The following is a 62,556-nucleotide window of genomic DNA, read 5'->3' on the forward strand; positions in this document are numbered from 1 at the left end:
AGGCCTGCAACGTCCCGACCCCAGGAGGCATGCGCATTCGGAGGTGGTTGGCATGCGCGACAGAGCATCCGCATTGGTGTGGCGAACGCCCTTACGGTACGTAGTTTCAAAATCAAAGTCCTGGAGAATCTCCAACCATCGAGACAATTGTCCCGATGGTTGTTGAACTCGCAGGGCGTACTGTAGTGCCGCATGATCTGTACGGACGGTGAAATGCCGACCGTACAGATATGGGCGGTACTGTTGGATGAAATTGACAATTGCCAACAGTTCCCGACGGGTGACACAATATCTTTGCTCCGCTGGAGACAACACCCGACTAACGTACGCGACTACCCGTTCTACGCCGTCAACCACCTGGGAAAGCACGCCCCCAATACCCGTGTTGCTCGCATCGGTGTCGAGCAAAAGGGTTTAGAAAAATCGGGGTAAACCAAGGGAGGAGCTTTTACCAGAGCGTCCCGAAGGGAGCGGAAAGCAGCCTCTTCCTCCTGTCCCCAATGAAACCGGACCCCCTTTGACGTCAAAGCGTGTAGGGGCTTCGCAATTGTCGCAAAATCCGCGACAAACCGTCGGTAATACGACGCGAATCCAACGAAACTCCTGACCTCTCCCACAGAGGTGGGAGTCGGCCAGGAGCTGACGCACTGCGTTTTGGCGGGATCGGTAGCAATACCTGAGCGTCCGACGATATGTCCCAAATAACGCACAGATTCGCGTAACAGATGACATTTTTGGGGTTTACATTTCAAATTAGCAGCCCGCATTTTGAGGAAAACTGCCCGCAACCTCTGGAGATGTTCGTCAAATGTTTTGCTAAAGACGATAACGTCATCCAAATAAATCAAGCACGAGTCCCATTGCAATCCAGCTAAAACCAATTCCATCAATCGTTGGAAAGTTTCCGGCGCTGAGTGGAGTCCCATCGGCAACCGGTTGAATTGGAACAGGCCGTGCGGTGTACGGAATGCAGTTTTAGGCTATGAATCATCATCCAGAGGAAGCTGCCAGAATCCCGAAAGCAAATCCAATGTGGAGAAGAATCGCGCTCCCGCCAAGGCGTCAAGCGATTCGTCCATCCGTGGGAGTGGGTATGCGTCGGCAACAGAAATTTTGTTGAGGCGACGAAAATTGACGCAAAAACGCAACGAGCCGTCCTGTTTTTTTAACCAGGACGATCGGCGCTCCCCAAGGGCTGGTAGAGGGAGAAATGATGTCGGCGGCTAACATGTCATCAACGGCCGATTTGACATGGTCCTTTTCGGCGGGACTTAACCGAAAAGGATTCTGGCGTATTGGCGCGCTGTCACCTGTATCAATATGGTGACGCAGCAGATGAGTACAGCCCAAATCGAATCTGTTCCGACTGAAAACGTCGGAAAATTCACGCAGCAGTGTTTTAAGCTTTTGACGCTCTAAATCCGACAGGTCCGTCGATCCCGCACAAAGCGCCTCGAGCCACCCTTCATCGCTGTCCAAATGTGGTCGCGACAGAGGGACAGCGCTTACGTGATTCGCGACGGGTTCCTCACAGAGCACCGGCGTTGCGTGAGCAAGCACGGTCCCCTGTGGAACCACCACCGTCTGCGACCCCACATTGAGGACTGCGATGAAAGGATCCCCGTCCCCTTTAACGATGGTCTGGGCCGGAATTAAATGAGGTACGCTAACCCCGGCCCTAGACGGCCCCAGCAGAACCCCCTGGTCCCCAATGCCTTTAGCGAAGGGCCGACGAAGTTTAAGAGGCACCAACATTTGTGCCCCGGCGGTACGCGTACCGTTCTATCGACGAACGCCGGTACCGTCGCGAACGCCGTCCGACCCGCAGCGGGGGACGGCAGAAACGCGTCGGCCCGACGGGAGCTCAATGCAGCCCTGGTCGATTAAAATACGAATCGGCATTTTGCCCAGGAAGTCCGTCCCCAGCAGGCACAGAACCGCCAGCGAGGAGGAAACAAAAATCGGGCCAGATAATTTGATATCACCGATACAAATTTGCGCTCGAATTTGTCCAATGATGCCAAGTGAGCCCCCGTTAGCAGCATAAAATGGAACGTCAACGGGCAGCAAAGGACGGCTCTGGACAGGAAGAATATTGTAAATGAGTTCCGAAATGATGGTCGCCGATGCTCCCGTATCGACCAGGATGCGCACCTCAACCCCGTCAATGTGCCCCACAACGGCTGACGACCCCGACGATGCGGCCACAACGCGATGGGCCAACACCGACCACTGGCTGGGTTCGATATGAGTCCCCACAGTGGTGTGTGTTGGCGCGACGGTGTGCAATGTCGGCCCCCCGTTCGTTACGGTGTGCGAGTGTGTGACGGGTGTGTGCGTGGGCCAAACATGAGGGGTGCCGCGACTCGCCGGGTTATGTTGATGGAGCTTGGGAGGAGGGCCAGCGTCCTGTCGAGGCGTCGTCCCGCGCTGCCGAGGAGAGCGGCACCCCGAGGCGACATGGCCCCGGATGCCGCAATTGTAACAGCGCGGGAGCGCTGGCGACGACGATGGATGGTCGAGGCGGCTCGATCCGTCCCGGCCCGCCCGTACTCCCGCTCTCTGCTGCAGTTGACGGTCGACGGCGCAAATTTCCTCCGCCGGGAGGGTGGCTGCAGCCACAGCACGCCCGGTCGCTGCCTTGCTGGCCTTCCGTCGCTGCGAGAGTAGGTTGGCGTGGAGGAGTCGTGCAGCCTGGAGGGAACACATTTCTGCGTCGTCCTGTGCCACGACGACGATGTCCAAGTCGTCCGCCAGCAGGAGGATCTTCTCCGTTACCATAGCGTCCACGCCTTCGTTGTCCATTCGTGGGAAGGCCGTTTTTGCCAGTGCCAGGAGACTCGTACGATACGCCAGGGGCGACTCCTTTGCACCTCGCTGGCGATCATAAAAGAGCTGCCTGCAGTCCGACGGTGGTCCGTAGACTGCAGCCAGCAGCTGCAGTGCCATCTGTAGCGTGGAGCGTTTGTCCTTCGGCGCCGATGTAAGAGTGGCGAGGGCGTCGCTGTCGAGGAGCGCCGGCAGCGCGCGGAGAGCCTCGGCATCTGTCCACTGCGCCATTTCCTGGTGTGCGAGGAAGCGCCGCTGGAAGCCGCCCCAGTCGCCATCCTCGCCCACAAACTCCTTGAGTGGAGGTAGCCGTTGGTGCAACGCAGCGGCCGCCGTGGAAGGTCGCTCTCCGTTGTCCCCGTCACTCGGCTCGGCTTCGGCGCGAACGACGGATGGCATCGCCGGTCGCACCAGTGGTGACGCTCTGTCCGCTGGTGATGACGCGGCAGCCACTGTACGCCCGACGTCGGACGTGAGGTTCAGGCCGGCCACGCCCTCAGCAGCTGCTGCGATGGCGGGAGATTCGAAGTCGGGCTCCGTCGAAATGGCGGGAAGGCGTGCTGGTCGTCGGCTGTCGTCGCCCCGTGGTGGTCCACCAGCCCCCAGCCGTGTGATCTGTTCCAGCGTGGCGGCAGCAGCGTACAGCAGCTCCGCCAGTTTCGCGTGAGCCTGCCTCAGTCCATCTGTCGACGGCTCCCCTCCCATCCCGATGCTGCAGTGTGGATGCATCCGGCCCCGGCTGCTCGATGCCTTCTTCAGCCGTCTCGGGCTCCACAACTGCAGCGGTGTCCTCCGCCTCCGGTACCCTGGCTCGAGCTGTCCGGCGCGTGTCCATGTTCGTGGTCGTTCACATTTGTCACCAGATGTAATATAGTTGAGGACTCTTGGACGCCGGGGTTGGAGGCACACGTATTTATTCCGCGTCAGTTGGCACAATCACGGACATACAACACTGGAGGGGGTATCGGCACCCTCACCCGGCTAGCTGGGGATACACTTGCTAGCTATGCCTAACCTACCTCCTAGTCCTCCACTAACGGGCTAGGGGAGGCTATCTGGCCCGACACTGGTAAGTCAAGCTTACGGTACCCGGAGTCCCAGACCAGCTCTGATAAGAGCACCGGCTCTGGCTCTCGGGACCACGCCGCTGGCTCGGTCCTGTTCGGCCCTGATAAGGGCGGCGATCCAGGGGAGTCCAGGGCTCTATCTGGACGATCTTCGGTCTTCACTGGTTTAGCTTTAACATTATTCCCCCGAGCCCTCCGGCTCATCTCCTTATATACCAAAACCCCCCACTGAGGGGTGGGGCCAGGCTGCCCGGTGCAGACGTCGTTGAGAGCACCTCCCTGTGCACTCACGTAGCCCCGCGCACTGTTTGCTTCCCGTGTGATCCCATGTATAACAGGCCCTCTGTAACACCCCTACACATCCATGATGTTGTGGGGATGTACTGATGCAGGAACAGTGTTGGATATGATCTGGCCATGCCTTCCAATCACTCCAGCTCAGGTGCCAGAATCATGACCCACTCGGGTATTAAAGTCACCCAACAAGATGACCCTATCCAGAGGGGTCCCTTTAGCGAGTGCCTGTGACAGGTCATAGAAGGCATTTAACTCATCGGCCTTGGCTGCATCCCTCCACTGATGTTAATCTTCGGTGGGTGCGTAAGCCACCACCACCACCATTCCTCGCCTCCAATGAGGTGAACCCACAGAAGCTGCATACACTTCACCACCACACTCCCATGCCCCCCTTTTATTATTTTGTTCAGAAGAGGAGCCACTACCTGTTTGGCAGTTGACTTGAGCCAGAACCAGTCCACTGGACCTTCTGAACACCAGAGGTCCAGGCGGTACTGGTTGAGCTCCCGACAGAGAAGTGGGAGCCTCTCCTCCACAGGGAGTATTCGGACATTGAACATGGCCACTCGCAGAGGCTTTTTGCTGTTTCTGGAGGAATCCCGAGGGTGCGGGTTCAGTCTCCTGGCGCTAACAAATGGGGTTTGGCCAAGAGACGTCATAGACGCCTGTCTTCCCAGGCCTCTGGCAGAAACTTAGTTTGCTATTTAAAACGTGGTTGTGTTAATTTAATGTTGAGGGGTCACCAGCCTCTCACGCCCATCTGGAGACCCCATTGCCCGCTGTGGTGGCTACGAGTGCCATGAGGGGAACAGCCGATTGGAATCGGCTTTCCTCCAATGGCATTGTTCACAGCCACAACAGCGTTACTGACCATTAATCACTGGGGAGGTGGAGGTGCACACCACCTCAGAGGCACACCCCACAGGACCACACAAGAGGCGCACAGCACACACCACCATTCCCAAACCCCACAGATACGCACACCCCGTCCACCCATACACTCCAACTCCAGGTATGTCATGTGACATTTATTAGAATTGTAATAAAAACAGGGGGGTTACACAGGGGTCTCAGAGGGGTCATGGATGGGTCACAGCGCAGGTTGTCCCCCCACTCTGCCCCCAGCATTTGTAATTTAATACGTAGAGCGTCGGTCCTAACGGAGGAGGTACTGCTAGGAGCAAGGGGGACTCGCAAGTCCCGTGGCTCCGTGCCAGGATAGGTGGCGCCAGGGCGTGGGGTGTGTGCTGGGTGTGCGCCGAATGCTCAGAGTGTGCTCACCAATTCCCGTGATCCCTAACGGTGCGCGGGTCTATGTTAACTTTCTGTTCCCTGCGTGTATGTGCGCGCGTTAACATTAACTGTGTGCGTGTAGGTTGAGTTAACTGTTTGTGTAAACCGTGTTCACTGCACGAGTATGCGAGCATCTTCATTCCTAGTCGTGTGCACGTCTGTGTGGGCGCGTCTGTTTGTGTGTGTGTACGTGTCAGCTCTGTGTCTCTGCATGCGAGAGCCGTCACTCCGAGTCGCTGGCACCGCGATCGCTCTCCACCGCTTCCTGCACCTCCACGCTGAACCGGTACTCCTGGTCGCAGCCCATGTAGGCATCGCTCATGAAGTAGAGCGTGTAGTGGTGCGTGCCGGGGGCTGGCGCCACAAAGTCCAGCTTCACCTGCACCGGGGTCACACAACGTCACACGGGGATCATGTGGGGTCACGTTTTTATTAAATTCGCTGACTCGGTCGAGCTAATTGTGAAATCCGGCCAGCTAGCCGACAGGGGTGTGGCAAGTGTGAGTGAGCGAGCAGTATCAGCTTGAGAAGAAACGGGTGGCACAGGCAGATATGGCGGTCGACTTGCTAATGACTGGCACCAGCTGTGTGTCAAGATCGGCATCGGTGGAGGAGGCTGATGAAGGATGTTACTGGACAGTGTCAGGCTAGGTGCACTCTTAGGCTACTGGGCAGTTGGATGCAGTCACCCTCTCGCAACAATGGAGGGTGGAGGAGCAACGTTCACAACAATGAGCAGATTGTCGGGCAGCTAAAAGGGAGTGGGAGTTGGCACAGTGGCGGTAATAGGTGGTGCATTCTGCCAGTCATCTCAGTAAACGCATGGCATCTGGGTCTGGTTTCGTCACCTTTCAGTGAGCCTTCGACACTTCATGTCACCTTAACGTGGACCTATCCTGGCACAGGCACCATGGTGAGATCGTCATCTCTTAATGTTGATTGGCTGCGACTGCTGCTGTTGTTGTTGTGGTGGTGGTGGTGTTGTTGTGGTGGTGTTGGTACCTTGGCTTTTTGCTGCAGCGTGAGCCTCTTAATGGAGATGAGGCTGTTGCTCTTCGGGTCACCGATGACAACCCACCAGCCCTCCTCCCTCTTCTACACGTAGACGCAGAGACACACAAAGATAAAGATCCCCCATATAGCCCTAACAGACTGTAGGGGCAAGTGCTGTTAGCGAACACGTATGAAGGCCGGAACGGTACACGAGGGGGTGGGTGGCCAGCGCCACGCCCGACCTCCTTTGTATCCCTAGTGGTGACGTTTACACACCGTACCAGGTACACATTTGAGGCTGAGTCGACCTAGGGGAGGCCCAGGACCGGTTCAGATAATCGTCACTGGTGTTGGCCGTGAGCGGGAATTGAACCCGTGTTGCCGGGTTCATAGCGCAGCGCGCTAACCGCTGCACGACCGCTCCCCACAGACACCATCACACACACAGACACAACGATAAAAAGACACAATGACACATACATAGATATACAGACACACACACGATGACCCAGACACTCTGATACTCAGATAAACACACATATAGGAACAGACAAGACATTATATTCAGACACAAACAGTGATACACACATAAAATGGCACATACACAGATACAAACACATGTATAAATACACATACACAACGACACACACAGATACACACACGTAGGCTGCGATGAGGGAGTGTGGGGAGGGAGTGTGGGGAGGGAGTGTGGGCTCCGTGCCTGTGGGAAGAATGGCGCGATGACGGGCCCCGTCACCTCGTCCTCCCGCTCCAGCTGCACCATGACCACCACGGCCGAGCCACTGTCGCACGACACATCACATGACACCGTCACACTCCACATCACGTGACACATCCCACGACATCACGTGACACACTGACATGGTCAATGTGACTCCACGACACATGCTCCCCCGAGAACTCACGTCCCCGTAACTCCCCTGTGTACCCCATGTCTCCATGTGCTGCCCCGTGTATCCATGCCTCTTCGTGTCCCTGTGTCTCCTGGGTGTCCCCATGTCCCCCGTGCCTCATACGCGTCTCCCGGGTGTCCCCATGCCTCTTCGTCTCCCTGTGTCCTACAATGATGCCGAGCTGTGAATTCTTTATTAAGTCACTTGCAATTACATTTAACTTTATATATCGTCTATTTACACGTTAATGTTTCTGTAACTTAATATTGTAATTGTGCTATGATCAGTCTAAAAATAACCTACCCTAGGCAACTTAGACTTGAGGGAATGTATTAAAATTTATTTATGTTTGTGAAATAGTGTAGACTTCTCAAATGACTTAGTTTATTACCAATTGTGGTTCGCTCCATTGCTGTATTTTATATATTTTACTTGTCATTTTTGCACCCAGATCACTCTTGCAATGAGGCTCCTGGTCGAGTCCTCACCCCGGTTACACAAAATAACCTTCCACTGATCCTCTTGTTTCCCTGTCCCGTGCCTGTCTCACGTCCCCGCATATCTCCGTGTCCTGCATCTCGGCATCTCCCCGTCCCCGTGTCTCCCGGTCCGTGAATTTCCACGTCTCTTCCCGTCCCAGAGTCTCCATTTGTCCCCATGTACCAGTGTCTCTCGTTGTCCTTGTGTCTCTGTATATCCCCGCGTTGCTAACGTCTCTCCGCCTGCGCGCCCCCTCATGCCCAACCACGTGCCCCAACGTGCCTGTGCACGTTCTCCTTGTCGCTGAGCTCGTAGGAGAGCTCGATGTTCGGGTAGCGGTTACAGAAGCGTGCCACGTCGGCCATCTTCGAATCATCCAGCTGCAGCAGCGCGGAACGCGCGGCGTCCTCCATCTCCAGCACGTCGAAGACGCTCTCCACTCCCTGCACACCACGTCCATCATCACCCCGTCACACCACACACACCGCCGCGTTATACACAGACTCCACACCCTGCAGCCCACACACTACACACCCATCCTGGGACTTGGCGAGTTCGTGAGATTCACCTGGTGGGTAAGTCTGGACAAGCCAGCTGTGAGTCTCTTGCGAGTGTGGGTGAGTGTGGGCGAGTGTGGGTGAGTGTGGGCGAGTGTGGGCGAGTGTGAGCGAGTGAGTGTGGGCAAGTGTGGGCGAGTGTGCGCGAGTGTGGGTGAGTGTGGGCGAGTGTGGGTGAGGCCCGCTCACCTGCTCGGTGCAGCGCTTGACGTGGTCGGCTGTGAAGTGTGGCAGCTGCTTGAGGTACGAGTCCTTGGACCACATGGCCTGCGTGCACATCTGCGCCAGCTCCATCGCGGCCAGCGCCGGGCTGAGCCAGCCATTGCTCGACAGTACATCCACGCATGCCTGGATCAGGCGGATAGCCTGCAGACGCACGCGCCGACAAAGACACGCGGAGATACAGGGAGAGAGATGCACGCAAGAATATCAATAATGTTACATGCAAGTTCACGCATGCCTGGGTCAGGCAGATATCCAGAAGACGCACGTGCCGAAACATGCGGAAACATATGGATGAACACGTAGATAACAACAGCCACCATTCACCACTCAGTGGTGGTGATATCACCACAACGCTTGTGCCAGACCAGGTGCACTCCGAGGCTATCTGATGTGTCACAGAAGAGACCAAGGTACTATGGGTGGACTGAGATGACTGCCAGATGCACCACCTGTGCCCCCTACTGTGCGAACTTGCTGCATTTTAGGCACCCAGCGCTCCATTGTTGTTAGAGGGCGACTGCCTCCAATTGACCAGGAGCATCCTTCATGATCCTCCCCCATAGAGGCCGATCTTGACACTGCTGGTACCAGTCTTCAGCAAGTCTACTCAGCTCCACATTCTCCTGTACCACATCAGACCATCTCTTCTCCAGCCCATGTCCCAAGCATTTAGACCCCTCTATCTGGTCAAACAGAAGCTGCTTCGGCATGTGGTGGCTGGCCATTTGGGCTACATGACCCAGCCTTGCCCGCTGCAAGAGCTCACGGATGGGAATATGTCCAGATAATTTGAAGGTTTGTGAGCTCCACACAATCCAGCCTGCAGGTAAAACCCAGGATGGATGGTAGGCAGGCCAGCCTAAATCTTTCTAGCTGGCAAAGATGTTCCATTAGGGGGGGTCCATGTTTTGCAAGCATAGAGAAGGGAGGGCATGACAGTGGCCGAGAAGACCCGAAACTTCACGGAGCAAAAAAACAGGCAGTTTCCACACAGCGTTACGCATCCGATGAACAAATAATACTGCCCGACTTATTCGAAGTGAGCCCTCTGCTCTCAAACCAGAACTGGTAATAAGTATACTGCTCAGATATGGGAAACTCTCCACTCTCTAAACAACTGCCACATCACCAATGGGGAGTTGAAGGGGTGAAGAGTTTGAAGGCACAAAATAGTTGTGGTGGGGCTGATGGTAAGCCCAAACTCTTAGTGGCACACTCCAGCTCCTTCTCCGAGTGAGCAGCAACCAACAGATCATCAGCGTACATAACATGATTGACCAACAGGGAGCCATCCCTCGACAGCACCCGGGCATCGATCAACCTGTCACTGTATCTGTACCAGATGGAAATACCTCCGGTACAGCTTTGGAAAGCCTCTCGAACTACGTGGTCAAAGATGATGGTAAATAATGTGGGAGCCAGAGGACATACATCCCTGTGGCACTCCAAGGTGAACAAGGAATTGCTCTGACTCCCAACCACCTAGCTTTAACCGGGCTTGCCCACCATCATGAAGGTCCTTAATGATTGTGAGCAGAGTCAGGGACTCCGAAAGCACGAAGAACAACCCAGAGCCCTGACCATTTGATGGCCTTCACCAGGTCAATAATGCAGATAAATAGGTATTTTTTGAATTTCCTAAACCTCTGCTGTAGAAGACGGACAGAGAATATGGCATCTGTGCAGGAACACCCTGGTCTGAAACTACATTAGGGCTCCGCAAGCCTCTGCTCAGCGTGCCTGGCAAGGCGATGTTGAATAATCCGTGCCATGACCTTTCCCGGCACACGGAGGAGGGCGATGCCTCTGGAATATTACAATCTGTGTGGTGCCTCTTCTTAAAGAGGGGGACCACCAGGGCATCCGTCCAATCCTGCGTAACCTGTCTAGTGGTCAAGACAATTGTGATGATGTCACGTAGGGCAGTCTATATACAGACGCCACCCTCCTTCAGCAGTTCGCTTGGGAGATCATATCTGACCGGCGCATCCTGGTCCCAGACTACAAATCGCCTCTCATACTTCCTCAACAGATGGAACTTCAGCCAGTCACTCACAAGGGGTGGCTACTTCTGCCAATATTTGAGGCACGACAGCTCATGCAGGGCTGAGGAAACCTCATAGAAATGCTCTGCAAACCTGCAGACCTGTTCCTGGGTGTTGGAGATCGGATCACTGTGCTTGCCCTAAAGGATGGTGATAGGTAAGGCAATGCAAGTAACCTTTTTGATGAATTCTAGATTTGAAGCTTTCGTGACTGCAAGGATTCATACTCTTAGGCTTTTTCTACGTAACAATAGGCTCAGTCAACCATTCTACACAACAAAGACTAATGTCCTGGCAGCGATTTAAGCCGCATCATCTCTACATAACAAAAAGGCTCAGTCCCTTTTACATGCACCTTTACATCATCCGCACCTAGTTTACACAACAAAGGCTCTTTCCTAACAGCGTGCTTTCAGCCGCACCGAACCTCACAAAAATAATATTCAGGGCCTACCTTGGCTCCTCCTACCCTCAACCAGTATATATATAAAAATACGGTTTTTCTTGGAATTTCTCTCACTTGATACAGCTATCGTGCTGTGACTGTTCCACCTGAAGACGGAAGCTTGTGTTGCCTCCGAAACGTCGTGATTTTTATTTTATTTTTTATTAATTTTAATTTATTACCTACGTGACTTTACCGAAAAAACCTAAGAATATGAATCCTTGCAGTCACGAAAGCTTCAAATCTAGAAATAAAATAAAATGAACTAAATAAATAAAATGATTTTATTTCTATTATTACTTCTATTAATTTTATTTGTATTTTTTACCTACGTGACTTTACCGAAAAAGCCTAAGAGTACTTTTTGATGGAATTAAAGAGTGATCTGTGATAATGGGATATTGAGGCAGATTCCATTAGCTCAGTAACCCGTGCGCATTACTCATCCTACACAGCTCTCCGAACCTCCCAGCGAAGGCTGCGGTAAGCCTCCTCATTCTCCGACGAGGGATGTTGTAGATGACGAGAGTGGGCCTGTTGTTTTCTCTCAGCCAGCTGGAACACGTCCTCTGTCAGCTGAATGGGGTCTTAGGTAGACACCTACCACTGGAATGGAAGCATGGCATGTGCAGCTTACAGATGACAAGCCGATGGTCAGTGGGCAGAGATCCGCTCCACGGTAGGTCATGGTGTCAAGAACATAGGCTCGCATCTGCTGTTCCGTCACAATATAGTCCAGCAGATGTTCTCGCTTAGAACCGGCATTCACTGATGATTTTGTGTGGATATGCCAATGGCAGAACAGTATGTTGGTAAGTACAATCCCATGGGCTGCACAGAGGTCTAACAGCCTCCTACCGCTGTTATTGAGCTGATCTGGCCCATGCCTTCCAATCACTCCAGCCCAGGTGATCCACTCGGTTATTAAAGCCTCCCAACAGTGTGACTCTATCCTGAGAGGCCACTTTACCTAGCACCTGGGACAGGAGGTTATAGAAGGCATCTGACTCATTGGCCTTGTCTGCATCCCTCCACTGATGTTGATTTTCGGTTGGGGCATAAGCAACCAACACCATGTTTCCTCATCTCTTGTTGATGGGGAGGCGAGCCCACAGCAGCCTGGGACTCACAGTTTCCCACACCTCCTCTGCACACTCCGACACCAATGCCACTCCCTGTTTTTTGTTGGCAGTTTCCTGCCTCGAGTGGAGGACTGTCCACCCTGGAGCCAGAACCAGTCCACTGGACCTCCTGTATTTCACAGAGGTCCAGGCAGTACCAGTCCATCTCCCGACAGAGGAATGGAAGCCCCTCCTCCGCAGCGAGAGTTTGAACATTCCACGTTGCCAACCGCAGTAGTCTCCTGTTCCTGGAAGGAACCCTGACAGGCGGGGTTTAGTCTGGCTCTATTAAATGGGGTGTGGCCAGAAGGTATCATGAATGCCTGTCCCCTGGGGCCTTGAACAAGAGTTTATTAGTTGGGTGTTTCCACCGTGGTATTTGGTAGAAAAAGTGCCAGATGGAGGGGTTGCCAGCCCCTCACACACACTCACCCTGGGGTCGGCAACCTAAATAACGAGAAGTCATTTTTTTCAAATAACTTTAAAAAAAAAACCTCAATATTTCAAAACACGCAATGTATGGGAATACAAGACGGTGGTCCTTAATAAATGACGTTACAAAAAGTCCTTAAAGAGTCACATGTGGCTCCGGAGCCGTACGTTGCCAACCCCTGCACTCACCTAACCATACATACAAGTAGGCACACACACGCTCACCTGCGCAAACACATACGGGCACCTGCGGCCATACAAACAAAGACAAAGATCCCTCCCATATAGCCTTGACAGACTGGTGGCCATGAGCGGGACTTGAACTCGGCCCACCGGGTTTCATAGCGCAACACGCCAACTGCTACACTATTGCACGTACACACGCGCACGTACACACACGCGCGTGCGCACACCTGTGTGAGGATGTCCTCGGTGTCTGACTGTAGCTCCGCGTTAAGCTGCATGCGTGAGAGGTGCGCTTGCAGCAGGAGATTCGCCTTGGCGTGGGGGTCGTTAAACTTGGGATTCGTCAGCTTGTTCGGCACCTTCTGTGCCAGCTGCTCTCCCGCACACGCACACACGTGCACGGGCAGGTGAGCACGCGCACACACATAGGCAGATACACACACACAGACACACAGCTGCGGCTATTGTGGTTATCATGGGTGTAGCAATCTTGGTTAGAAAAGTGTGGTTATCGCAGTTGTGGTTATTCTGACTGGTTATCGCGGGTGTGGTTACCGCCTGTGTGGTCTATCGCGGGTGTGGTTACCGCGGGTGTGGTTACCACGTGTGGCACACCTGGCGCAGCAGGACGTCCTCGTGGTGGCGGATGGGAATGGCCGCGTACTCAGACGCGTTGGAGACGATGTCGATGAGGCCGCGGATCTTCGTCTTCGCATTTAGAGACATGCTGAACAGCTCTGAGGGCACGTACACAGAGACATGCTGAACAGGTAGAGACAAGACTCCCATATAGCCTTAGCAGACGGTTGGGGCAAGTGCTGTTCGCGAGCACCTATGAAGGCCGGCACAGCACACGAGGTGGTGGGAGGCCAGCACCACGCACAGCGGCCTTTGTCTCCCAAGTGGTTCAGATAATCGTCACTGGGTGATGGCTGAGCAGCAATCGAACTCAGGTCGCCAGGTTCATAGCGCAGCGCGCTAACCGCTAAACTACCACTCCCCTATACACACACACACACAGACATGCTGAACAAGTACACACACACATGCTGAACAGTTCTGAGAGCGTACACAGAGAGACATGCTGAACAGGTACACACACACAGGGCATGGTGAACAGGTACACACAAACATAGAGACATGTTGGTGGTGTAGTTGATGTAGTAGTGAGTGGGTGAGCAGTACTGATGGTGGTGTAGCTGTAGTAGCGAGTGAGTGAACGGTACCGATGGTGGTATAGTTGTGAGTGAGTGGTACCGATGGCGGTGTAGTTGATGTAGTAGTGAGCGAGCGGTACTGTTGGTGGTGTAGTTGATGTAGTATTGAGTGAGTGGTACCGATGGTGGTGTAGTTGATATAGTAATAAGTGCGAGTAAGCGGTGGCAATGGTGGTGTAATTGATGTAGTAGTGAGTGAGCGAGCGGTAGCAATGGTAGTGTAGTTGATGTAGTAGTGAGTGTGAGCGAGCGGTGGCAATGGTGGTGTAGTTGATGGAATAGTGAGTGTGAGTGAGCGGTGGCAATGGTGGTGTAGTTGATGTAGTAGTGCGAGTGAGTGGTACCGATGATGGTGTAGTTGCAGTAGTGCGAGTGAGCAAGCGATACCGATGGTGGTGTAGTTGATGTAGTAGTAAGCTGCGATCATGCCCAGGTTGAGCGGCGCTACGTCCATCTCGTCCTCCAGGCTGATGCACTTGCTGTGCTCCAGGTCACCCAGGGTGCTCTCCACCAGCTCCGACAGGTGGTCCGACAGGTGCCGGTGGGATACACCTACAGAGACCCCCCACCATTTAGAGTTAACAGACTGTAGGGACAAGTGCTGTTAGTCAGCACCTATTAAGGCTGGCACGGGACACGATGGGGTGGGTGGCCAGCACCACACCAGGCCGCCCTCGTCTCCTTAGTGGCAAAGGTTTTACACATCACACTCGGTACTCATTTGAGGCTGAGTGGACCTAGGGGAAGCCCAAGACTGGTTAAGATAATCATCACTGGTGTTGGCCGGTGTGGGAATCTAACTCAGGGTCGCCGGGTTCGTAGCGCAGTATAGCGCTAACCACTTTCCATATCAGTCTCTCCACATAATACACGCATTATATTATACATCCTGTTATCCACACGGCCTTATGGGAGTAAGTACAGCAGCATTAACGGTGCCGGACGAGATGGCCGACGGTGTGGCCGGTAGGTGGGCCCTGTGTCCGGGTGCCCCTGTGTGTCCCTGTGTGTCTGTCTGACCCATGTGTCAACGTGTCTGTGTGTATGTACTGGATGTTGAACTTCTTTCACACCGTACGTAACCATTCATGTTAATCGGAGGTATCTATGTGTCCCTGTATGTCCCTGTGTCTCTTTGTCCTTATGTGTCCCTGTGTCTGTGTCCCTGTATGTCCCTGTATCTGTGTGTCCCTGTATCTTTGTGTGTGTGTCCCTATATCTTTGTGTGTGTGTCCCTGTATCTTTGTGTGTGTGTCCCTGTATCTTTGTGTGTGTGTCCCTATATCTTTGTGTGTGTGTCCCTATATCTTTGTGTGTGTGTCCCTATATCTTTGTGTGTGTGTCCCTATATCTTTGTGTGTGTGTCCCTGTATCTTTGTGTGTGTGTCCCTGTATCTTTATGTGTGTGTCCCTGTATCTTTGTGTGTGTGTCCCTATATCTTTGTGTGTGTGTCCCTGTATCTTTGTGTGTGTGTCCCTGTATCTTTGTGTGTGTGTCCCTGTGTCTTTATGTGTGTGTCCCTGTATCTTTGTGTGTGTGTCCCTGTATCTTTGTGTGTGTGTCCCTATATCTTTGTGTGCGTGTCCCTATATCTTTGTGTGTGTGTCCCTGTATCTTTGTGTGTGTCCCTGTATCTTTGTGTGTGTGTCCCTTATCTTTGTGTGTGTCCCTGTATCTTTGTGTGTGTGTCCCTGTGGCGGCATGTTTCTGTGTCCATGTGTCTGTGTGTCCGGCCGTGCGCGCACCCTGCAGGTTGTAGTAGTTGGGGTTCTGGGTCATGCGGCGGTACAGGAATGTCCAGGTGAGGTAGTCCACAGCATCCTGCTTGTTCTCGATTGTCTTGGTCACCACCTCGGCGTTGAAGTGGTCGTGGAGGCAGTGGTCCAGGTGCGACTCCACGGGCAGAGGCTCGTAGAGGAATTTCTTGAAGAAGTCCTACACAGCGCCACAGTCACACACACCGTTATCACCCGCCATAACCAACGGTTGCACGTCATCGCGGGTTGCTGTGGCGCGTTGCCGTGGAGGGGTTGCGATGGAGGGGTTGCCGTGATGACTCACCTTCTTGGAGCCCTGGCACAGGATGACGCATTTGCCGTCGTCGTCGACGAGGGGGCGGTTGGCACGGCCGACCATCTGCAGCACGTCGAATATTGGGTAGTCCACGTAGCTGCCATCATGTATCACATCACAAACCACATCACGAACTGCATCACATCATACACCACATCACACACATCGTACACCACATCACACACGCATCATGTCCCACATAACGTACCACACACAAATATCACCCATATAACCCAAGTCGACCTAAAGGAGAGCCCAGTACCAGTTCAGATAATCGTCACTGGTGTTGGCTGTGAGTGGAAATCGAACTTGGGTCGCTAGGTTCGTAGCGCAGCGCGCTAACTGCGACACTATCCCTCCCCCAACACATTCACACCATGTTATACCAGACACACACGCAACAGAGACGCGACACATATACCACATTACATATCACATACCGCACACCACAGGTAGTGAGGTGAGCATTTAAGTACTGGGGAGTTGGGGGGTGAGCGGGAGTGAGGGGTGCAGTGAGTGAGGGTGACTGATGGTGAGGACTCGCTCGAGAAACTTACAATTGTGAGTGAGGGTGAGTGATTGTGAGCGAGGGTGAGCAAGTGATGGTGAGGCCGAGTTCTTACACGTGGATATTGCCATTTTAGTGAGTGCGAGCGAGGGATGGTAAGGCTGAGTACTCATGCGTGGATCTTGACATTATCGTGAGGGTAAATGATTGTGAGTGAGGGTGAGTGATTGTGAGGGTGAGTGAGGGTGAGTGATTGTGAGTGAGGGTGAGTGATGGTGAGGGTGAGCGAGGGATGGTGAGGGTGAGTACTCACGCATGGATCTTGCCGTTGTAGTGCTGCGTATCCATGACGACCACGAGGTGCGCCGCCACCTTCATCCCCCAGCAGAGCGAGCGCGACGCCACCACCACCTGCACCGCCCCTGCACCACCACAATTACTGTAGCACAACTATAGCCACCACCTGCATCACCACAACCACCATCACCACCGCTATAGCCACCACTACTGCAGCCACTACCACCCTGCACCGCTCCTGGATCACCACGTCCACTATAGCCACCACCACCATCACCTGCACCACCACAAACACGCCCACCACTATAGCCACCACTACTATAGAGACCACCTGCACCGCCTCTGCACCACCACCACGATAGCCACCATCACCACCACAGCCAACACTACGATAGCCACCACCACCATCACCTAACACCACCCCTGCACCACCACCACAACCACTGTAGTCACTACTATAGTCACCTCCACCTGCACTGCCCCTGCACCTCCACCACAACCACTATCGAGCCACCACTACCACCACCTGCACTCTCTGCTCTACCACAACCACCACTGTAGCCACCACCACCACTAATAAAGCCACCACCTGCACCACCCCTGCAACACCACAACCACCACAGTTGTGAGCGCTGTCAGCACCACCGAGTGGATGGAACCCCGCTTCTGCAGCTTGTGGGTGCAAGGTGAAGTGTGGCGGGCAGTCAACGGACAGCCACGAGGCTGTCAGTTGGGGCAATTTAGGGAAAAGGACAGCAGATGTAAAAAAGGGGTCAAATAGCAATTGGGGGCAGTTAAGTCTGGAGATGAAAGGGAGTGACGAGGTTGTGAGAGCTCCATAGGAAGTTATAGGATAAATAAGTACAGGAGTGTAAACAACAAATTGCCAATTGTTACAATGCGAAGTAATATATTTTACTAATTGTGATACCCATTCTGGGTACAAAATATACACAATTGTCAGCGTCTTCTCTTATTTCGATTTAAAGCTTTCGTGACTGCAGGGATTCATCTTCTTTGTTCTTTCGGTAAAGTCACGTAGAAGGGAAGTAATAAAATAATACAAATAAAACATAATAAAATAATTCTCACGACGTTTCGGCCACAACGCAAGCAGCCATCCTCAGGTGAAGAATGAAACCACCACCAAGCTTGGAGCGTATATTTAAGCTGGGTTGGAGGGGGGAAGAAGAGCGCCTTGACAAAAGAATTTGCATATCAAGGGGAATTTAGCATATTTATGGGAAATGCGTAGGAGGTGGGCGGTGGGTTTCAAAGTCATATTATGCCCGTGCATTATGCAGGATTAGCAGCATCAAAGGGAGGGGATGGGGGTAGCATTAACAAAGGGAAGGAATGTTAATAGTATGTAGCAGCAGTAACTAAACAACCACGTAAAAAACTAAAGTATAAACTACATAGTATCATCAGTATACTAAATATACTCTCCAATAAGCTGAGCTATTAACAGTAAATAATACATTAAAATTCTATGTCGCAAAAAATGTAATATGCTTCCAGCTAAACTTTTTTCTCTTACATCACACGGGTCTACCCCGTACTATATACTGCCATAGACAAACCCAACATTAAATTATATACTGTATTACTATACACCACTCTATACCTTCGTCTATAATATTACCCTAAGTATTATTCTACCCACCCTACTGTATACCAGACTGCTGTATATTCACTATACAATTTTATACTATTTATACAATCTGCTATACGCTATACCATTGACCGTCGCGTGAAAGATACTAAGAGGAAGCAACAAAATATGTGGGAGAGTGGTGGAAGGAGACTTGCAGTGGAGCAAAGAATCCATTCCCTGTGGAGAATACAAGATATATAGTCAATGCCAGTGAGTGGACTGCGGTCTGAAAGTCACCGTAAACGTGAACACAATCAGTTAAATGGAGACCTGATGGTTCAATGAGCCATTCTGTCTAGAGGAAAGCCACCCATACGGATGCTTACCTAAAACCGGATTCCCACCACCATCCATCCCAGAAGAACTCCCTCATGAAGACTCTATACCATAGAGCCCAATTCATCTCCGACCAGGAACACATTGCCAGTGAACTCAAACACGTACGCCAAGCTCTTAAGGCTAATGGTTACTCCGCCTATACAATCCGCAAAGCCATCACTCCAACCATCAAGAAGGATCCTGTTGAGGAGCCTTTCAAAACCATCACCTTACCCTACATTGTTGGGGTCACAAAAAATATCTCCAAAATCCTGATTAAACACAAGATCCAGGTCCGATTCAACACAGTACATAAACTCTGTGATCTGGTCCCATCTGTAAAAGATGTGGTTCCAGACATACAGTACCCTGGCGTCTACAAACTAAGTTGCCTCCGTGGTAGCAGTTACATTGGAGAAACCAAACGACATGTCTCGGACCGCATCCGTGAACATAAAGCAGACCTGAAACACGGTAGGACAAACACCTCAGCCGTGGAAGATCACTGTTACAATTCAGTGGGCTCACATGACATTGACTTCTCCAAGACAGAGGTTCTCTGCAAGCCATCTGGCTACCATGAGAGATTCGTTCATGAGGCGATCCACATATACAAACACAGAGAATTTCCACCGAGAAGATGGATTCTGGCTCAGCAATCATTAACTGATTGTGTTCACGTTTACAGTGACTTTCAGACCGCAGTCCACTCACTGGCATCTAAACTATATAATTAATTTTTTGTCTGTCTGTCTGTCCGTCCGTCTGTCCGTCTGCGTACGCTCGCTCGCGGGGGATTTGGCTCTCGGACCGTGGGGTTCGCCGAGATAAAATTTTGCCGATGGGCACGCCCCCGGCCCCGCGGTGAACATAGGCATTTCCGATTTTTCGTCTCTAAACTTTAAATCGGACCGATTATCGATTTAGTGCGATTTCTCTTTATTTATTTATTTACTCTTGCCGACCGGCACGTGACAAAGCACGCCATTGCGCATGCGCGAAGGCGGTTGCCCCTGGCAACGGGCGGTTGGCCCCTGGTAACGGGCAGCAACGCCGTCGCTGCGGGGTGGACGCCATTTTGAATTCACATTAAAAATATGCGCACGCATTAACACGCGACGCTGAGGTAAATTCATCAATTTCACGTCCTCTTCACTCCCCCCCACCCCAATGTGTGCAATTACTATTATAGGGTCGGTAGATAATAAAATTATAGCGATTAGACAGCATTATTGTAGCGCGGGGGGGGGGGGGGTAGCGACCCTACTACCCAGCCTCGGCCGGGTGGGCAATCTAGGCGAGGCCGGAGGCTCTGCACGGTACTAGGCCTCGACACCCCACACTTGTCAGGCGAAGACTTTGTGCTATAAACTCGATATACCCAGCGTTGCCCGGGGGAAAAATACATTTAAAATCTTCTGAAAACTTTAAAAGATACCAATGAAATTAAAATACAACTGTGTAATTTAAAATTTAAAACCGACCGCGCCAAGAATCGATTCTTTGAATCGCGCAAAGGAATCGAAGGTTGCCGACTCCTTTAGAATCGGCTTATTCCCGTTTAATATAAGTTGGTTATAGAGTTGATATAAACTGCTACGAATGGGAAATATCTGGCGTTGACCGGGGCAAAAATATAATTAAAAACTCCTGAAAACTGTAAAACATAACATACCAATGAAAATAAAACTCTGTAATTAAAAATGTAGCCCAAGCACAAAAAGAAGCGATTCTTTGCAATCGTTGCGAAGGAATCGAGGGTTGTAGATTACTTTAGAATCGCCCTATTCCCTTTTTCAACAAACTGCGTGTCGCCAAGTTTGCTTAACATTTCCAACAGACACACACATTCACATATTTAGCTTTTACATTTAACATACAAAACGTCAGCATGTACTGCTGTCATCATAGGCAAAAATATATACACCCTCACCACTCTCCCTCACTCACACTCACCCTCACCACCACTACTCACCCTCACCACTCACCCTCACCACTCTCCCTCACCACTCTCCCTCACCACTCTCCCTCACCACTCTCCCTCACCACTCTCCCTCCCCACTCTCCCTCACCACTCTCCCTCACCACTCTCCCTCACCACTCTCCCTCACCACTCTCCCTCACCACTCTCCCTCACCACTCTCCCTCACCACTCTCCCTCACCACTCTCCCTCACCACTCTCCCTCACCACTCTCCCTCACCACTCTCCCTCACCACTCACCCTGACCACTCACCCTGACCACTCACCCTGACCACTCACCCGTCTCCCTCAACACTCACGCTCACCCTCACCAATCATCCTCGCCCTCACCACCACCACTCATCCTCACCACTCACCCTCGCCACCACCACTCACCCTCACCACCACCACTCACCCTGACCACTCACCCTCACCACTCACCTCTCACCACTCTCACCTCTCACCACTCACCACTCACCTCTCACCTCTCACCACTCACCACTCACCTCTCACCACTCACCTCTCACCTCTCACCACTCACCACTCACCACTCACTTTCACCACTCACTCTCATCGCTCACCACTCACTCTCACCACTCACACTCACCACTCACCACCTCACCACTCACACTCACCACAGACCCTTCACCACTCACCCTCACCACTCACCCTCACCAGTCACCCTCACCACTCACGCTCACCCCTCTCCCTCACCACTCACGCTCACCACTCATCCTCACCACTCATCCTCACCACTCTTCCTCACCACTCTTCCTCACCACTCTTCCTCACCACTCTTCCTCACTCCTCACCACTCACGCTCACCACTCACCCTCACTACTCACTAATCACCCTCACCACTCACCCTCACCACTCACTACTCACCCTCACCACCACTACTCACCCTCACCACTCTCCCTCACCACTCACCTTCACCATTCACCCCTTTCCCTCACCACTCACGCTCACCACTCACCCTCACCACTCACCCTCACCACCACCACTCTCCCTCACCACTCTCCCTCACCACTCTCCCTCACCACTCACCCTCACCTTAACCACTCACCTTCACCACTCACCCTCACCTCTCACCACTCACCCTCTCCACTCACCCTCAGCACTCACCACTCACCCTCACCTTGACCACTCACCCTCACCACTCACCCTCACCACTCACCACTCTCACCACTCACCCTCACCACTCACCCTCACCATTCACCCTCACCACTCACCTTCTCCACTCACCCTCACCACTCACCCTCACCACTCACCCTGACCACTCACACTGACCACTCACCCTCACCACTCACCACACACCTTCACCACTCACCACTCTTCTTCACTACTCACCCTCACCACTCACCCTCACCCCTCACCACTCACCCCTCACCACTCACCGCTCTCCCTCACCACTCACCCTCACCGCTCACCACTCACCCTCACCACTCACTTCACTGTGGTGGTGGTACCTGCTATCATGACAGTAGTACAAGCTGACGTTTTGTATGTGTAATGTCAAAAGCTAAGTTAGTGAATGTGTGTGTCTGTAAGAAATGTTAAGCATACTTGGCGACACGTAAGCAAGTTTTTTTTAAAACGGGAATAGGGTGATTGGTGGTGGTGAGTGGTTAGGGTGAGTAGTGAGGGTGAGTAGTGAGGGTGAGTGGTGAGCGTGAGTGGTGAGCGTGAGTGGTGAGCGTGACTGGTGAGTGGTGAGGGTGAGTGGCGGTTGTGAGTGGTGATTAGTGAGGGGTGAGGGTGAGTGGTGAGGGTGAGTGGTGAGGGTGTGATTGGTGCGGATGAGTGGTGAGTAGTGAGGGTGAGTGGTGAGGGTGAGTGATGAGGGTGAGTGATGAGGGTGAGTGGCGGTTGTGAGTGGCTGATTAGTGAGTGGTGAGTGGTGAGGGTGAGCGTGAGTGGTGAGGGTGAGTGGTGAGAGTGAGTGGTGAGGGTGAGTGGTGAGGGTGAGTGGCGGTTGTGAGTGGTGATTAGTGAATGGTGAGGGTGAGTGGTGAGCGTGAGTGGTGAGAGTGAGTGGTGAGGGTGAGTGGTGATTGGTGAGGGTGTGATTGGTGAGGATGAGTGGTGAGTAGTAAGGTTGAGTGGTGAGGGAGAGTGGCGGTTGTGAGTGGCGGTTGTGAGTGGTGATTAGTGAGTGGTCAGGGTGAGTGGTCAGGGTGAATGGTGAGGGTGAGTGGTGAGCGTGAATGGTGAGTGGTGAGGGTGAGCGGTGAGGGTGAGCGGTGTGCGTGAGTGGTGTATACTTGGCGACACGTAAGCAAGTTTTTTTTTTAAACGGGAATAGGGTGAGTGGTGGTGGTGAGGGTGAGTGTTGAGTGGTTGGGTGAGTAGTGAGGGTGAGCTTGAGTGGTGAGCGTGAATGGTGAGTGTGAGGGAGAGTGGTGAGGGTAAGTGGTGAGTGTGGTGAGTGGTGAGGGTGAGTGGCGGTTGTGAGTGATGATTAGTGAGGGGTGAGGGTGAGCGTGAGTGGTGAGTGGTGAGGGTGAGTGGTTGTTGTGATGGTGAGTGGTGAGGGTGAGTGGTGAGGGTGAGTGGCGGTTGTGAGTGGTGATTAGTGAGTGGTGAGGGATAATGGTGAGTGGTGAGCGTGAGTGGTGAGTGGTGAGCGTGAGTGGTGAGGGTGAGTGCTGAGCGGTGAGGGTGATAAGCGAGGGTGAGCGGTGAGGGTGAGTGGTGATTAGTGAGGATGAATGGTGAGGGTGAGTGGTGAGGGGTGATTGGTGAGGATGAATGGTGAGGGTGAGTGGTGAGGGTGAGTGTTGAGTGGTTAGGGTGAGTAGTGAGGGTGAGCTTGAGTGGTGAGCGTGAATGGTGAGTGGTGAGGGTGAGGGAGAGTGGTGAGGGTAAGTGGTGAGTGTGGTGAGTGGTGAGGGTGAGTGGCGGTTGTGAGTGATGATTAGTGAGGGGTGAGGGTGAGCGTGAGTGGTGAGTGGTGAGGGTGAGTGGTTGTTGTGATGGTGAGTGGTGAGGGTGAGTGGTGAGGGTGAGTGGCGGTTGTGAGTGGTGATTAGTGAGTGGTGAGGGATAATGGTGAGTGGTGAGCGTGAGTGGTGAGTGGTGAGCGTGAGTGGTGAGGGTGAGTGCTGAGCGGTGAGGGTGATAAGCGAGGGTGAGCGGTGAGGGTGAGTGGTGATTAGTGAGGATGAATGGTGAGGGTGAGTGGTGAGGGTGAGTGGTGATTGGTGAGGATGAATGGTGAGGGTGAGTGGTGAGGGTGAGTAGTGAGCGGTGAGGGTGAGTGGTTAAAGTGAGTGGTGAGGGTGAGTGGTTAGGGTGCGTGTTGAGGGTGAGTGGCGGTTGTGAGTGGTGATTAGTGAGTGGCGAGCGTGAGCGGTGAGGGTGAGTGGTGAGCTTTGAGTGGTGAGGGGTGAGAGAGTGGTTAGTGGTGAGGGTGAGTGGTGAGGGTGAGTGGTGAGGTTGAGTGGTGAGGGTTAGTGGAGAGTGGTGAGGGTGAGTGGTGATTGGTCAGTGGTGATTGGTGAGGATGAGTGGTGAGTAGTGAGGGTGAGTGGTGAGGGTGAGTGGTGGTTGTGATGGTGAGTGGTGAGGGTGAGTGGTGAGGGTGAGTGGTGGTTGTGATGGTGAGTGGTGAGGGTGGGTGGTGAGGGTGAGTGGTGAGTTGAATGGTGAGAGTGAGTGGTGAGGGAGGGTGGTGAGGGTGAGTGGTGAGGGTTAGTGGTGAGGGTTAGTGGTGAGGGTTAGTGGTGAGGGTGAGTGGTGAGGATGAGTGGTGAGGGTGAGCTGTGAGTGGTGAAGGTAAGTGGTGAGTACAGTCAATATGCACTGCTGTAATCATAGGTACCACCACCACCGTACGTACTGCTCTCATCAGAGCAGGTACCACCACCACCACAGTATGTACTGATGTCATCATCGCAGGTACCACCACACTCGGTATGTACTGCTGTGATCATAGCAGGTTCCACCACCACAATATGTACTCCTCTCATCATAGCAGATACCACCACAATATGCACTGCTGTAATCATAGCAGGTACCACCACAGCAGTATGCACTGCTGTAATCATAGGTACCACCACAGCAGTACACTGCTGTAATCATAGTATATACCACCACAGCAGTATGCACTGCTGCAACCATAGTATGTACCACCAGTCAGTATGCACTGCTGTAATCATAGCAGGTATCACCACAGCAGTATGCACTGCTGTAATCATAGCAGGTACCACCACAGTCAGTATGCACTGCTGTAATCATAGCAGGTACCACCACAATATGCACTGCTGTAATCATAGCAGGTTCCACCACAATATGCACTGCTGTAATCATAGCAGGTTCCACCACAATATGCACTGCTGTAATCATAGCAGGTACCACCAGTCAGTATGCACTGCTGTAATCATAACAGGTACCAACACAGCAGTATGCACTGCTGTAATCATAGCAGGTACCACCACAGTATGCACAGCTGTAATCATAGCAGGTACCACCACAATATGCACTGCTGTAATCATTGCAGGTACCACCACAATATGCACTACTGTAATCATAGCAGGTACCACCACAATATGCACTACTGTAATCATAGCAAGTACCAACACAGTATGTACTGCTGTAATCATAGCAGGTACCTCCACAATATGCACTACTGTAATCATAGCAGGTACCACCACAATATTCACTGCTGTAATCATAGCAGGTACCAACACAGTATGTACTGCTGTAATCATAGCAGGTACCTCCACAATATGCACTACTGTAATCATAGCAGGTACCACCACAATATGCACTACTGTAATCATAGCAGGTACCATCACAATATGCACTGCTGTAATCATAGCAGGTACCAACACAGTATGTACTGCTGTAATCATATCAGGTACCACCAGTCACTATGCACTGCTATAATCATAGCAGGTACCACCAGTCAGTATGCACTGCTGTAGTGATATCAGGTACCACCCTCAGTCGGTATACACTGCTGTAGTGATAGTAGATACTGCTATCGAGTTGGTAGATACTGCTATATAGAGTTAGTAGATACTAAAACAGTCAGTATATACCACTACAGTCAGTCAATACTGCTACAGTCAGTATATACTACTATACAGTCAGTACATACTACCACGGTAAATAGCTACTAGAATCAGTAGATACTATTATAGAGTGAGTAGATACTGCTATAGATTTAGTAGTTACTACTATAGTCAATGGATACAACTATAGAGTCAGCAGATACTATACAGTTAGTCGTTACGACTATATAGTCGGTAGATACTACTGTAGGCCCAGTAAATACTACTATGGTCAGTAGTTACTACAGTCACTAAATACTACTACACAGTCAGTAGCTACTACTGGCTCAGTAGATACTACGGTACAGTCAGTAGATACTACTACAGAGTCAATAGATACCACTTCCTCTGTTGTATGTAAGGTGTTGTTAGTATATATACCTATGAGGGGTAAAGATATTTTTTGAGGGGGGGGGGGGACCACAATTTTTGACATCAACTATTTACCCCACACTTTCTACAACTTTTTGGACTTGTGCAAGCCTCTTATATATTTGTTGGTGGAGAAATGTACAAACAGCCCACCGGGCTTTGACAATACCTTAGTATCTGTGTATATATATGTAAGGTTTTTAAGAAATATATTTTTGACCCGGGCAATGCCAGGTACTTCCGCTAGTTGACTATATATCTTGTATTCTCCACAGGGAATGGATTCTTTGCTCCGCTGCAAGTCTCCTTCACCACTCTCCCATTGACATATTTCGCTGCTTCCTCTTAGTATCTTTCACGCGACGGTCAATGGTATAGTGTATAGCAGTTTGTATAAATAGTATAAAATTGTAATGTTTAATACAATGTATAAGGTAATATACAGTATCGTAATTGTATAGTGAATATACAGCAGTGTGGTATACAGTAGGGTGGGTAGAATAATACTTAGGGTAATATTATAGACGAAGGTATAGAGTGGTGTATAGTAATACAGTATGTAATTTAATGTTGGGTTTGTCTATGGTAGTATATAGTACGGGGTAGACCCGTGTGATGTAAGAGAAAAAAGTTTAGCTGAAAGCATATTATATTTTTTGCGACATAGAATTGTAATGTATTACTTACTGTTAATAGCTCAGCTTATTGGAGAGTATATTTAGTATACTGATGATACCATGTAGTTTATACTTTAGTTTTTTACGTGGTTGTTCAGTAACTGGAGCTACATACTATTAACATTCCTTCCCTTTGTTAATGATACCCCCCATCCCCTCCCTTTGATACTGCTAATCCTGCATAATGCACGGACATAATATGACTTTGAAACCCCCCGCCCACCTCCTACGCATTTCCCATAAATATGCTAAATTCCTCTTGAGATGCAAATTCTTTTGTCAAGGCGCTCTTCTTCCCCCCTCCAACCCAGCTTAAATATACGCTCCAAGCTTGGTGGTGTTTCATTCTTCACCTGAGGACGGCTGCTTGCGTTGTGGCCGAAACGTCGTGAGAATTATTTTATTACGTTTTATTTGTATTATTTTATTACTTCCCTTCTACGTGACTTTACCGAAAGAACCAAGAAGATCTTCTCTTATTGTTTATATATAGCAACATTTAGGAGACGTTACATGTGTGCTGTATGTGTGGGTCCTGCGTGTGCGCTGCGCATGTGTGCTGTGCTGCGTGTGTGCTGCGTGTGTGCTGTGCTGCATACGTGCTTGCGTGTGCCGAGTGCGCTGCGTACGTTGTGTATGTATGTGCTGCGTGTATGCGCTAAATGTGTGTACCGTGTGCACGTGCATGTGTGCAGCACGTGCCGCATGCGTGACGTATGCGCTGTGTGTGTGCTGCGTGTGTGCTGCGTGTGTGTTGCGTGTGTGTTGCGTGTGCGCTCCGTGTGCGCTCCGTGTGCGCTGCGTGTGTGCTGCGTGTACCCGAGTGGAAGAGCTGCTCCACGGTGCGCCGCTCCGTCTCCGTGAGCCCCTCGTGCAGGTAGCCGACGCCGTTGGCAAGCGTCTCGCGCAGCGTGCTATCCGACAATTGCTCCAGGAATGGGGCCAGGTCCTCCTCGGCACAGTGCAGGAAGCTGGGGATGGGTGCGCAGGGTCACACGGGGTCACGCGAGCGGGGTCACGTGCGCGGGGTGGGACGCGCGGGGACGCCCGTGGGGAAACGCGGCGGGCCGCGGGTCGCGTTTTGGCGTACACCGTACCGGTGCGGCTGGATCTCGGCGGCGCAGTAGGTGAGGATGTCGATGGCGGTGAGGCGCGTCTGCTTGCGTGAGGGCACGAATACGAGCGCGGGTTTGTGCGGGGAGTGCTTGAGGATGGCATGGTACGCGGGCCGCCCCATCGCCATCAGTCGCGTCTGCGTGTGGCTGATATTGAAGCCCTGCACACGAGGAGACAACGGGAGGAGCAGAGAGACACGGGGTGGAGCGGGGAGACACGGGGAGGCGAGTGTAAATGATTATTGATGAGCCAATGAAACCGATTCCCGTGCTGCCGACACGAGCGCCGTGTCGTCCGCAGGAGAAGCACTTGATGACGACTCTCCGTGGCCCCCCTCCCCACCTGGATGTGGAGCTCGAGGGGCACGGGGCGGACATTTGGGTGGAAGTTGAAGGTGCCGGTGGCCGAGCAGCCGAGCCACTGGGCCACGTCCTTGGCGTTGGAGAGCGACGCACTGAGCGCCACCACGCGGATCGGACGCTCGATCTGGGACGAGATGTAGCGCATCCGCGAGCAGATCACCTCCAGCACGGGCTGCACGCGGACACACGGGGAGACAAGGGGACACACAGAAAGATACACGGGGAGATACAAGGACTGCATGCGCGGAGACACCGCCACACACCACACACACATCCCACACACCGTCACACACACATTCCACACACTGCCACACACCACACATACATCCCACACACCGTCACACACACGTGCACGCGCACACTGTGGGCCCCACGCACCCCGTTGTGAGCGCCGATGAGGTGCGTCTCGTCGACGATGAAGAGGTTGATCCCCTGCACGCCCTTGCGCTGCTTCCAGCGCCGGGAGAGCACGTCCCAGTGCTCAGGCGTGCTTACGATCACCTGGCCCCGCGCCAGCAGCTTTAGGTCCGCAGCCGTCTCGCCTAACGCACACACAGCCACACACAGTCATGCTCTCACGCACAGTCACGCATACACACACACACACAAAGACCCCCTCTGTATACCCTGAACAGACTGTTGGGGCAAGTGCTGTTAGCGAGCACCTATAAAGGCCGGGACGGCACACACGAGGGGGTGGGTGTGGCCAGCACCACGCCTGGTCACCTTTGTTTCCCTAGTGGCGTTGTTTACACACTGCACCAGGTGCTCATTTCAGGCTGAGTCGACCTAGATGAGGCCCAGGACCGGTTCAGATAATTGTCACTCGTGTTGGCAGTGGGAATCGAACTCGGGTCGCCGGGTTCGCAGAGCAGCATTGCCAACCGCTCCACAATCAAATACACAATCATATGTACACTCATACATAAACCATACATAAACACACATACACACGTGGGCAGTGTTAGAGATGTGGAGGAGGTGGTGCATGTTGTGCTGGATGTTGTGGGGGAGGTTGTGGTGGAGGGTGTGGTGGAGGGTGTGGTGGAGGGTGTGGTGGAGGTTGTGATGGTGGAGATGCAGCTGTGGTGGTAGAGGGTGTGGTTGAGGTGGTGATTATTGTGGTGGTGGTGCCGGTGATTGTGGAGGTGGTAGTGGAGGCGGTGGTGCAGCTGTGGTGGTGGTTGACACCTGTGAGCAGAACGACGCGGCGCCCCAATGCTCCTTGGAAACGGTCGACCCACTCGCTGTACACCTACACACAGAGACAAAGACCCCCCGCTTAGCCTTAACAGACTGTTGAAGTGCTGTTGGCGAGTAGCACCTATGAAGGCCGGCACGGTGCATGAAAGGGTAGGTGGCCAGCATCACTCCCGGCCGCCTTTGTGAGCGGGAATCAAACCCAAGTCGCCGGGTTCGTCGCGCAGTGCGTTAACCACTGCACCACCGCTCCCCACACCGAGCACAAACACAAAGAATCCCTGTATAGCCTTTAACAAACTGTTTGGGCAAGTGCTGTTAGCGAGCACCTATGAAGGCTAGAACGGCACAAGAGGGTAGCCATTACGCGTGGTTGTCTCTCGAGTGGCAATGTTCACACATCACACGTGTGCGCATACACACATACGCACTGTGACCCAGAATGTGTGTGCGCGTGCGTGTGAGCCCGTGTTACCTGCTGCGCCAGCGCCTCCAGTGGGGTGACGTACACGCAGCGCCCCTCCGGGTTGTGCATGAACAGCCGCAGGATGGCGAATTCCGCACAGATTGTTTTGCCGCTGCCAGCCGGCGCACCGATGAAGACATTGTCGTCGCTGTTGTACACGGCGTTGAACACTGCACACACATACAGGCAAAGGTCCCCCGTGTAGCCTCAACAGACTTGCAGGCTAAGTGCCGTTGGCGACTAACACCTACGGATGCTCCGTGTGCGCGTGATGCGGCCGGAACCGCAAGCACGCACACATGCACGTACGTTACATCGCTGTGCAGCTTTATAGGTGCATGCGTCAATCTGCAGGGGTTTGTGTGTTCGAGTCTATAGGGGCTTGTAGGAGTCTATAGGAGTCTAATACAGGAGTCTACAGGAGTGTATAGCCGGTCTATGGGAGCGTATAGCGGTCTACGGGAGCGTACAGCGGACTATGAGAGTGTATAGCATTCTAGAGGAGTGTATAGCGGACTACAGGAGTCCTGTGGGGGTGCACACCCTGTGTCTGGATGGGGTTGAAGAAGGGGAACGCGCTCTGGTAGAGGCGCTCATACTGGGGGCTGCGCAGCGCAGACACGGGCAATGGCTGCAGATCCAGCAGCTCGGTGGGGGGAGGGTATTTCTCTGGGAGCAGCAGGTGCCGGAACGAGACGGCCAGCTGCGTCTCCGACACTATGCAGGGAGACGCAGGGGGAGACACGCAGGGAGACGCAGGGGGAGACACGCAGGGGGAGACACGCGGAGAGACGCAGGGAGAAACAACAATGAGGAAACAAAACCATAGACAGGTGTCTTATTGTAAACACGTGGGTGTGCGCGCGTGCGTTTATGGGTGCTAACAGCACTTGCCCCAATGTTCTGTTAAGGCTATACAGGTGATATTTGTCTTTGTATATAAGTGACAGAGTTAGTGTTCGTGAGTGTGAGCGAGTGAGTGTAAATGACTATGAGCGAGTGTGAGTGAGTGTGAGCGAGTGTGAGTGAGTGAATGTCAGCGAGTGTGAGTATGAGTAAGCAAGTAAGCGGACGTGCCACCACTGATCCAGTGGTCAGATAGTAGTGTGTGTCAGTGTGCGTGTACACATGTAAGTGATTGTGAGTGAGCGTGAGTAATTGAGTGTGAGTGAGCGAGCGGAGGCACCGCTCACTGATCCAGCAGTTAGACAGCAGAGTATGAGCGAGCGTGAATATGAGTGGGTGTGAGTGAGTGACTGAGCGAGCGAGTGGAGGAGCCGCTTACTGATCCATCGGTCTGACAGCACGCGGATGAAGTACTGTGGTGGCAGCGGCTCAAAAACGGGCACAAAGAAGGAGACGAGGTGCTCGTCCTCGCAGAACTTGGCCTTCAGCAGGAAGTACTCGTGGTGCAGCACCACCTCCGAGTCCACGTCCTCCACGAGGATCCAAAACGCCTCGCTCTGCCCGTGCACCTGGCTCACCGTCAGTCACCATCAACGTCGTCAACATCAACCGTCACCATTGTCAGCATCAACTTCGTCACCATCAACGTCGTTATCATGAACATCAACATCAACGTCGTCACCATCAACATCGTCACCATCAACATCGTCCCAAGGATCCAGAATGCATCGTTCTGCCCGTGCACCTGGCTGGCTCACTGTCACCATCAACATTATCATAGAAGCTGGTGAGTGGGTGAACTCGTGGGTGAGAGAATGAGCGGATGAGCGAGTAAGGCAATGATGTGAGGTGGTGAGCTCATGGGCGCGTGGGTGGGTGAGCGAGTGACCCAGAGGCCATGAGGGAGCTCATAGGTGCGGTAGCAAGTGAATAGGTGAACTCATTAGTAAGCGAGCCGGCAAATAGGTAAGCCTGTGGGTAAGCATGTGAACAGGTGACCTTGTAGGTGAGCGAGCTGGAAAATAGGTGAGCGAGTAAGCAAGCGAATAGGTGAACTTGCAGATGAGCAAGCTAGCTAACAGGTGACCTCATGGGTGAGCTCATAGGCGAGTCAACACGAGAATAGGTGAGCTCGTGAATAAGCCGGTGAGCTCGTGGGTGAGCTCGCGGGTGTCGTGGCGGGCGAGGTGGCAGGCACCGCACCTTGTCGTCCCACTGGAAGTCCGGCGTGATGGTGAGCTCCACTCGCAGCGTGGAGCGGGTGATGGGCTGGATGTGGGTGGACAACTCCAGCCGCGGGAACTGGTGGACGTACTTGTGGATCGTCTTCCCCATCTTGGGCATGCGGATCAACTCACCTGCTCGCAGAGGTCACGGGGAGGTAGGGTGGGGTCCGTGAATGGTCAGGGCAGGGTTGGGAAGAGGTTGCAGTGAGGTTGTGTGGGTTTAAGTGGTGCGTGTAAGTGGTGCTGTGGTGTACCTGGTGGTTGTGTGCAGTGGTCACAGATGGTCTTGTGGTTGTGAATGTGGTTTTGGTGGTTGTGGTGTTACCTGATTCCATTGTGGTGGTTCTGTTTGTGGTGGTGGTTGTGGTGGTGTTCACTAATCTCGTTGTGCTGGTTGTTTGTGGTGGTAGTTGTGGTGGTGGTAACTTGCAGCGCCACACCTATCACCATATCATGAGGGGAAAGAAAGGTGATCCGATCTCTGACCCCCAGGAACAGGTTTGCAGAGAGGAAATCTCTCAGCCTGGAAAACATTATGGGTCAAAGTGTCTTCTCGGCTGCCGTGCCTTAAATATTGGAAGTGGCTGGCTAAAGTGCCATCTGTTGAGGAAGTACAGAAGGCGATCCAAAGTCTGAGACCAGGAAAAGCACCGGGCAGAGATGATCTTCCAAGCAAAATGCTGAGAAAGTGGGGTGGCGTTTGTGCGCACACTGCCCTATATGATATCATAATAACAGTCTGGACCACAGGACGGGTTCCCCAGGATTGGAATGAAGCCCTGGTGGTCCCCCTCTTTAAGAAGGGGGACCACACAGACTGTAACAACCACAGGGGCATCTGCTTCCTCGGTGTGTCGGGAAAGGTCCTGGCAACAATTATTCAACATCGCCTTGCCAGTCACGCTGAGGAGAACCTTGCGGAGCCCCAATGTGGTTTCACGAAAGGGCGGTCCTGCACAGATGCCATATTTTCTGTCCGTCTGCTACAGCAGAGGTGTAGGGAATTCCAACAGGACCTACATCTCCGCTCCATCACTCGTCCTGGGCTCTGGGTAGTTCTTTGTGCTTTCTGAGTCCCAAAAGCAAGATGGTGGGCAGGCCCGGGTAAAACTACGTGGCCGGGAGTTGGAGCCATTCCCTGTTCCTTGGGGTGCGACAGGGTTGTCCACTGGCTCTCACATTATTTAACATCTATTTCGACCACGAAGTTCGTGAAGCCTTCGATGGCTCTACCGGAGGAATTTACATCAGGTACAGATTCAATGGCAGGCTGATCGATGCCCGGGTGCGGTCAAGGCATGGCTCCCGATTGGTCAACCACGTTATATATGCTGATGATCTGGTGATTGCTGCTCACTCAGAGGAGGAGTTCGAGGCGCTGCTGCTGAACTTCAAGCATGCCACTAAGAGGTGGGTGGTCTTACAATCAGCCCCACAAAAACTAAGCACCTGCCTGGGTATTTTGTGCTATCAAGCACTCCACTCCCACTAATCGCAATTGGTGATGGGGCAGTTGTGGAGAGTGGAAAGTTTTCCATACCTGAGCAGTGTGCTCATGACCGTCTCCGTCATGACAGCAGAAGCCTCACTCCGAATCAGTCGAGCAGCATTATCTTCGGCTGCTTGCGAAACGTGGACCCCCCTTAACATCTTCGTCGGTTAGAAACATTTAGGCTGGCCTGCCTAGGATTCATCCTGGGTTTAACCAGGCTGGATTGTGTGAGGAGCTCATAAATCCTTGAAAGATCTCAACAAAGTCTCATCGGTGAGCTCCTTTGGCAGGCAAGGCTAGCTCGGTCATGTGACCCACATGCCCAGCCACAGCATGCTTAAACAGCTTTTGTTCGGCCAGATAGAGGGGGCTAAACGGGAGCAGCACAGTCTAGAGAAGAGACGAGAGTGATGTAGTACAGGAGGGCGTGGACTGGTACCAGCGGTGTCAAGATCGGCCTCTGTGGAGGAGGGTCATGAAGGACGCTACTGGGCAGTTGGAGGCAGTCGTTCCCCTGCAGCATCAACGGAGGGCAGATGCTCACGACAACGCGCGGAGCAACGGGCGTCTAAAACATAGTTGGCACAGTAGGGGCAACAGGTGGTGCATCGGCCAGTCATCTCAGTCATTCGACCCATGGCACCTGGGTCTGTCCTGTGACCTCCTGCCAGTGGGCGTTCGACACTTCACATGGTCTTAACGTACACATAAGCCTGGAAAAAGCACTGTGATAACGTCACCGCCACTTAGTGGGGAATAGCGGTTGTTTTTGTTGTTGGTGGCAATGGTGGTGGTTGCAGTGGTGTTGGTAGTGGTAATAGTGGTGGTGTTCACCGATCTCGTTGTGATTGAGGTCGTAGAAGCGCTCCCAGGGGAAGTTCTTCTTCTCGATCTTCTTGACGACTTCCTCCGGGATTTTCCTGAACTGGCGCAGGGGGCTCATCGACTGCCACCTAAACCACAGACACCAACACAACCCCCAAGTCCACAACCACAATCACGGACACCACCACAATCACCGCCACAACCACAACCACGGTCACAACCACAGCTGCTACTACTACTGTCTCAACCATAACCACCACCACGTTCACAACCACCACCGTCACAATCACAACCACCAGCACGGCTACGACAATGGCCACAACCATAACCAAGTCTACAACAACCACGACCACAAGCACAACCACCAGCATGGCAACAACCACGGTTACAACCACCAACATGGCATCCACCATGGTCAAAACCACCACCACAGCTACCATCACTGTCACAACTACAAACACGGCCACCACAGCAACAACCACGGCCAGCACCACAAGCACATTGACAACTACGACCACGGTTACAACCAAAGACAAAGATCCCCTGTATAGCCTTAACATACTGTTGGGGCAAGTGCTGTTAGTGAGCACCTATGAAGGCTGGCACGGCACACGAAGAAGGAGGTGGCCAACACCACGCCCGGCCGCTTTTGTTTCCCTAGTGGCGATGTTTATAGACTGCACCAGGTACTCATTTGAGACTGAGTCGACCTAGGGGAGGCCCAAGACCGATTCAGATAATCGTCACTGGCGTTGGCCATGAGCGAGAATCAAACGCAGGTCGCTAGGTTCATAGCACAGCACGCTAACTGTTGCGCTCCCCGATAACAAACACAACCATGATCACAACAACCCCACCCATGGCCACATCCACGGTCACAACCACGGCTACTACCATAACTACAGCAACTTCATGGTGAATCCACGGTGTAACTGATAAGTACAGTGAAACTGCAGTGAATGCATGGTAAAAGTGCTGTAAGAACTATGGGTAATCCACAGTACCATCAATAAAAACTGCGGTAAACCAATGGTGACACGGCATTGATGACCAGTGAATCCACGGTGAAACCGCATGTGTATGTGTACACAGCGTGTGTGCATGTACACGTGTAAATATGCGTATGCAGGGGTGTGTATGTTACTATTGATAAGTTTTATTTCACCAGGTAAGGTCCACTGAGCTGTAGAGTTATTTTTCATAAGCGACCTGGCCATGAATGATAACTCAAAGTGGTTTATCATGGGGAAATTTACAGCAGGCAAATACTCTAAACGCATGTTGATTCTAAATGTGGAAGGAAAAACCGGAGGACTTAGAGAAAAATCCACGCAAAATGCAAACTCCAAATATACAGGTGTCAGGGTCGGAATCGGACACATGAGCTGCTGTATACCAGGTGAGGTAGTTAACAACTCCCTACCGTGGCACCTTATAGGTGTATACACAAATGAATATGCGTGCGTGTGCATGTCTGTGCGTGTACACGACAAGTGCACGCATCTCAGTGCATCTGTTCATGGTGTGCACAGGCACGTGTGTACGCGTGTGCGTACATGCGTTTGTCAATCATCTTGCAGAGGCTGAGCACTTTGTCCGTGAGCTGGGCCCAGCCGCGGTGCAGAACCATCTCAAACAGGCAGCGCATCAGTCTTCCTGCAGACTGTACGCACACACACATGCACACATTCATACAAAGATCCGGCGTATATCCTTAACAGACTGTTGGGGCAAATGCGGGAAGCGAGCACCTATGAAGGTCGACATGGTGCACAAGGGGGTGGGTGGCCATGTTTACACACCACATCAGGCACTTATTTGAGGCAAAGTCGACCTAGGCGAGGCCCAGGACTGGTTCAAATAATCGCCACTGGTGTTTACCATGAGCGGGAGTCGAACTCAGGTTGCCGGGTTCATAGCGCAGCACGCTAACCACTATACGACCGTTCACACACACACAAACACTGGAACAAATATCCCCTGTGTCGCCTCACATGGGCTGTAGGGGAAAGTGCTATTAACGAGCAGCACTGATGAAGGCGGGCATGGCACACGCGCAGCTGCCTTTGTCTCCACAATGCTGATGTTGACACACCACACCAGGTACTCGTTGAAAGGCCGAGTCGATCGAGGGGATAGCTCAGATACCGGTTCGGATATTCATCACTGGTGTTGGCCGTGAGCGGGAACCGAACTCCGATTGACAAGCCTTTCGTGTGATGCGCTAACCACTACACCACCACTCCCCCCACACACACTGACCCCTTCCTCTTCGCCCATGCGTGTGGCCCCGTCCGTGCGTATGTGCGCTCGTACCTGTGTGACGTACACCATGTCTGCCATCAGGGCAAATCCCTCCAGCTTCAGCTGCGAGATGTATGCCTGCAGCAGCACATTTATCTGCAGCACACACACAGCACAAATACACGTGAAGCACACGCACACAGCACACACTTAGCACACACACGCACTAGGGCAGCACACACATGTGCAACTGTGTGTGTGTTCGTCAGTCTATGTGCGTGTGTGTGTATGCTCACGCACCGTGGCACTGGTCTCCTCGATACGCGAGTGCGTGAGTGAATTTGTGCGAGTGTGTGTGTGAATCGATGAGTGTGCGTGTGTGTGGGTGTGTGTGTGAATCGATGAGTGCGAGTGAATGTGTGCGAGTGAATGAGAAGATGTCAGTGAATGTGTGAGTGAATAAATGTGAGTGAATGTGTGAGTGAATGTGTATGAGTGATTGAATGTGTGAATGCGGGTGCATGAGTGAACGAGTTATTGTGGTCATTCACCTTGGCGCTGGGCTCCTCGATGCTCTCTTTCACTGGGATGGGAACTCTCTCCAGGAGCTTCTGCAACTCCAGCTTCTCCTCCTGTGCACACACACAAATATACACACACAGACACACATATATATCGGTACACACACAGATACATATGAACAAAGACAAAGACAGCCCCGAACAAACTGTTGAGGCAAGTGCTGTTAGCGAGCGCCTATGAAGGCCGGCATGGCACAGGAGGGGTGGGTAGCCAGTACCACGCCCGGCCGCCTTTGTCTCCCTCGTGGCGATGTTTACACACTGTTTAGGTACTCAGCCTCAAATAAGTCGACCTAGGGGAGGCCCAGGACCAGTTCAAATAACCATGACCGGTGTTGGCTGCTAGCAGGAATTGAACTCGGAATGCTGGGTTCGTAGCACAGCGCACTAACCGCTACACTACCACTCCCCACACACACAGACACGCAGAGACAAACACGCACACATATATATAGACACACGCGCAGACACACAACAACCGCCATTCATCACTAAGTAGCGGTAATGTCACAACGGCGCTTGTGCCAGGCTATGTGCCGGTTAAGGCCACATATATAGACAGACACATACGCACACATCTATATAGACACAGGCGCAGACAAATACACACACATAAACAACTAGCGGGAAGTAGCCGGCGTTGCTCGGGCGAAAAAGACACACACATATCGACTCACACACACACACATCGACCTACACGCACACATAAGGACTAACATACACACACATGGACTTACACACACATGGCCCCACGCACACACCGACTTACACACACAGATCGACTTACACACACAGATCGACTCACACGCACAAAGAGCCACACACACACATCCACTTACATGCAGACACATCGACTTATATACACACACACATCGACTTGTATACACACACACACGGAAATACACACACACCGACTCACACACACCGACTCACACACGCATCGACGCAGACACGCACATCGACTCGCACGCACACGTCTACACACACACCACGCACACACATTGACTAACCCACACATATCGACTAACACACGCACATATCGACATACAGACAAACAACGACTCGCACACACACATGGACCTACACACACACATCGACTGACACACATCGACTGACACACATCAACCAACACACAAACACATCGACTTATAAACGCACATGGACTCACGCAGACACACATTTCGACGTACACAGACACACACACATCGCCTGACACAGATGAACCCACACACACACATCGACTGACATACTTAAACTACGTACATACATATGGACTTACACACAAAGACAAAGATCCCTCGTATAGCCTTAACAGACTGTAGGGGCAAGTGCTGTTAATGAGCACCTATGAAGGCCGGCACGGCACAAGAGGGGGTTGGGTGGCCAACACCACGCCCAGCCGCCTTTGTCTCCCCAGTGGCGATGTAAACACATCGCATCAGGTACTCATTTGAGGCTGAGTCGACCTAGGGGAGGCCCAGGACCAGTTCAGATAATTGTCACTGGTGTTGGCCGTGAGCGGAAATCGAACCCGGGTCACCAGGTTTGTAGCGCAGCGTGCTAACCGCTAGACTACCGCTCCCCCTTACACACACACATATCGACTAACACATACACATGGACTTACACACACACATCGACTGACACACACACCGCATATACACACATGGACGTACACAAACACAACGACTGTCACACACACACACATTGACACACACACACATTGACTCGCACACACATTGACGCACACACACATGGACTCGCAGACACAACGCACACACATATATGGACTCACACGCACATATGGATGTACACACGCACACTCTAACTTTTATGGACTAAATAAGTTTGTAAATAATAGTTTTCTATGTACGTGACTTTAGCGAAAGAAGCAAGGGAGAGGGGAAATGCACACTGTATAATAAGTAAGTAATTAGGAGCGACTGCGAGGGTCTTCCGCCATGTTGGTGCAAATTAATGAAAGTCAACGAATACAAAATTAACCTAACCTACCTGTAACTATGAGCAGCACCAATCAAGCGTAATTGACATAACGTCACTGCTCAACCCCCCTACTGAGGGGGCAAGTGTAAATATGATAGAATGAAGATGTAATTCAGTATATTTATTGGTTTGCCCCTGTGCAGTGATATTGCGTGGCTGATTATGCCTCAAGAGTACAGAAAAAGGCAATTTTTAATAAACATTGGTTCATCCCTGTCATTATTAAATCTAACCTATAAAAAGACAATTTGTAATCAGTAAACAGTCATGGTAATAAATGTTAGAAGGGAGCTGTAAAACCTGCGTGTGTTACCTTGTGCAGTGTCCACATGAAAGATAGTTCCCCCCTCACCCCCACCGAACGCGTGTGACTTGGCAGGGGCCCTCCCCCCCACCGAACGCTGTGAGTTCGGTGAGCTCATCCGGCAAGCGAGGCTGCATTGGCTGGGTCACGTAGCCGGTATGCCTAGCCACTGCATGCCCAAGCAGCTTCTGTTTGGTCGGATAAATGGCACTAAACGGGAGCGGTACGGGCTAGACAAAAGATGGACTGATGTGTTTCAGGAGGATGTGGTACCAGCAGTGTCAAGATCGGCCTCTATGGAAGAGGTTCGTGAAGGATGCTACTGGGTAGTTGGAGGCAGTCGCCCTCCATCAACAGTGGAGGAAAGAGGAGCAACGCTCACAACAATGAGCAAGGCCCAAGGTGGATAAAACACAGCAAGTTGGCACAGTGGGGAGCATCTGCCCATGGGTTGACATGATTGGCACCTGTCTGCCAGCGAGCCTTAGACACTTCATGTTGCTTCAAAAAGTGCACATGGCCTGCCACAAGCGCCGTGGTGACACACCACCGACATGTAGTGGCGAATGGTGGCTGTTGTTGTTGTGTGTGTAGAGACCTATGTGTGCGAGTGTAACCTCGCGTGTGCGTGCATGCACCCACCTCGCGCACGTTGATGTGTCGGAACTCGGAGGAGAGGGAAAAGACACGGAAGAGCTCGATCTCGCTCAGCGTGGGCTTCAGCAACTGGTTGTAGGTGGCCATGCTCTCGTGCGTGCAGTAGTAGTGTGAGGCGATGCGGCCCAGATCCGTGGCCTGCACACACGCGTACGCACACACATCCCCCCAATACTCGTCGCCTTCACACAGACACTCAACTTATAACGCTGCAGAGCTCGCTCTCGCCGAGACACTCGGCGACTCGGAGGCGCGAGCGGGGAAGGATTCAGCAGCAGCCACGTGGTGGAGCGCCAGTTCCAAGTCTCCCCTTCCCCCGAGCTCTGCAGTCCTCTACATGTTAAGATGTTACCGGACAATTAATTAGTGTTTTAACACGTGTGGGGAAACCGGAGCACCCGGAGATAACCTCTATCCCATACAGATAAAGACAGGTGGAGTCCTGATTTTGCTGTACCGCCATCTCCTGACAAACCAGGGTATGGCTTCCTCCTTGAAACCCACGGGAAGGGAGTTGTGTAATATTTGTGTGGTGATGGAACAACCCTCACTGCTGTCTCCAGTGCTGGACTAGAGGCCACGCCACGTGCAGCGAAGCCACCAGCACTGGCCCAGCTAATGCAATGGAGTTTGCTGCGAAGCGAGGTCCATGCCCGACCACCTGCGTCCCCCATGCTGATGTTTCTACAGCAACAGGTACTCATTTAAGGCCGAGTCGAACGAGGGGAGGCGCAAGAACCAGTTGAGATCATCATCACCGATGTTGGCCGCGAGCGGGAATCGAACTCGGGCCGCCGGGTACGTAGCGCGGTGCAGCGCTAACCGCTCTCCAGACAATAACGCACACAGCGACACATGCATATCGTCACCATCAGCATCGTCATCGGCCATGATCGATCAACTGCTGGATAAAGGCCTCCCCACAAGCGTTAGCCATCCTTTACGGCGCCGCCAAACACCACCCCGCCTGGCAACCATTTCACCGCTCCATCTCCGTGCGAGCGTGTGTCGCCGTGCGCGTGTACCCGTGTATGCTTGTACCCGTGCGTGCGCACACGTGTATCCGTGCGCGTGTACCCGCGTGTACCAGCGTGTGCGCGTGTACCCATGCTTGTGTACCCATTCGCGTATAACGGTGCGCGTACCTGCAGGTGGCCCGTCTTCTTGTCGTACTTCACCAGGTTGGTCTTGTCTAGCACGAGCGCTGCTGTGTGCACGAGGTCGAGACGCCGCGCCTCCAGTGCGGGGTCCGAGCGCAGCGCATCGGCGCTCACGCCGTACAGCGCAGGCGAGCGCAGCATGCGCACGTATAGATACGTGTAGCTCAGCCAGTTCACCGCATCCTGCAAGGAGACACGCGGGGAGGAAACATGGTGAGACACCGAGAGACACGCAAAAATGTGGGAAAATCGCGTGTGTGTGATCTCCCCGTGTGTGTGCGACATCGTGCGTGCGATTGTGTGCACGTGTGAGCGGTATTGTAGCGGTTAGCGCGCTGCGCTACGAACCCGGCGACCCGAGTTCGATTTTCGCTCATGGACAACGCCAGTGACGATTATCTGAATTAGTCCTGCGCTTCCCCTAGGTTGACTTGGACTCAAATGAGTACCTGGGGCAATGTGTAAACATCCCCATTAGGGAGACATAGATGACTGGGCGCGGTGCTGGCCAACCGCCCCCTCACGAAGGCCAGTATGGCACACAGGTGCTCGCTAACAACACTTCCCCCAACGGTCTGTTGAAGCTATAGACGGAATCGTTGTCTCTGCTTGGGTGCAATTGTGAGCGTGCAATTGCCAATGGCTGCAGACAGACCTTGGTGTTCTGCACGTTGCCCAGCACCACCTCGGCGTTGAGCATGTCAGGCAGCTTGGACACGAGCTGGCTCTCGATGGGCAGCTGCTGGTTGAGCAGCGACAGGTAGTACTGCAGCTCCGAGTGCGATGTGATGAGGATCCCCTCACCCTTGGTGTCGTACTGGGGACGCCCCGCACGGCCCAGCATCTACATTGCGCACATGCGGATTTACACACACACAGACTTGTACACAAATTTACATAGACTTACACACACAGACGCAGACTTACACACACACGTACACAAAGCAGCACCACGCCCGATCACCTTTGTCTCCCCAGTGACGATGTTTACACACCGCACCAGATACTCATTTGAGGCTGAGTCGACCTAGGGCAGAGGCTCAGGACCAGTTCAGATATTTGTTATTGGTGTTCGCCGTGAGTGGGTGGGAATCGAACTCGGCTCGCTGGGTCCGTAGCGCAGCTCGGCAACTGCTGCGCCACCACTCCGCACGCCGTGCGCCCCACACGCGCACACACACACACACGGGTACGCACACACACCGATAGGGCCCAGACTCGTCACCTGCAGCACGTCGAGGGCTCCCAGCTCGGTCCAGCGGCCCTTCTCAGGGCTGTACACCTGGGTGCCCTTGATGACCACCGTGTGCGCCGGCAGGTTTACTCCCCACGCCAGCGTCGCCGTCGACACCAGCACCTGCACGGCAACCGCATGGCCAGCGCCAGCGGCATGACAACCGCGACAGGTGAGGTGCGCAACGGCAACGACGGTGCACGCACGCACACACACGTACAAATACACACACAAATACAAAGATACGTACACACACTCTTTGGTTCTTTCGGTAAACACACGTAGGTAGAAAAATAATAGATCACGACGTTTTGATCACAACAACAAGCGACCGTCTTCAGGTGAGAGAGACACGTACACACAAAGACAAAGGTCCCCTGTATAGCCTTAACAAACTGTAGGAGCATATACACACACACACACGCGCTCACGTGAACCCACATGTACATGCACACGTTCTCACGTGAACCCACGTATACACGCACACATGCGCTCACGTGAATCCACGTACACGCAAACAGACGCTCACATGAACCTACGTATACACGCACACAGGCTCTCATGTGAACCCGCACACAGGCGCTCACGTGAAACCACATGTACACACACTCGCTTACTCAAACCCACATGTACACACACACACGCACTCGCTTACACGAACCCACATGTACACACACACGCACGCGCACCTGGATGTGCTTGTCAGCGAAGAGGTCCTCCACGAGTGTGCGGTCGACGCGGGACATGCCGGCGTGGTGGATCGCAAACCCGTAGGGCAGCAGGTCCTTCAACTCCAGATTCTACCCCACAAAAAAGACAAAGATCCCCCGGAAAGCCTCAACAGACTGTAGGGGCAAGTGCTGTTAGCGAGCACCTATGAAGGCTGGAACGGTACACGAGGGGGTGGATGGCCAGCACCACGCCCGACCACCTTTGTCTCTCCAGTAGCGATGTTTACACACCATACCAGGTACTCATTTGAGGCTGAGTCGACCTAGGGGAGGCCCAGGACCAGTTCAGATAATCGTCACTGGTGTTGGCCGTGAGCGGGAATCGAACCGGGTCGCCGGGTTCATAGCGCAGCACGCTAACCGCTACACTACCGCTCCCCACGCAAACCCGTGATTCTACCCCACACACACACAGACGTGCACACGCAACGATCATGACAAGACTGGCTGCAGTGGTTGGGGTCAAATGGTCAGAGTTAAGGGTCAGGGGGTCACCAGGTCGTGGGGTCACAGTTGCTGGGTCGCACCTTGCACTGCTCGGCCTCTGTGCGCAGGACCTCCGTGGAGGCCGACCCCTCGCGCAGGAAGTTGCCCAACGTGTCCTTCTCCAGGCACATATCCCGGATGGCGCGCGCCGTCTTCCCTGTCTCCTTGCGCGAGTGGACAAACACCAGCACCTGCGGGGAGACGCGCGCACAGGGAGATGACACATGGGGGGGGTGCGAGGAAACACGCACGGGGACGAGCGGGACACAGTGGCACACTCATGGGAAGGCACGGGGAAGTGCGGCGTCACACAAGGCACTCGCTCAAGAAACATATCGTCGTGTCGCGTGGTGTGTGCATGGTGTATTGTGGTATGGTGCCAGCATTCTGGTGCCAGTATGGTTTGCGAGTAGCGTAAAAGCGGTCTGAGAGTGAGCGATGCGTCACCTGGTCCTTGCCCACTGGCTCCAGCACCTGAGTGAGTGTGAGTGAGAAAGCCAGCAAAGCAAGCAAGCCAGCAAACGAGCGTGCGAGTAGGCGATGCGTCACCTGGTTCTTGCCCGCGTGCTCCAGCACCTTCTCGTACACGATCTCGTTCATGATCTGGAAGCGTTTCATCGCCTTCTTCTCTGTCACCCCCACGTACTGCTGCTCCAGAGGCACGGGCCGGAAACTACAAAGACAAAGATCCACAGTATAGCCTCCAAGACTCTGTTGGGGCACGTGCCGCTGTGTATTCGCGCAATGCATTAGCCATGTAGGGAGAATTAGTTTGTCATCCTTACCCCACACCTCCAATAAGCATTGTTGTTTGGCTGAGAACTGTGCAAAAGGTTAACATACATACATCAGGCTATCAGAGAAGACCTGAGGTACCTGTAACAATAGCCCTTTAAGGTCCCATCAGCAGACATCATATCAGCCATCAGGAGCCATCAGGAACTGTCAGATTCCATCGGTCCAATCAGGAGCTGTTAAGATGCTGCCAGGGTCCATCAGATCCCTTCATGAGCCGTCAGGACCTATCAGCCTCCATCAAGCACCGTCAGGTCCCATCAGGTCCCATTGGATCCCATTAGGTCCCACCTAGTCCCACCAGGTCCCGTCTGGTCCCACCTAGTCCCACCAGGTCCCGTCTGGTCCCACCTGGTCCCGCCTGGTATGCAGTAGGTCGTGGGTTTAATCCTGACCCTGATGCTTGCTGTATATTTGAAGTTTGCACGTTCTCTCCATGGTCATGTGGATTTTTATGCGGGTCCTCCGGTTTTCCCTCCAAATTTAGAATCAACATGCGTTGAGAATATTTGTCTGCGATAAACGCCCACACGATAAGCCACTTCGTTGAGCTATCATTCGTGATAACCAGGTCACTTCTGAAAAAGAGCTACGTAGCTCAGTGGGCTTTACCACCTGGTAAAATAAAAAAAAGTGTATTTTATAGTTTAGGTCCCACCAGGGCCCACAAGGGCCCACGGGGGAGCCGCGGGGACTCCGTGGAGGCGGGTCGCACCTGTTGTCGAAGAAGAAAAGGCCCTTGGCGGGGTCGACGCGCAGGAAGGCGGCCACGTCCTCATAGTTGGGCAGTGTGGCACTGAGGCCGACGAGGCGTGCGTCCTCCTGCGTCATCTCCACGCTGCGAATTGTGCGCGCCACCAGCGCCTCCAGCACAGGGCCACGCTCGTCGTGCAATAGGTGGATCTCATCCTGCGGGGTGGGGGGCGAGTGAAATTACTCTCGCGGCGACGGCGGCGGCGCACAGTGGCCGTGTACGAGATGGTGGTGATGGTGAAGATGATGATGGTGCACAGAGTGCAGATGTATGAGATGGTGGTAGTGATGGTGGTGGTGATGATGCTTGTGGTGGTGATGTTGGTAGTGGTGATGGCGGTGGTATAGATAATCGAGGTCTCATAATGATGATGGCAGTGATGGTGTAGATAGCATAATGGCGCTAGTGGTGGAAATTACGAAGACGGTGAAATGGACGTGGTGTATGTAGGGGGTTATGCAGCACAGTGTGTGGTGGTGGATGTGGTCTCAGGATGGGAGCTCCGGCAGTAGCGGCGATGGTGACCGATCACACGAGCTGGATGCAGGACCTCCCCCAGGCCTCGTGGGTGACATGGGGCCGTGAGCGATGGACACACTCACGATGATGACGAGGCGCACGAGCTGCGTGTAGGGCCGCTCGCCGCCCTTGCGGGTTATGATGTCCCACTTCTCGGGAGTGCACACGATGATCTGCGTGGCGTTGATCTCCTCCTTGCACAGCTGATGATCTCCGGTCAACTCCGCCACCTTCAGTCCGTAACTTGACAGGCGCTGGGGGAGGGTGCATGGGGGGGGGGGGGGAAAGTGGGGGCAAACATTAATAAAGACAAAGATCCCCTGTATAGCCTTAACATACTGTTGGGGCAAGTGCTGTTAGCGAGCACCTATGAAGGCCGGGATGGCACACGAAGAGCGTGGGTGACAAGCACCACGCCCGGCAGCCTTTGACTCTTCAGTAACGTTGTTTACACACCGCACCAGGTACTCATTTGAGGTTGAGTCGACCAAGGGGAGACCCAGGACCGGTTTAGATAATCGTCACTGGTGTTAATCATGAGCGGGAAACGAACTCGAGTGGCCGGGCTCGTAGTGCAGTGCGCTAACCGCTACAATACCGCTCCCCACATTAATACAAAGACACACAGACCCACACACACAGACACACACACAACAGCCGCCGTTTGCCACGAAGTGGCAGTGACGTCACCACAGCGCTTAATGCCAGGCTAGACGCACTTTGAGGCTAACACTCAAAGTGTTGAAGGCAAGAGATTGCGGAACAAACCCAGGTGTCATGGGTTGACTGACTGAGATGACTGGCAGATGCACGAACTATAATCCCCAGTGCCAACTTGCTGCGCTTTAGCCACCTGGAGCTCCGCTTATTGTTGTGAGCGTCGCTCCTCCTCTCTCCACTGCTATTGGAGGGCAACTGTCTCCAACTGCCCAGTAGCGTCCTTCACAAGCCTCCTGCACAAGAAGCCGATCTCGACACCCGCTGTTGCTGGTCATCGGCAAGTCCACTCAGTTTTACATCCTCCTGTACCGCCGCATTAGCCCATCTCGTCTCCAGCCCGTGCCATGCCCATTTATCCCCCTTATCCAGCCTAACGGCAGCTGTCTGGGCACGCACACATGCATGCACGCGCTCACCTTGGAGAAGCTGCCGACGATTTCTTGCACGAGCGAGCGCATAGGCGCGATGTAGATGATCTTGAAGTCGTCCGTGTTAATGGTACCGTCCATGTTGATGTGCTTGCCGATCTCGCGCAGCATGCACAGCAGCGCCACGTTCGTTTTGCCGGCGCCCTGCACGGACACAAGCAGCACAATGCGAGAGACACAGGTCAACCCACCGCACAGGCTTCCACAGGCTGTTCGGGCAAGCGTTGCTATCTGTGTCCCCGTGTCACTGTATCTCCATGTGTCCCCACATCTCTGTATCCGTGTGTCCCCGTGTCTCTGTATCCCCATGTCTGTGTCTCTGTATCCCCAAGTCTTCTGTATCCCCGTGTGTCCCCGTGTATCCCCGTGCCACCACCCGCCCCCCGCGTCCGCCCCCCGCGTCCGCCCCCCGCGTCCGCCCCCCGCGTCCGCCCCCCGCGTCCGCCCCCCGCGTCCGCCCCCCGCGCCACCCTCACCGTGGGTGCGCACAGCAGCAGGTTCTGGTCCGACTCCAGGGCAGCGCGGTGAAGTTTGCTCTGGATGCGGTTTAGGGTCTTGATGCCCTCGAACGCCGCCTGCGCATACTTGGGCAGCTTCTCCACAGGCAGCAGTTGCTGCAGCACGACACGGATAACATCACACAGAGGTCCCCCGTGTCACCCACGCAACCCGCTGGGGAAAGGGCCATCAGCGAGCACCTATCAAGGCTGGACAGAGCACCTATGAGAGGCTGGTTGGACCCGTACCATGCCCGGCCACGTGTGTCTCCCCCCTGCTGATGTTTACACACCATGTCAGGCACTAATTTAAGGATGTAGTCGGCCTAATGGAGGCCCAGAAACGGTTTAGATATTCAATGGTTTTGACGCCGAGCGAGAATCGAACTCGGGATGCTGGATTTGTCGTGCGACGTGCTAACTTATTCACTACTACACCCCCTACACACACACTCTCTCGCACACTTGTGTCTGTGCGAGTGAGGAGGTGGCAGGGGTGCCGCCCACCTAGACAATCACAGAAGACAAAGATCCCCCGTGTAGCCTTAATATACTTTTGGGGCAAGTGCTGTTAGCGAGCACCTATGAAGGCCGACACGGCCCACGAGGGGGTGGGTGGCCAACACCACGCCCAGCCGGCCTTGTCTCCCGACTGGCGATGTTTACACACCGCACCAGGTACTCATTTGAGGCCATGTCGACCGAGGGGAGGTTTAGATAAGCATCACTGGTGTTGGCCGTGGGCAGGAATCCAACTCGGTCCGCCGGGTTTGTAGCGCAGCACTCTAACACGCTGCGCTTCCTCGTCAATCATACACTCCACTACACACAAACTGCCCCCCGCAATCACTCCCACGCTCTCGTGTCTGTGAGAGTGTGCGTGCGAGTGAGGAGGTGGAGAGCGGTGCTGCCCACCTCGTCGGGTCCGAACGGCTTGGGCTTGAGTGCTGGCACATGCACCTCCTCGCAGCCGCGCCGCTGCTTGCGGAAGGAGCCGTCGGGCAGCTGACAGCGCTTGTTGGCCATGAAGTGGCTGCCCTGGGCGAAGGTGAGCGACTCCAGGTCGAGCGACTGGCGCGGCGTCTGGGTCTGCACACGCGGCACAGAGTACGATCACCACTGCGACGCTCACCACCACAATACTCTCCACCACCGCGCTTCAACACCACCACTGCGCCCACCACCACCGCTTGCCGATGTCTCCAGCCCTATGTTGAGGGGCGACTGCCTCCGTCTCTCTCGGCGTGTCTTCGCGTGTAAAAAACTTTTTTTATTTTACCAGGTAAGGCATGCTGAGCTGTAAAGCTCTTTTTCAGAAGCGGCCTGGGCACAAACAATAGCTCAACGAAGTGGCTTATTGTGTGGAAATTGAAATCAGTCAAATACTCTAAACGCATGTTTCTAAATGGAGGGAAAAACCACAGTACTTGGAGAAAATACACGTGACCACGGGGAGAACATGCAAACTCCAACCGACCTCCTATATACCAGGCAAGGTAGTTAACATCTCGCCACCGTGACCCCATGCCCCCGCGCGTCTCTCTCCTCAGAGTCATGCTCCATCTCCGTCGGGCTGAGCCCCATGTCCCCGCATATCTCTCACCTCCGAGTCGTGCTCCATCTCCGTCGTGCCCAGCCCTGTGTCCAGACGTGACTGCCTCTGTCTCTCCCGGCGCGTCCGCTCCTCGCGCACGAGGTCGGCCTTGTCCGTCTCGTGCAGCGCGGCCAGGATAGCACTCAGCTCTGAGTCAGACTCCATCTTCCCGATGATCTCCTCCTTCTGCTGCTCGCTCTGAGCACTCGCCAGCAGCGTGCAGTACAGCACTGCAGAGATGGCGCCATCACGACCATTATCATCACCATCGTCACGACCATTATCATCGTCATCGCTAACGTTGCTCTCAGAGCTCACGAGTAACATGTAGTACAGCACTCTAGTGAGACATCATCATCAACTAAAATACCAATATCACCAAACAACCACACACGGTTAACCACCATGGAGCGGGGCACTGTCGATTGCTTTGGTTACATGGTTGCCATGGTTACGCACCCATCATGCGGTGCTGCCTCAGCGTGCGGATGAAGTCGAAGGTGTTGAACCCGAGCAGTAGAACCAGCTGATTCTCACACTCGCGGTCGTCACTCGCCGTCTACGCGGGACACACACGGAACAAGGACGCATGCGCACGTGATACACGGGACACACGGGACACGCACGCACATGCAAGGGACACGCGGGACACACACGCACACACGGGACACGCACACACATGCGCACGGGACACACGCACACACGGGACACGCACACATGCAAGGCACGCACACGGGACTCCCGCGCACGTGCAAACAACATGCACAGGTGAACACAAGATACGCACGAGATCGATACGCCACCAATTCTTAGACTGACACTGACACGCGGGGATCAACAAGAGAGGGTGTGGGTGATCAAGGGGCGAAGCGAGTGCGTGAGTGAGCGAGCGGTTCACACCTTGAGGATGTGGAGGACCTCATCGGCCTTGCGCTGCGAGGTTATGGCGTCGTCGTAGAAGGCCGACAGCTGCCGCTGCAGCCAAAAGGCGTCCACCTGGCGTGGGTGCAGCTCCTTCTTCTTGGCCGAGAGCATGTCTTCCGCTCCGCCGAGCTACAACCACAACCATAACCACCACACAATTAAACAGACGTGTCCTCCGCTCCACCCAGCGACAACCACCACACAACCACCACCACAGAAACTATCCAACAAGCACCATCAAACGAATGATCTGGTGATGGCGGTGGTGTTGGTGGTGGTGCACAAATGACAACACAACTCAGCGCTCTGCGTGTGTGCACGTTGTTTAGCTGTGTGCGCGTGGTCATAAAAACAAGGTACGTGACGGGCGATGGTTCGGGCGATGGCCCGTCATCGTAGCACAACAACCACTATGGTGTGCGTGTCTGGTGTGGTATGATGCGGTGTTTGGTATATAAAGCATGTGGTGCATGGTGTGGCGTGGTGTAACGTGGTGTGACGAGGTGCGGTGTGACGAGGTGCGGTGTGACATACATTGGCCGACAGCGTCGCCTCCTCAGCCGCCTCCACTCCCTCGCTGTCCTCATCAGAGGCCTCCTCACGCACCTCCCCATATACGTCCTCGTCGCCACCCTACCCACAACCGCGTCACAACCATGTCACAACTGTATCACAACCGCGTCACAACACCCAACCCACACCAGTGATATGGAATAATGGCGTTGATGGTGGCAAAGCACAGGACGTGCACGCATGCACACAGGACATGCACACAGGACACACACGCACGGGACACGTGGTGATATTGATGGTGATAATGGCTGTTGGTGATGATGGTCATGATGGTCATGATGATCATGAGAATTATGGTGGTAATGGTTTTAATGGTGCGAATTGTAGTGATGATGGTAATAGTGTTGATAGTGATAGTGGTGGTGATGGTGTTAATGGTGATCATGGTGGCGGTGATGATGGTAATGGTGTTAATGGTGAAAGTGGTGATGTTGATGGTGTTGATAAACGGCATAGTGGTGGTGATGATGGTGCTAATGATGGTGATTGTGATGATGGTGGTGATAGTGGTGATGATGGTGATGGTGTCAATGGTGGTAGTGGTATTAGTGACAACAGTGATGTCGTCGACGGATGATGGTGATGACGACGGTGACGATGGTGAGGATGGTGATGATAGTGAGGATGGTGATGGTGGTCCCTGCCGGCTCAGCTCCTACCTCCTCATCCGATTCAAACTGCACGTTGACTCCGTACGTCTCGTCAATGTTGTCGTCTGCACACGCAGACACAAAGGCAAAGGTCCCCCCCCCCCATCGAGTAGCCTTAACAGACTGTTGGGGAAAGTACTGTTAGCGTGAAGCACCTCTGAAAGAGTGGGCACTGCCCACAAGAGAGGTGGGTGGCCAGCACCTCCCCTGGCCGCCTTTGTTGTTACACACCGCACCACGTACAGCCACACGCCGCGAGCTCATCAAACGTGAAGCCACCCGGGAGGCTATGGCATCCATCCACACTCGCGTTATGGTGCCCCTGCAGTGGCAGCAGGAGCGCTTTGCCACTCATTCCAACATACAGCAGATATTTTGGCGAGTGAAAAGGTTAATTAATACAGTTTTAAATCAATTATTATTCAATAGTTTTCATATTTATGTTGTTTATTATTGTTTTTGCATTGTGAAAAGTGATATAGGTGTACATTTTTAGGTTAGGAGTAGTGTTTTAATGACTGTCCGAAACATACCCCTACACATTTTTTCCGAATTACTACATTTCCTTTTACGTGTTTTTTTGAAGAACCTCTACTTATTTAAGGCCGGGTCGACCTAGCAAGGGCCCAGAACCAGTTCATATATTTGTCACTGTCATGTTAGCCGTGGGTGGGAATCGAACTGGGGTCACTGGGTTCGCAGTGCAGTGTGCTCACCACTACGCACATGCAACACACATAGACACGCTCGGGCATTAACTCATGGCCACACTGAGACACATGAAGACACACAGACACAGGAACAGACACACAGAGACAAGTGAACAATGACAGCCACGGTCATGGCCATGACCAGGGTCGTGGCCGTGGCGGGTGCCGTGACGGTGCGGGTGAGCAGGTTACCCATGTTCTGTGTGTGCGTCTCCCCGCCGTAGTCGGAGATCTTTTTGCCCAGGTTGACGAGGACGTGGTAGCGCGAGTCCTCCAGGGTCCCCAGCAGGCCCTCAATGTCGCGCCGCCGCTCCTTGTCGCGCAGCTTCTCGCTCTTCAGCACGGCGAGCACCTCGTCGGCAGCGCCGCACAGGATGTCACGCGGCTGCCGCATGTGCACAGCACCGTCGCACACACAGCACCGTCACGACACAGGCACACACATACAGCACCATCACGCGCACACACGCCGACAACACCGTCACAGCACAAACACACACACCCACAGAACCGTCACAGCACTGTCATGGCACACACACACACAGCACCGTCACAGCACAGGCACACACGCACAGCACCGTCTCGTGCACACACATGGACGCGCATACGCGTATGGATGTACCTGGTCCCCGAGCGCCGCCTGGATGAAGCTGAGCAGCACCTCATAGGTGTCGCGCGTCTCCTTGGTGCGCGGTTTATACACGATGCCCACCATCTCGTCGATGCCATCCGACAGCAGCGTGTAGCCCCGCATCTTCTTCATGTCATGCCGGTCCTCGTCACGCTTACGTCGCCTACACGGCGGAGAAGAGGTGCCGAGGGCACGGGCGTCAAGAGGAGGAGGTCGTGAGGAGTGCGCAGCGGCGAAGGGAAAGATAATACGAGCAGGGAGATGGGATAAGGAGAAAGAACACTTACCGAACGCACATCTCCCTGCTGAATACATCGATACCCCCCTCACCATGACCATAACCTCCACCTCTCACCACTACCTCACCTTTCCTACCTCTTCACCCCCACCTCAAGCCCTCTCATGACCACCTCACCATCAATACCTCACCCTCCTCTGCTATTACCCCCCCTCCACCCCATCCACACCTCACCCACCCTTCCCCACCACTTCCCTCATCACGACCTCACCCCCCTTCCTTCCCACTATCTCACCCTCTCTCATTACCACCTCACCACCAACACCGCCCCCCTCTGTCTATTTAAGGCCTCGCCACAGAGACGATCTCCCTCTCTGTGCCTGTGTTACTCTCTCTCTCTCTATGTATCTTAGTGATATCTGTCTGCTTATATGTCTGTCTATAGTTTTCTGGTTAGATTTTTTTGTTGCTATTTCATTTATACCTGATGATGATTGCTTGTGTTGCAATCGAAACGTCGTATGCTATTATTTAATTTATTATTTTATCTTTATACGTGACTTTACCGAAAGAACCAAAGAGTAATTCCTGCAGTCACGAAAGCTCTAAAATTAAGATTTAACACCTCAAAACCCTCTCAACACAACCTCCCCATGCACCCCCTCACCCCCACCACCTTCCACACGTACTTGGCTCTGCGTTCCTCGAGCAGCACGGGCTTGGAGCGCATGGCACGGTCGCCCATGCGGGAGCCGGTGAGCTTGCCCACGAGGGAGAGCACCTCCCCGGTGGCCTCGTCGCGCCGTGTGCGGTCGATCAGCGAGCGGTCGGCTTGCAGCACCAGGTTCGAGTTCTGAGATCGTCGTCAGTACCGTCAGCACAGGGTGTGCACGCCCAACACACTCGGCGTGTTGGCCCATCAACTTAACGCGGTTGCACTCTCACTTCACGTGCCACGCCTGACAACGTATTACAGGTAGTTCTCTACTTACGATGGAGATGCGTTACGACGACCCCATCGTAAGTCAAAAATATCGTAAGTCAGACCATCGTAACTCGGTGACTATCTGTATTTGGTGGCGATGCTGCCGCTGCTGCTGTGTTGGCGGTGGTGCACAAGCACAATTAACAACATCTCGACACGTTCCGGGTCAGAATAAGAGGTACAAATATAAACAATAGATCTGTGGTTCTCAACCGGGGGTGGGCGGACCCCTTGGGGGTACGTGGCAATGTCCCAGGGGGTACACGAGGTGATTTATAAAAATGCGTGAAATTTTCATGCATGGGGGACATTGGTGAATAATCATATATGAATCTGCCAATATAAAATAACTACGATACATTGTAATCCATATGGTAACCTAGACCGATATAAAAGACCTTTCTAAACTCATTGATGGTAAGCAATGTGGTTTCCAAGAGTAACCAGCGTGCACGAACACATGATGTCACGCGTGCAAAGCGTCCCTTGAATTTTGTTTGATTCGATTGCAGTTACTAGCTAGTTAGGATACCTCACAAAATAACACTTTTGGTTACAATATTGACGTTCATTATTCACACATTTATTTCTCGGAACCACGGTAAGTCAGCCAAGGGGGGTACGCTCGGTTGAAACCAAATCCAACAAGGGGGGTAACAGTAGTAGCCAAACAAGTTTGAAAACCACTGCAATAGGCGACAGTTCTGTGCAACGGGCCTTGTTCAGAAAGAGGCCAACTCTCCTCCACGCCGACTCGCTTCTGTGTGTGCTACGAAAAAGGAGCACAAAACGTCGCCTATGATGTTCATGTTTGTTTGTCTCCCACTTTGACGGCCACACTGATCTTGACAGACTGTGACAAGGGTTTTGTTAACACACTCGTGGGCACGGCCCTGGGTGACCCTCTCTATTCGGCTGCTGGACATCTCCACACGATGGTGATGAGGATGATGAGCCACTTCGTTGAGCTATGATTTGTGTCCAGGTCGTTTCTGAAAAAATAACGAATCGCTCAGTTGGCCTTACCTGGTAAAATAAAAGGCGTAGTTTGTTTATTTTGAGCGATTTGCTTACCTTTCCTATACCTTTGCCACCCCTATCGGTTTTTTGTTGTAGTGTTTGTTGATGTAACTTTCTTACAAGCACCTACTGGACATTTGTGAAAAAAAATCTTTATAGCTCATCGTATTTCTCCAGGATAAATATTCTGATTCTCTCGCTCGCACTCCGTTCATCGACACAGAACATCCCAATGCCGAGTCAATGAACCTGCGAATGACTCAATTCGGATTGCACACAGCAGCATGTGCAGCAACATCGCCAACCTACTGCAAACGTTCTGCCAGGACCCTCGTGAAAGAGTCTTGCGTGATGAGGCTGCTCTCAATAACTGCAGGTTACACAGCTCCGCACGTGTCGCTGGGCTCAACACGGAGGTGGTGCAGCACGACACACGCGGCATGACGCCCCAACACGTGCGAGCACTGCATCATTAACACAACGCTTAGCACGGCGTAAACACCTCACACACCAACACAACAATTGGCGACATAATCATCCTCGAGAATGAGAATTAAACAAACCAATTCACAGATTACCGGTGTGGAATCAATAAAGTCAATTCGCCTTCCGTCTTCACAACTCTCTCCCCCTCCACATCCCATCAGCCACGCGGCCTCCTGTGTGTAGCCTGCTTATTTAGTGACATGTCCCCGCGTCCCTGCGTATCACTCACCGCTTTGTACTCATACTGGAGACTGCGGGCAGTCACGTCCGCCATGCCTCAGCTGGGACGGGAGACAACGAAGATAAACGGAGACACGGGGAGAGGCTCAGGGGGAGAGACTCCGAGGGGGAGGCTGAGGGGAGTCACGCTCAGGGGGAGAGGCTCAAGGCGGGAGGCTGAGGGGAGAGACGCTCAGGGGGAGAGACACCGAGGGGGAGAGGCTCAAGGCGAGAGGCTCAGGGGGAGAGACACGGAGCGAGAGGCTGAGGGGGAAAGACGCTGCCTCGCTCATTCACGCGGGAGAGCTGCGACGACGCCAACACGATTTCAAGATGGCCGCCTCACGTGGTCCGCGCTCTCGCCTCCCATTGGCTGCAATTGCAAGCGCGCAGGCGCCTCGCGTCTTTCCGTCGGCCACCACTGCGCAGTCACAATGACCATATTCCCCATCCAACATGGCGGCCCAAGTGTTCCAACACTCACCCAACATGGCGGCCCAAGGGGTACCAACACTCACGCAACATGGCGGCCCAAGGGTACCAACACTCATACAACATTCTAGATTTGAAGCTTTCGTGACTGCAAGTATTCATATTCTTAGGTTTTTTCGGTAAAGACACGTAGGTAAATAATTAAAATTCTGGGAGGTCTTGCCGCCGATGGTTTTAGAGAGGGACGTTTGGTTGGTTCAATTAGGGAAGTCGAACTCGTGATGATTTTGTTGGTTTTTGTCGTTAGGCTATTAGTAGGATCGTTTTTAATTTTGGAGTAACTCCCATCATTAAGTAGGTCCAGGATTTTGTTGTTGTATAAATCTTTATCCATGATGACCGTGGCTTTGCCCTTGTCTGCCGAGAGGATGACTATATCATCTCTCTTTCTTAGGTCCGCGAGTTCAGAGCGTTCGTTTTTGCTAATGTTACTCGTGGGTTTATTAGCATTCTGAAGAATAGTGGCTATTTCAGCTCTTGCTACATCCGCATGGATGTGTCTTATGCCTCTGAGGGCAACATCAATCTGAGAAATCACATCCTCTACTAGTATATATTTAGGGGTGACGGCGAAATGTAGTCCTTTGGCCAGTACCGTTTTTAGATTGTCAGAAATTGGGATGTTACTCTGATTAATAACGGTCTTGTTAACATCCAGCTTTGTGATGTGTGGCTCTGGTTTCTTCTTAGATAGGAGGTTGAATTTAGAAATCAGGTTAGCTTTGCATTTGGCTGAATGCTAAGAAACCCACTAGTAACATTAGCAAAAACGAACGCTCTGAACTCTCGGCAGACAAGGGCAATGCCACGGTCATCATGGATAAAGATTCATACAACAACAACATCCTGGACCTACTTAATGATGGGAGTTACTCCAAAATTAAAAACGATCCTACTAACAGCCTAACGACAAAAACCAACAAAATCATCACGAGTTCGACTTACCTAATTGAACCAACCAAAAGTCCCTCTCTAAAACCATCGGCGGCAAGACCTCCCAGAATTTTAATTTTTTACCTACGTGACTTTACCGAAAAAAACCTAATACTCACACAACATGGCGGCCCAAGGGTACCAACACTCACGCAACATGGCGGCCCAAGGGTCACCGACACTCACCCAACATGGCGGCCCAAGGGTCACCGACACTCACGCAACATGGCGGCCCAAGGGTCACCGACACTCACGCAACATGGCGGCCCAAGGGTCACCGACACTCACCCAACATGGCGGCCCAAGGGTCACCGACACCAAACATGGCGACCTACTGTGGTGATATTTTAGTAGACGTGAATGTTGATGTGTCGGGTCGCCATGGCGACTTTACGTCAGTCTTCCACTTGGTGCACACAATATTGACTCGTCCTTATTGATTATACGCTGCTTTTACATTAGCAGTGGTGTAAAATCAAATATAACTCAATAAAGGCCCCATGGCGTAAACAAGTCTCTGACTCGTATCCACTCGACTACCTCTCTGGCCTTTCCGTGCGCTATGAAGGGGCATGGTCCACAACAGCAGAGACTCCCCGTGCGGCCTTCACAGACTATGAAGGACGGCACACGAGGGGGTGAGTGGCCAGCACCACGCCCGGCCGCCTCTTGTCTCCCCAGTGGCAGCGATGTTTACACACCGCACCGGGTACTCATTTGAGGCTGAGTCGACCTAGGGGAGGCCCAGGTCCGGGCTTCAGCCCCCCCCCCACACACACACATACGGTGTCATGAACAAATGTGTGCAGTACGACGCCTTCCGCCACGGCAAAGGTGAATTGTGAGACACGGTGAGGCACGTTGAGACACGGGGAGATACTGAGACACGGGAGACACTGTGCGACACGGGGTGAGACACTGTGAGACACGGGAGACATTGTGAGACACGGGGTGAGACACTGTGAGACACGGGGTGAGACACTGTGAGACACGGGGTGAGACACTGTGAGACACGGGGTGAGACACTGTGAGACACGGGGAGACATTGTGAGACACGGGGTGAGACACTGTGAGACACGGGGAGACATTGTGAGACACGGGGTGAGACACTGTGAGACACGGGGAGACATTGTGAGACACTGTGAGACACGGGGAGACATTGTGAGACACGAGGTGAGACACTGTGAGACACGGGGTGAGACACTGTGAGACACGGGGAGACATTGTGAGACACGGGGTGAGACACTGTGAGACACGGGGAGACATTGTGAGACACGGGGTGAGACACTGTGAGACACGGGGAGACATTGTGAGACACTGTGAGACACTGTGAGACACGGGGAGACATTGTGAGACACGAGGTGAGACACTGTGAGACACGGGGTGAGACACTGTGAGACACGGGGTGAGACACTGTGAGACACGGGGAGACATTGTGAGACACGGGGTGAGACACTGTGAGACACGGGGTGAGACACTGTGAGACACGGGGAGACATTGTGAGACACGGGGTGAGACACTGTGAGACACGGGGAGACACTGTGAGACACGGGGTGAGACACTGTGAGACACGGGGAGACATTGTGAGACACGGGGTGAGACACTGTGAGACACGGGGTGAGACACTGTGAGACACGGGGAGACATTGTGAGACACGGGGTGAGACACTGTGAGACACGGGGAGACATTGTGAGACACGGGGTGAGACACTGAGACACGGGGAGACATTGTGAGACACGGGGAGACATTGTGAGACACGGGGTGAGACACTGTGAGACACGGGGTGAGACACTGTGAGACACGGGGAGACATTGTGAGACACGGGGTGAGACACTGTGAGACACGGGGAGACATTGTGAGACACGGGGTGAGACACTGTGAGACACGGGGTGAGACACTGTGAGACACGGGGAGACATTGTGAGACACGGGGTGAGACACTGAGACACGGGGAGACATTGTGAGACACGGGGAGACATTGTGAGACACGGGGTGAGACACTGTGAGACACGGGGTGAGACACTGTGAGACACGGGGAGACATTGTGAGACACGGGGTGAGACACTGTGAGACACGGGGAGACATTGTGAGACACGGTGAGGCACGTTGAGACACGTGGAGATACTGTGAGACAGAGGAGACATTGTGAGACACGGGGAGACATTGTGAGACACGGGGTGAGACACTGTGAGACACGGGGAGACATTGTGAGACACTGTGAGACACGGGGAGACATTGTGAGACACGAGGTGAGACACTGTGAGACACGGGGTGAGACACGGGGTGAGACACTGTGAGACACGGGGAGACATTGTGAGACACGGGGTGAGACAGTGTGAGACACGGGGAGACTGTGAGACACGGGGTGAGACACTGTGAGACACGGGGAGACATTGTGAGACACGGGGTGAGACACTGTGAGACACGGGGTGAGACACTGTGAGACACGGGGTGAGACACTGTGAGACACGGGGAGACATTGTGAGACACGGGGTGAGACACTGTGAGACACGGGGTGAGACACTGTGAGACACGGGGAGACATTGTGAGACACGGGGTGAGACACTGAGACACGGGGAGACATTGTGAGACACGGGGAGACATTGTGAGACACGGGGTGAGACACTGTGAGACACGGGGAGACATTGTGAGACACGGGGTGAGACACTGTGAGACACGGGGTGAGACACTGTGAGACACGGGGGGACATTGTGAGACACGGGGTGAGACACTGTGAGACACGGGGTGAGACACTGTGAGACACGGGGAGACATTGTGAGACACGGGGTGAGACACTGTGATACACGGGGTGAGACACTGTGAGACACGGGGAGACATTGTGAGACACGGGGTGAGACACTGAGACACGGGGAGACATTGTGAGACACGGGGAGACATTGTGAGACACGGGGTGAGACACTGTGAGACACGGGGTGAGACACTGTGAGACACGGGAGACATTGTGAGACACGGGGTGAGACACTGTGAGACACGGGGAGACATTGTGAGACACGGGGTGAGACACTGTGAGACACGGGGTGAGACACTGTGAGACACGGGGAGACATTGTGAGACACGGGGTGAGACACTGTGAGACACGGGGAGACATTGTGAGACACGGGGTGAGACACTGAGACACGGGGAGACATTGTGAGACACGGGGTGAGACACTGTGAGACACGGGGTGAGACACTGTGAGACACGGGGAGACATTGTGAGACACGGGGTGAGACACTGTGAGACACGGGGAGACATTGTGAGACACGGTGAGGCACGTTGAGACACGTGGAGATACTGTGAGACAGAGGAGACATTGTGAGACACGGGGAGACATTGTGAGACACGGGGTGAGACACTGTGAGACACGGGGAGACATTGTGAGACACGGGGAGACATTGTGAGACACGGGGTGAGACACTGTAAGACACGTGGAGATACTGTGAGACACGGGGAGACACTGTGAGACACGGGGGAGACACGGTGAGACAGAAACGGTGAGACACGGTGGGACACGGTGAGACACGGTGGGACACGGTGAGACACGGGGGAGACACGGTGAGACAGAAACGGTGGGACACGATGGGACACGGTGAGACACGGGGGAGACAGAAACGGTGGGACACGGTGGGACACGATGGGACGCGGTGGGACACGGTGAGACACGCTCCGTGCCGTGCAAGGTGCCGCCCTCCACCTCCATGCAAGCCCAGGCACCACGCAGCGGGCGTCGTGAATTGTCATTATTAAAGCCACACCAGGGTGTGAACACAAAATAATCATCCGAGATGTTTTCCCCCATCCTTTTTTGATCGTGACAAAAAGGTATCCCGTGCATGTAACTGGTGGACCCCGAGCTCTCCGTGTTGTGAGACTGGCATTGTCTTTGTTCTGCTTCAAATCAACATTGTCTTTGTTCTGCTTCAAATCAACATTGTCTTTGTCCTGTGGGTGTTCTCTGGTCTGGCGAGACGGGGCCATACAGAAGGCTGTCTGCGTGGTTAATGCAGACTTGATACCTTGCAAAACGTATCTTACTTGCTGTTCGATCATCTTAACACCTGTTTTATTGCTAGAAAGGGTTAATAAAACTATTATTTATTAAATAACGTTTGATCCTTGCAAAAAGCTCGCGTAGATACTCCACAATCAGCTTCAAGGGGTGGTGCAGCAGTCAGTCATTAGATTCGTCTCGCACGGTCACATCCCGATTCACCACATCACTTTTAGTTACCCGAATTGTACCACTCAGAACACTTGTTTTGAATGGAGCTGTGCACTCAATTGAGGTTTCATCTCCATTTGAAGTTTTCGTGACTGCAGAGATCCATACTCTTTGGTTCTTTACCGACAGAACCAAGGAGTAGGCAATTGAGGTTTAAATTTTGATTTGATATGTAAATTAATTTGTCAAGGCGCTCTCCTCCTCTAACCCAGCTTAAATATACGCTGCCAAGCTTGGTGGTGTTCATTCGGACGCTGTCTTTCCGACAGACCTGTTCTTCACCTGAGGACGGCTGCTTGTGTTGTGGCCGAAACGTCGTGAGAATTTTATTTTGTTTTATTTCCATTATTTTATTATTTCCCTTCTACGTGACTTTACCGAAAGAACCAAGAAGAAGAAAATTGAGGTTTCTGCGGAATGCACATCCGTGGCTCTTCAAAAACGGCAGATCTTTCGTGGCTTATGAAGATTTAGAGGAAGATTTTTTCACGGCTGAATTTGATGGGTGGGTAGATCAGGACAAGCGGCACCACCCCTCCGCCCTGCATCGTCCAGTTGACTGGTCACTTCATGGCCACCGATGGAGGCGCGTCGACAGGCCAGGATGATGCCACGTGCACGCAGCTCATTCCCCACGCTGCAGCAAATGACAGCTGGCACGCCGCTCTCCGCGACGACGTTCAGGGGCTTCTGCTGCTGCGCCTCGATGAGGATCGTACCGACCGGCGACTGCCGTGCCGTCCGGTACCACCCCGGCTGCGACGCAGCAGTGCCCACGCTCGTCCTCTGTGGCATCCGCAGCAGCTAAAAGACCAGCGATTGATTCACCAGAAGCAACCGCCGGGGAGACCATAGGTGCCCCTGTAAACGAGGTCATTCCCGCAGTGCCTTCCTTGGCGGTGGTCAATGCCGGGTAGAAACATCTTTGTTGCCATCTTGCCATTGCGGCAGTGTCACAAGCGGCTGCCACACACGTAGCGGCCGTTTAGTCGCTCAAAGTAATTTCATTTCTTGCTGCACCAGCAGCGCCAAAATTAACAATTGGGCGCTATGCAGAGGTATTGATTTAAATTATTACAAATTGTGTATACTTTATTGTGCACTATAATACAGTTTGAGTAAAAATCCATAAAGAATAAAACATCCTGTTT

The 62,556-nt window shown here is 53.0% G+C and overlaps 1 protein-coding gene across 1 annotated transcript; it reads right to left on the minus strand.

Annotated features, from left to right (window-relative positions):
* Positions 1–5,206: 5,206 nt before the first annotated feature.
* SNRNP200 (small nuclear ribonucleoprotein U5 subunit 200) lies at positions 5,207–56,180 on the minus strand. The gene is made up of 45 exons (XM_061548403.1): positions 55,770–56,180; positions 53,739–53,902; positions 52,803–52,974; positions 52,373–52,565; positions 51,480–51,535; positions 50,782–50,880; positions 50,224–50,376; positions 49,783–49,882; positions 49,333–49,553; positions 48,645–48,818; positions 47,709–47,846; positions 47,221–47,376; positions 46,168–46,338; positions 45,527–45,720; positions 44,566–44,689; positions 44,058–44,207; positions 43,489–43,599; positions 42,791–42,922; positions 42,221–42,409; positions 41,551–41,748; positions 40,391–40,543; positions 37,411–37,491; positions 36,932–37,015; positions 36,172–36,278; positions 34,625–34,743; positions 32,276–32,430; positions 31,452–31,641; positions 30,710–30,883; positions 30,176–30,336; positions 29,692–29,755; positions 28,879–29,042; positions 28,481–28,672; positions 28,120–28,298; positions 27,842–27,993; positions 16,997–17,105; positions 16,164–16,272; positions 15,848–16,037; positions 14,489–14,653; positions 13,500–13,621; positions 13,112–13,255; positions 8,620–8,796; positions 8,156–8,316; positions 7,201–7,282; positions 6,489–6,581; positions 5,207–5,865 (listed from the first exon to the last, which is right to left on the minus strand). The coding sequence occupies exons 1-45, from the start codon at positions 55,812–55,814 to the stop codon at positions 5,710–5,712; spliced, it is 6,423 nt and encodes a 2,140-aa protein (XP_061404387.1). The 5' UTR covers positions 55,815–56,180; the 3' UTR covers positions 5,207–5,709.
* Between the last annotated feature and the right edge of the window lie 6,376 nt (positions 56,181–62,556).

The sequence above is a fragment of the Lethenteron reissneri genome, chromosome 2 (assembly GCF_015708825.2).
Source record: "Lethenteron reissneri isolate LAM-NWPU_2019-01 chromosome 2, ASM1570882v1, whole genome shotgun sequence".
NCBI classification, from domain to species: Eukaryota; Metazoa; Chordata; class Hyperoartia; order Petromyzontiformes; family Petromyzontidae; genus Lethenteron; species Lethenteron reissneri.

Excerpts from the sequence above, each read along its gene's own strand:
- SNRNP200 (XM_061548403.1), bottom strand. The coding sequence starts at position 55,814 with ATGGCGGACGTGACTGCCCGCAGTCTCCAGTATGAGTACAAAGCG. Across the intron at positions 50,377-50,781 it reads AGGCGACGCTGTCGGCCAAT|CTCGGCGGAGCGGAAGACAT; the intron begins GTATGTCACACC and ends TTGTGGTTGTAG. Across the intron at positions 30,337-30,709 it reads CAACCCCATCCAGACACAGG|TGTTCAACGCCGTGTACAAC; the intron begins GTGTGCACCCCC and ends ATGTGTGTGCAG.